This window comes from Rattus norvegicus, chromosome 1 (genome assembly GCF_021556685.1).
Source record: "Rattus norvegicus strain SHRSP/BbbUtx chromosome 1, alternate assembly SHRSP_T2T, whole genome shotgun sequence".
Classification (NCBI taxonomy): domain Eukaryota; kingdom Metazoa; phylum Chordata; class Mammalia; order Rodentia; family Muridae; genus Rattus; species Rattus norvegicus.
Window position 1 is genome coordinate 83,917,497 of NC_141534.1, and position 72,089 is coordinate 83,989,585.

The following is a 72,089-nucleotide window of genomic DNA, read 5'->3' on the forward strand; positions in this document are numbered from 1 at the left end:
AATGGCCTGAAAGCCACTGAGGAGGGAGGTGGTACTGAGGGAGACACCTCTGACCACTCTGTACAAACAGAACAAATTTTCACCCAGCATCCCCCAGGAAAGATGTCAACCCCGAAGTGGTCACTGTCTGAGGGATGCCTTTGGAAAGAAGGGCCGGCCAGGTGGTTTGATATGATGAGCTGATTGATAAGCAAGTTTGTGGGTCTCATCACTTGTGTAGTGAAAAATGGGAAGTTATACATATGAAAGAGAAAGGAATTGCCAAGGATTCCAGCAGTGGTCTGAATTAGGAACATTATTCCCCAGTTTAAATTTGTGTAAACTACTGTATCCATTTTTACTAGAAGGCTTTGAGCTTCTTTTATTTGAATCAGAGAAATATGGAGATAAGTTGTTACTCATGGTGAATTAAATGAGAAAATCCCCAGAGACATATGGTATTTGAACAGTTTCTACACAGTTGGTGGCACTGCTAATGATCCTGTGATTCTTTAGGAGATGATGACTTACTGGAGGACAGCCATCTCTGGGTGGAAGGGAGGAAGCCCTGAGTGAGGATAGCCTGGCCTCACTTTCTGTTGTTTTTCTTGTGTATCTAATCATCCATTCTCTTGCCCTTTACTCCAGCTTTTCTCTGACTGCTAGTGATATATTTCCCCTCATGATAAATAGACAGTCTTTCTGGAGTCATAGGCAAAAAAAAAATCCTCTCTTCTCTAACTTGGTTTTGGTTATAGTGTTTTATCACAGCACCAGAGAAAGCCAGTATTGTTTATTCCTCTCAATTTACAAATGTGTTCTCTATCAAAACTGGATTCTATTTTGAATATAATCTCTCTCAATAACAGAATTTATCTATTTATGGTCTCCTATGTATACTAACTCCATCTTTTGTGTTTTTGTATGAGACAAAATTACAGGACTTAGGTTTTGTCAGTGGCATTATTTAAAGTAGAATCAAATCAATCCATGAAATTTAATATGCAATAGGTAAATGGTACAATGTGACATCAAATATATATATATATATATATATATATATATATATATATATATATTCTATTATTAAAAAAATGATTTTGGTGGTAGGAATCCACCTTTACTTCTAGCATTACTGAGGGCTGCAGATATTCATCAATTCAAGGCTGGCCTGATCTACACAGGATGTTTGGAGTCATTCAGGGTCACATTGTTAGAACCGGTCTCAAAATAAACAATTCCCACCTAAATCAGTAATAGAAGAACATTAAAAATTAATGATTTTCCTAAAAATTAAAATTAGTACCCATAAAAACAAGAATTGTCTCTATTTTTGTAACAAAAACTTATTTGTTTAAAAATTAATGGTATTGAGACACCGCCATAATCTGAAGGGACCTACCGGATAAACAGTTCTCTGCACCCAAATCCCGTGGGAGGGAGAGCTAAACCTTCAGAGAGGCAGACACGCCTGGGAAACCAAAAGAGACTGCACTCAGCACAAATCTCTGACACCAGAGGAAAACACCAAACGCCATCTGGAACTCTGGTGCATGGAAGCTCCCGGAAAAGGCTCCGCAGATCTTCCTGGTTGCTGCTGCCTTGGAGAGCTCGTAGGCAGCACCCCACAAGCAAACTTGAGCCTTGGGACCAACGGTAAGACCAACTTTTCTGCTGCAAGAGACCTGCCTGGTGAACACAGGACACACAAAGGCAAAATTACTCTAGGACCAGGCACTTCCACTGTTTACCGGGAGTCCCAAACCCATGGATCCCGGCCCGCAGCAGCTCTCTGCTCCCAAACTCCATGGGAGAGAGACCTAAACACCTGGTCAGGTGGACACTCCTGAGGCTGCAGAGCGGAAGAGACCACGAACACTGCCCACCCCTGCCCACATCCCGGGCCCAAGAGGAAACTGTATACGGCCTCTGGGTTCCCGTAGAGGAGGGCCCAGGTGCAGCAGAACCCCTGCGCCTGAGACACTGCCATAACCTGAAGGGACCTACCTGATAAACAGTTTTCTGCACCCAAATCCCGTGTGAGGGAGAGCTAAACCTTCAGAGAGGCAGACACGCCTGGGAAACCAGAAGAGACTGCAGTCTGCACACATCATGACGCCAGAGGAAAACACCCCACGAGCAAACTTGAGCCTCGGGACCACAGGTAAGAAAAACTTTTCTGCTGCAAGTGACCTGCCTGGTGAACTCCAGACACAGGCCCACAGGAACAGCTGAAGACCTATAGATAGGAAAAACTACACGCCCAAAAGCAGAACACTCTGTCCCCATAACTGGCTGAAAGAAAACAGGAAAACAGGTCTACAGCACTCCTGACACACAGGCTTATAGGACAGTCTAGCCACTGTCAGAAATAGCAGAACAAAGTAACAATAGAGATAATCTGATGGCGAGAGGCAAGACCAGGAACCCAAGCAACAGAAACCAAGACTACATGGCATCATCGCAGCCCAATTCTCCCACCAAAGCAAACACGGAATATCCAAACACACCAGAAAAGCAAGATCTAGTTTCAAAATCATATTTGATCATGATGCTGGAGGACTTCAAGAAAGACGTGAAGAACTCCCTTAGAGAACAAGTAGAAGCCTACAGAGAGGAATCACAAAAATCCCTGAAAGAATTCCAGGAAAACACAATCAATCTGTTGAAGGAATTAAAAATGGAAATAGAAGAAATCAAGAAGGAATACATGGAAACAAACCTGGATATAGAAAACCAAAAGAAGAGACAAGGAGCTGTAGATACGAGCTTCACCAACAGAATACAAGAGACGGAAGAGAGAATCTCAGGAGCAGAAGATTCCATAGAAATCATCAACTCAACTGTCAAAGATAATGTAGAGCAGAAAAAGCTACTGGTCCAAAACATACAGGAAATCCAGGACTCAATGAGAAGATCAAACCTAAGGATAAGAGGTATAGAAGAGAGTGAAGACTCCCAGCTCAAAGGACCAGTAAATATCTTCAACAAAATCATAGAAGAAACCTTCCCTAACCTAAAAAAAGAGATACCCATGGGCATACAAGAAGCCTACAGAACTCCAAATAGATTGGACCAGAAAAGAAACACCTCCCGTCACATAATAGTCAAAACACCAATTCACAAAATAAAGAAAGAATATTAAAAGCAGTAAGAGAAAAAGGTCAAGTAACAAATAAAGGCAGACCTATCAGAATCACACCAGACTTTTTGCCAGAAACTATGAAAGCCAGAAGATCCTGGACAGATGTCATACAGACCCTAAGAGAACACAAATGCCAGCCCAGGTTACTGTATCCTGCAAAACTCTCAATTAACATAGATGGAGAAACCAAGATATTCCATAACAAAACCAAATTCACACAATATATTTCTACAAATCCAGCACTAAAAAGGATAATAAATGGTAAAGCCCAACATAAGGAGGCAAGCTATACCCTAGAAGAAGCAAGAAACTAATCATCTTGGCAACAAAACAAAGAGAAGAAAAGCACACAAACATAACCTCACATCCAAATATGAATATAACAGGAAGCAATAATCACTATTCCTTAATATCTCTCAACATCAATGGCCTCAACTCCCCAATAAAAAGACATAGATTAACAAACTGGATGCACAATGAGTACCCTGCATTCTGCTGCCTACAGGAAACACACCTCAGAGCCAAAGACAAACACTACCTCAGAGGGAAAGGCTGGAAAACAACTTTCCAAGCAAATGATCTGAAGAAGCAAGCTGGAGTAGCCATTCTAATATCAAATAAAATCAATTTTCAACTAAAAGTCAGCAAAAAAGATAAGGAAGGACACTTCATATTCATCAAAGGAAAAATCCACCAAGATGAACTCTCAATCCTAAATATCTATGCCCCAAATACAAGGGCACCTACATACGTAAAAGAAACCTTACTAAAGCTCAAAACACACATGGCACCTCACACAATAATAGTAGGAGATTTCAACACCCGACTCTCATCAATGGACAGATCATGGAAACAGAAATTAAACAGAGACGTAGACAGACTAAGAGAAGTCATGAGCCAAATGGACCTAACAGATATTTATAGAACATTCTATCCTAAAGCAAAAGGATGTACCTTCTTCTCAGCTCCTCATGGTACTTTCTCCAAAATTGTCCATATAATTGGTCAAAAAACGGGCCTCAACAGGTACAGAAAGATAGAAATAATCCCATGCATGCTATCAGACCACCACGGTCTAAAGCTGGTCTTCAATAAAAATAAGGGAAAAATGCCGACATATACGTGGAAATTGAACAATGCTCTACTCAATGATAACCTGGTCAAGGAAGAAATAAAGAAAGTAATTAAAGACTCTTTAGAATTTAATGAAAATGAAGGTACAACTTACCCAAAGTTATGGGACACAATGAAAGCTGTGCTAAGAGGAAAACTCATAGGGCTGAGAGCCTGGAGAAAGAAACAGGAAAGATCGTATGTCACCAGCTTGACAGCACACCTAAAAGTTCTAGAACAGAAAGAAGCAAATACACCCAGGAGTAGTAGAAGTCAGGAAATAATCAAATTCAGAGCTGAAATCAACCATGTAGAAACAAAAAGGACCATAGAAAGAATCAACAGAACCAAAAGTTGGTTCTTTGAGAAAATCAACAAGATAGATAAAACCTTAGCCAGACTAACGAGAGGACACAGAGAGTGTGTCCAAATTAACAAAATCAGAAATGAAAAGGGAGACATAACTACAGAGTCGGAGGAAATTCAAAAAATCATCAGATCTTACTATAAAAGCCTACATTCAACAAAACTTGAAAATAAGCAGGAAATGGACAATTTCCTAGACAGATACCAGGTACCGAAGTTAAATCAGGAACAGATAAACCATTTAAACAACCCCATAACTCCTAAGGAAATAGAAGCAGTCATTAAAGGTCTCCCAACCAAAAAGAGCCCAGGTCCATATGGGTTTAGTGCAGAATTCTATCAGACCTTCATAGAAGACCTCATACCAATACTATCCAAACTATTCCACAAAATTGAAACAGATGGAGCCCTACCGAAATCCTTCTATGAAGCCACAATTACTCTTATACCTAAACCACACAAAGACCCAACAAAGAAAGAGAACTTCAGACCAATTTCCCTTATGAATATCGACGCAAAAATACTCAATAAAATTCTGACAAACCGAATTCAAGAGCACATCAAAACAATCATCCACCAAGATCAAGTAGGCTTCATCCCAGGCATGCAGGGATGGTTTAATATACGGAAAACCATCAACGTGATCCATTATATAAACAAACTGAAAGATAAAAACCACATGATAATTTCATTAGATGCTGGGAAAGCATTTGACAAAATTCAACACCCCTTCATGATAAAAGTCCTGGAAAGAATAGGAATTCAAGGCCCATACCTAAACATAGTAAAAGCCATATACAGCAAACCAGTTGCTAACATTAAACTAAATGGAGAGAAACTTGAAGCACTCCCACTAAAATCAGGGACTAGACAAAGCTGCCCACTCTCTCCCTACTTATTCAATATAGTTCTTGAAGTTCTAGGCAGAGCAATCAGACAAAAAAAGGAGGTCAAGGGGACAGATCGGAAAATAAGAAGTCAAAATATCACTATTTGCAGATGATATGATAGTATATTTAAGTGATCACATAAGTTCCACCAGAGAACTACTAAAGCTGATAAACAACTTCAGCAAAGTGGCTGGGTATAAAATTAACTCAAATAAATCAGTAGCCTTCCTCTACACAAAAGAGAAACAAGCCGAGAAAGAAATTAGGGAAACGACACCCTTCATAATAGACCCAAATAATATAAAGTACCTCTGTGTGACTTTAACCAAACAAGTAAATGATTCGTACAATAACAACTTCAAGACTCTGAAGAAAGAGATGGAAGAAGACCTCAGAAGATGGAAAGATCTCCCATGCTCATGGATTGGCAGGATTAATATAGTAAAAATGGCCATTTTACCAAAAGCAATCTACAGATTCAATGCAATCCCCATCAAAATACCAATCCAATTCTTCAAAGAGTTAGACAGAACAATTTGCAAATTCATCTGGAATAACAAAAAACCCAGGGTAGCTAAAACTATCCTCAACAATAAAAGGACTTCAGGGGGAATCACTATCCCTGAACTCAAGCAGTATTACAGAGCAATAGTGATAAAAGCTGCATGGTATTGGTACAGAGACAGACTGATAGACCAATGGAACAGAATTGAAGACCCAGAAATGAACCCACATACCTATGGACACTTGATTTTTGACAAAGGAGCCAAAACCATCCAATGGAAAAAAGATAGCATTTTCAGCAAATGGTGCTGGTTCAACTGGAGGTCAACATGTAGAAAAATGCAGATCAATCCATGCTTATCACCCTATACAAAGCTTAAGTCCAAGTGGATATAGGACCTCCACATCAAACCAGACACACTCAAACTAATAGAAGAAAAACTGGGGAAGCATCTCGAACACATGGGCACTGGAGAAAATTTCCTAAACAAAACACCAATGGCTTATGCTCTAAGATCAAGAATTGACAAATGGGATCTCATAAAACTTCAAAGCTTCTGTAAGGCAAAGGACACTGTGGTTAGGACAAAATGGCAACCAACAGATTAGGAAAAGTTCTTTACCAATCCTACAACAGTAGAGGCCTTATATCCAAAATATACAAAGAACTCAAGAAGTTATACCGCAGGGAGACAAATAACCCTATTAAAAATGGGGTTCAGAGCTAAACAAAGAATTCACAGCTGAGGAATGCAGAATGGCTAAGAAACACCGAAAGAAATGTTCAACATCTTTATTCACAAGGGAAATGCAAATCAAAACAACCCTGAGATATCACCTCACACCAGTGAGAATGGCTAAGATCAAAAACTCAGGTGACAGCAAATGTTGGCGAGGATGTGGAGAAAGAGGAACACTCCTCCATTGTTGGTGGGATTGCAGACTGGTACAGCCATTCTGGAAATCAGTCTGGAGGTTCCTCAGAAAACTGAACATTGAACTGCCTGAGGATCCAGCTATACCTCTCTTGGGCATATACCCAAAAGATGCCCCAACATATAAAAAAGACACGTGCTCCACTATGTTCATAGCACCCTTATTTATAATAGCCAGAAGCTGGAAAGAACCCAGATGCCCTTCAACAGAGGAATGGGTACAGAAAATGTGGTACATATACACAATGGAATATTACTCAGCTATCAAAAACAATGAATTTATGAAATTCGTGGGCAAATGGTTGGAACTGGAAAATATCATCCTGAGTGAGGTAACCCAATCACAGAAAAACATACATGGTATGCACTCATTTATAAGTGGCTATTAGCCCAAATGCTTGAATTACCCTAGATGCCTAGAACAAATGAAACTCAAGACGGATGATCAAAATGGGAATGCTTCACTCCTTCTTTAAAAGGGGAACAAGAATACCCTTTTGAGGGAATAGAGAGGCAAAGATTAAAAGAGACACAGAAGGAACACCCATTCAGAGCCTGCCCCACATGTGGCCCATACATATACAGCCATCCTATTAGACAAGATGGATGAAGCAAAGAAGTGCAGGCCGACAGGAGCCAGATGTAGATCTCTCCTGAGAGACACATCCAGAATACAGCAAACACAGAGGCGAATGCCAGCAGCAAACCACTGAACTGAGAATAGGACCCCTGTTGAAGGAATCAGAGAAAGAACTGGAAGAGCTTGAAGGGGCTCGAGACCCCATATGTACAATAATGCCAATCAACCAGAGCTTCCAGGGACTAAGCCACTACCTAAAGACTATACATGGACTTACCCTGGACTCTGACCTCATAGGTAGCAATGAATATCCTAGTAAGAGCACCAGTGGAAGGGGAAGCCCTGGGTCCTGCTAAGACTGAACCCCCAGTGAACTAGATTGTTGTGGGGAGGGCGGCAATGGGGGGAGGGTGGGGAGGGGAACACCCATAAAGAAGTGGAGGGGGGAGGGGGATGTTTGCCCGGAAACCGGGAAAGGGAATAACACTCGAAATGTATATAAGAAATACTCAAGTTAATAAAAAAAAATTAATGGTATTACCAGAGCTTCCAGGGACTAAATCACTACCCAAAGAATACACATGGACTGAACCTGTGCTCCAACTGCATAGGTATCAGGGAATAGCCTTGTTGGGGCACCAGTGGAAGTGGAAGCACTTGGTCCTGCCAAGGTTTGACCCCAAGTTTACCGACTTATTAGAGGGGTGGTAATGTGGGGTGGATGGGGAGGAGAACACCCATCTAGAACGGGAGGGGGAGGGGTTAGAGGACTGAAGGACAGGAAAACAGGAAATGGAATAACATTTGAAATGTAAATAAGAAATACTCAATTCAATAAAAATGGAAGAAAAAGTAAGAAAATCTCTAAGGAGAGCCATAAATATTAGTAAAGTCTATTTAAATACATATTCCTTATGTGCTGGATTGTAATATATCCATGGAAATCAAGAAGAAGAAATAAATAGTGAACAATTGTTAATAAAATCATATGAACAGGGTTAAGCCATTAATGATATTGCATTATAACAACTTACAGAACTCATATTAAAGTTAGAAAGCACTAAAATCTAGATAAAATTATGGGTAGATTAAGAGCAGGAAATGTTAAAAGCTTAAATACTTCAATCACATACACAAATGTTTTGAGCTGTTTCTATCAAGGCTTTATCAATTTGGTCACATGATAGATCCACAGATAACACATCTATGGATTGTAGTTCCATGTTCCCCAGAATCCTGCAAATCTCTTAGTGAATTTTCATTGACATTTTTATTACATTTTTGATAAACACGTTTTTACCTGTATCACATGGGTCTTTGGAATTTTCTATTCCAATGTGATCAGTAGTGTCATAAGCTTCATCTTGCACACCAGAGCAGTAAGAAAGGAACAGGGGATGTATGGATTTGTGGATGTTACAGAAATGCTCAGCACACATCCAGCTAAGAACAGTAAGTTCCCATAAGATTAAAATCTCCTGGCAATCCTGGTGTACTTTCAAGTTGAACAAAGTAGATCATTTAAACCCAATAGTTCCAGGATAATTCTTGGCAGTGGTTAGAGCCTATCTTTAAAAAAGGTTTGTATGTTCATACTTAATGATTTTTAGAGAAAAATCTATCAGGAAAGAAGGAGGCAGCTTACCAAGCCATGTTAAGTGGGGCAGTAGCCATATAGGTCACACTCAGCATGAACACAGGAGGGCATTTCATCCCTGAGATAAATACTAGTCACAGCCTGTGGTCATCCTGCTGGGAGGTGATTATCATTTTACCCTTTAGTGCAGAGACATTGTCTGCATGGTGATTAGAAATTCTCTCAGAGGAACATCTGCACCATGTTCAAACTCCTGAAAGCAACTAGTGTTATTAGTGACAGATCATGACCAGGCAGGGATACAGAGAAATCCATCATCTGCACTTGATCTTAGCCAAAAGGCCGAGAAGCGATGAAATCCATCATCTGACATTGATAAAAACACCAGGTAGAATTGATGAGATATAGGAGAGCACTGTGGTTTAGGAAGTGGGTATAGGCTTGGCTGTGAATCTTGCTACCTCCTGGGCTTCACTTGTCATGTGTGATTATTTGTCAGTCTCCAGGAGAAGTTTAAACCATGCATATCTAAAATGAGAAGATAGGTTGGGATGGGTAGGTGTGAGCTGTTGTGTGTGACATATTTTCTTAGATGATGGGATGTGATGATCTGACTATCAGAAGTGAATTTGGAAGAACTGTCAATCAATTTTTAGTGTGTTTTGCCTGTTATTCATAGTGTATGTGAGGCATCAAGAAAAGATGAGGGCCAGGGGAATTGCTCAGTAGGTAAAAGCACTGCTGCTAAGCCCTATAACTTGAGTTTTATCTGCTGTGAATCACAGGTGGAAAGAAAAAGAAATGACTCCTCACTCTGTTCTTTGGCTCTCACTCATATTGTAGGTGTACACATGTGTGCAAGAGGCACACACACACATACACACAGGCACACTCTCATGTGTACACACAGAAGCACACACACAAACACATGCATACAGAGTAAATAAGTAAAGTAATCAATAAATGTAATTTTAGAATTAAAAGAAGAATCACCCTGGGCATATAACCAAAAGATGCTCTAATATATAATAAGGACACATGCTCCACTATGTTTATAGTAGCCATATTTATAATAGGAAAATGCTAGAACAAAACCAGATGTCCCTCAACATTATACAGAACATAGAATACAGAATATGTCAAACATTTATTCAATGGGCTGCTACTCAGCTATTAAAAACAATGACTACATGAAATTCTTAAGCAAATGGACAAAACTAGAAAAAAAATCCTGAGTGAAGTAACCCAGTCACCAAAGGACACACATGGCAGGCATGCACTCACTGATAAATCGATATTAGCCCCAAAACTTTGAATACTGAAGAAAAAGTTCAGAGATCATATGAAGCCCAAGAAAATGAATACCAAAATACAAATGTTTCATTGCTTCTTAAAAGGGAGAACAAAATACACACAGGAGAAAACACAGGGACAGAGAGTGGAGCAGGGACTGAAGTGAAGGTAATCGAGTGACTGCGCCACCTTAGGATCCATCCCATATACAGCTACCAATCTGAGTCACTACTGTTGATGCCAAGAAGGTGTTGCTGACAGGAGCCAGATATGGGTGTCTCCTAAGGTGCTCTGCCACAGTCCTACTGATACAGATGAGGGTGGTTACATGTAATCATAGGACTGAACAAGGGGACCCCAATGGAGGAGTTAGAGAAAAGACTGAAGGAGATGATGGGGTTTGCAACACCATAGGAAGAACAACAATATCAACCAACCAGACCACACCAGAGCTCCCAGGGACTAAACCACCCACCAAGAGTACATATGAAGGGAGCCATGACTCCAGTCACATATGTGGCACAGGATGACATTGTCCAGAATCAATGGAAGGAAAAAACCTTGATCCTGTGAAGGCTGGTTTCCCTAATGTATGGTAATGCGAGGGCAATGAGGTTGGAATTTGTGGGTGGGAATGGGAGCACCCTCAGAGAAGCAGGGCAAGGCAGGAGTAAGTATGGTAGGGGTGGGGGTTGGTGGGGAGTGGAATAACACTTGAAGTATGTATTTATTTAAAACATCCAAGAAAAATAATATTTTAATAAGAGAAGTAAAATGAGCAATAAAAAGAATCAATGGAAGAATTAGTTTTTAGAAAAATTAATGAGATGAACAATCTAAAAATTATCCAAGTTTCTCACATTCCACATGAAAATACTTATTTTATTGACAGGTCACCTAATGACATGGGGAAGGATTTATGATCTAGCTATTCATCAATCTATTAATACTTACGGAACTGGCTGTTTTGATTCATCTCTAATGTTTAATTCATACACCATTAAATATTTCATATTATGTTTATATCACTGAAGTTGCAGGATTATTTTCAATAAGAAACTCAAACTCATGCATGCACCAAGCGCTGTGGCTTTATTGCAGAGAGAAATGGGGAAGCTGATGCAATAACTTTCCCTATTTTTACTGCTTCAGAAGTAAATTGGGGAAGGTATACATCTGGTATTGCAGATGGACCCATTGAAATTGTATGGATATCCCCTAAGCTCTTTCATCACTTAGCAGTCAAGGACATGGCTGGAGGCCAAGGAAGCAGCGGAAATCACTGGAAAGAATGAAAACCTACAGCTGAAGGACAATAGGAAATGTGGATCATATCATCAGAAATCAAATCTGCCCACTTGGGGCCAAATTAAAGCTCTATGTATCAAGAGGGAAGTGACTTTACTAATGACTGAACCTTGGGACAATAATAGACTCATTCATCTATCTGAAGAAGGGACTGTGTTTAATTTTTTCTTGGGATATAAATCACTGCCTATATTGCATCAGACATTATAAAATTCGTGTTTCTATTATAAGGTAAATATGGGCTCCTATTTTACCAGACAGCAGAGCTACTAATCATACAAATATCTATTCTTGCTATTCTTTAAATTTTTCTTACTAATACAATAATTAAGCTAATAGCAGCACACATAGTTTGGATCTCATTTTTGGGTGGCAAAGTATAACCCAGAATGTCTTTACAGTTCTAATAGTATAGTTTGATTCCTTATGAGATACTCACATATCAAAGGACAAATAAATTTACCAAAAATATTTTAAATCAAGACCACAATGACTATCCTGCCATTGAAAACTAAAAAGGGGTCAGATGTTGGAACATAGTCTAAGAATGGAATAGTTCAAGCCAAACTGTGTGTACTTGTGAGAAAATCCCAAGAAAACAAGATGAGAATCTTTTGACTTCAATTTCTTATGAAATATTAAATTATTCTTGAAATGTGTTTTTATGCTCCTGACAGATGTACCAGGTAGGAGTGAATTTACTTCACATATTGTCGTGCAGACTCCCCTGTGGAAAAACATACTTTTACCACGTGTCACTTGTCCTTATTATTGACTACCTTAAATATGTCATTCTTCTTAAAACTTAGAGTATATATAGCAGAAAGAGTAATAGGAAAGTCATATACAATAGAATAATTCTGTACACAAAGGCCAATGAAGCAGCAGTCACTCACAAATGAAATCCATATAGGCATTGTTCAGGGCTAAGCTTAGGATAAATTGGAACAACATTTTTACAAACACCTGACTATAGTATTCTGAGATGTCTCCATCTAGGCCCAGTGTGTGTATGTCTTAATTCTGATGTCAGTTCCACTGGAAGAATGAGTCTCCTGCTTCTCAGGGTCCCACATACCATCCCTATTATGGTATGCTCTCCCTAGCAAGATCAAAAACAGGTTATCATTTTTGGAGACAAGTACCTTTACATGTTGAGCCATCCCTCTGGTGCCAGTATTTTTCTTGCTATTGCTTATGAATCCAAAGCACCAAGACACACATTAGGTTCTAATCCTGCACAAAAAAAAAACAGTTAAATAAAGCTACTGCAAATCACTTTTGTGAGCAAGAGCATCACTTCCTGTCTTTTTGTCTGGGAACAAATGTCAGCCAGAGCAGTTCATTCCTACCTTAGCAGCTCATCTTCCCATTTCTAGGTATCCATTGTGTAAATTTCTTAGGATTGAAAAATAATGACACATGAGAAATGAATCCCTCAAGGTGGCAAGATATACAGTCAAACTTATGCCTACTTCCTAGATCTCAGTGCCCTTGTATACCCAATCAATTCCACCTGGTGTGGCCCTTTTAGCCATTTATCTCTATACCCCCTGGCCTGGCCTTATCTGTCACTAATAATGCTAATTGCTCTCAGAAATTTGAACATAGTATAGGTGTTTCTCTGAGGTGAGTTTTAATCCCCATGCAAACGCTGTCACTGCACTAAAGGGTAAAATGATAATCACTTCCCTGCAGGATGACCTCATGGTGTAACAAGTCTTTATCTCAGGGATGGAAAGCTCTCCTGTACAGATGATCTGAGTGTGACCACAGTGGCTACTTCCTCTCCAAATATGGCTTGGTAAGTTGATTCCTTTTTCATAGATCTCTTTCTCTGGAAATGTCTTAAGGTGTATATGATAGATATGCAGAATTTTGAGACTGGTTGTGGTTATGTTGTCCAGAGTTGACCAGAACTCATGGGCTCACATGGCCCACTTATTTCAGCCTACATGTATGCAAGGCTGACTAGAAAACTAACAAGCTTGCAGTCCATGTTGTGCTCAGTTAGCTCTGGGAACATTCCTCAGAGTGTTTTCAATACTATCCATACAACCATACACAACAGCTTTCATATTGGCCCTTTGTAGCAGGATGAATCTCATTAATCCATTAATTTCATTGTCACAAAACCTTATAAGATCATGTCTGAAGGCAAATACAGCTTTTTACAAAAGTAAGAAAAGTGTCATCCCAAATTGACATCCCAAATTGACTAAGATACTTCTAGGATTCTGGGTAGAAAGAATTGCAATACATAGATACATTGCCTGTGGCTTCATCATGGGACCATACTGACTTGTTTTGATAGCCCTAAATGTTCTGTACCAGTCTCAAGACTGTCAGGGTTTCCCCAATACTATCTTTATATTTTATTGGATATTTTATGTTTTTACATTTCAAATATTATTCGCTTTCTTGTTTTCCCCTCCAGAAACCCCAGTCTCATCCCCTCTTCCCCTGCTTCTGTGAGCATGCACCATCTCCCATCTACCCATTCCCACTTCAGCAACCTGGCATTTCCCTGGACTATGGAATTGATGTTTTAAAATGCACAAGAAAAGGGAGGGAGAACATGTAGAGACCACATCTAGAGGTAGGCAAGGCCCGTGGTTGACAGAAGGGGGTACTCACACATCTCCAATTTTTAACCTGAATTGCTCCTGTCTAAAGGAAATATGGGAACAAAATGTGGAACAAAGACCGAAGGAAAATCCGTCCAAAGACTCCACCTAGGGATCCATTGCATATATAGACACCAAATCCAGACACTGTTGTGGATAGTAAGAGCGTAAGAGCTTGCTCCGTGTCTCCTGAGAGGCTATACCTAGTCTGACAAAAACAGAGGTGGATGCTCACAGCCTATGATTGGACAGAGCATGGGGACCTCAGGGGAGGAGTTAGAGAAAGAATTGAAGGAGATGAAGGGGTGTGCAATCTCATAGAAAGAATAACAATATCAACCAAACCCCGTGAACTTTTCAGGGACTAAATCTGCCATCTTATCTCGAGGCAGTAAAAACATTTTTCCTGACCACACATTTGAGATGCATTTTCCTGTCCTAATTCTAGAAAATGTTTCCTTCTTATTCCTTACTCATTTCTCCACTAGTAGCCCTTTAATACAGAAAAAGAAATAGATTTTTGCATGAATGACTTCTGTTATTAAATGACACAGGTATTCTGGGATCCTAGCACGTCAAAGGGTCACATATTATCTTTATTCAATGTGTGTGCCTCGAGTGTCCACAATTCATTGCTGAGGATACAGTGAGTATATTTACTCACTGCTCTATGAAAGACTTCCACTGCCTGTAACAATGCAAAGTAATCTGACTACTTTTAATTATGGAAAGTTTTATATTTGCAGTGCAAAGAATTGGACCTGGAGGCTTGTGAATTTTGGGCAGGCATTCTAACCCTGAGCTACATACCTTGGTCATAGAGAGAATTAAGAATTTTATATGAAATATTTCCGTTTTTATCATTTCCTTCTCTTAACCTACCAGAATATTATCTAGACTTTAATATTTTCCAAAACTGCAATCCAGTTACATAACTTATGTGATGTAATAGTATTACTTTTAAACAAGAGAAATTTTGTTACAAAAAGTACAATTATTGATTTGATGGCTCTTAATCAACTAAAGAGTACACATGGAGCGACCCATGGCTCCAGCCAAATGTGTAGCAGAGGATGTCCTTGTCAGGGGTGGGTGGGAGGAGAGACCCTTGGTTCTATGAAAGCTCTATGCCCCGGTGTAGGGAATGCCAGGGAGAGGAGAGGGGAGGGAGTGGGTGGTTTGGTAGGTGTCTTAGTAAGGGTTTCTATTCCTGCACAAAACATTATGACCTAGAAGCATGTTGGGGAATAAAGGGTTTATTCAGTTTACACTTCCACATGCTGTTCATCACTAAAGGAATTCAGAAGAGGAACTCAACCAGGTAAGGAAGCAGGAGCTGATGCAGAGAACGTGGAGGGGTGTGTCTTACTGGCTTTCTTCCCCTGGCTTGCTCAGCTTGCTCTCTTATAGAACCCAAGACTACCAGCCCTGGGACAGCTCCACACACAATGGGCTGGGTCCTCCACCCACCTTGATCACTAGTTGAGAAAATACCTTACAGCTGGGTCTCATGGAGGCATTTCCTCAACTGATTCTCCTTTTTTCTGTTATAACTTCAGTTTGGGCTAAGTTGACACATGTAACCAGCCAGTAAGGTACGGGAGAAAACTCATGGAGGTAGGGAGATAGGATAAGAGGTTTCTGGAGGGAAAACCAGAAAACAGAGTAATATTTGAAATGTAGATAAAGAAAATATCCAGTAAAAAATAAAATAAATCTAAAAGAAAATGACCATTATATTTCCCATGATTTTTTTCTATTTCTTTTTTGAGTTGGCAATGCTGGGTTTGAGGCAGGTTTTCATATTATAGTGCTGACTGTCCTCTGCATCCTTGTGTAGGTCTGACCAGCCTTGAACTGGCAGGTATCTGCTGCTTCTGCCTCAAGAATTCTAGAGGTAAAGGTGGATTCGTTCCAACTGGCCAATTTTCTATTTTAATGTCACAATATATTTAACATTATATTATAATTACACATATCACACATTATATTTCACTGAGTTATCTGGTTTTACTTTAAATAATGGTACTGAATAAACCTATAGAAGTACTGCAATTTACCTAATAGTTTATCAGAAAGATGAAATTATTATATAATGCGAACCCTAAAAACTTGGTGGAGATAGAGCTCTGTTTCTAAGAGAGATCTTGATTTCCCATTATTTCGCTTTTATCCTTCTTTAAAGGCCAATTTTTGGCTTTCCTTTGGTTATACAGGGTTTGTTGTATTTATGTCTGAACACGATAATGAGTATTAAAACCTGGGCCTTGTCCATTCTAAGCAAGTGTTTGATTACTTATGAATTATTCTAGAAACAAGCATTGGTATTATATATGTTTAAGATATTACAGTTTTATCCGTTATATCTTTTAACAGATGTATTTCTTCTATTCTTAGGTGTGTATGTGTTGTGTGCACATGTGTGCATGCACACACATATTTGTACAATTGAGTACAGTGCCTAGGGAGTCCAAAACAGATAGACAAACTCCTGGAGCTGAAATTACAGGAAGCTGTGAACTTAACAAGGAGTCTGTTGGGAACTAAAGCCAGGTTTTCTAACAATGGCTGAAGAGATCTTAAACATCAAGCCATCTCTCCACTCTCTACCTTCCTTTATCACATACATGTTTTTGTGTTCATATGCACTGTTGTTAATTTGGAAGGCATTTGTAGAAATTTAGTTTGTTCTCCTACCACATACATCCAATGGATCCAATTCAGGTGATCTAGCCTGGTGACAGCTTTATCTGCTGAGCCATAATCTTGTAAGCACATACAAGAAGGAAGATAACGTTGGAGTAGCTTGGCTCAGTACTTTCTTCTGTGAATTGCTTACTGATTCTCACAAGGCTGTTTCTGAAATTGGTTATTTACTTAAACATTTTAAAGATAAAAGATGAAAAATTGATCTGTGCAAAATGTGATTTTTCCTTTTCTAAACACTGGTGTTTCCTCAAAGGGATATGGTAAAATGAACTTCCTTATCAGGTACAGAGCTTCACAGCACTTTATCAGAGCAAGGCCAAACCACTGAAGATTCCAGTGACTGTTCAAAGTTCTTGTGCATCTAAAAAGGGTCTCCTAATGTTAATTTTCATGACAGATATTTTTTGATAGAAGGAACATTTCTTGATGAGTTAACTATACTGGCTTTATCTGATGATGTAATCAAAATTATAACCAAACATAACGTAGAAAAGGGAGGAATTTGTTTTTTCTTATTGCTCCATAAAGATAGTCTATTATGCCAGGTGAGATAACGGAACCATGAAAGAAGTGCGAGGGAGCAACAAGAGACTGGAAGATAAAACACACAAGGAAAAAAACACAGAATATGGGGACAGGCTCTCCACACTCAAATCTTCCTTCCTTCTTCCCAGTGATAGCCATTCTCCAGCAAGGTATCATTCCCTAAAGAATCATAATGTCATAAACAGTGCCACCAACTCTGTAGAAATTATTCAAATACTGTAAATTTCTGGGAATTTTCTCATTCAAACCACCATAAGTAACTACCCATCTCCATATTTCTCAGATTCAAATACAGGAAACTCACAGTTCTCTCCTAGAAATGGATGCCTTATTTACCATTAACTTAAACTGGGGAATGATGTTCCTCATTCAGACCACTGCTGGAATCCTTGGCAATTCCTTCCTCTTTCATGTGTATAACTTCCCATTTTTCACTGCACAAGTGAGGCGACCCACAAACTTGATTATCAATCAGTTCATCATAACAAACAACCTGGTTCTTCTCTCCAAAGGGATCCCTCAGACAGTGGCCACATTTGGACTGACAACTTCCTTGGGGGAGGCTGGTTGCAAACTTGATCTCTATTTGTACAGAGTGGCCAGAGGTGTCTCCCTCAGTACCACCTCCCTCCTCAGTGGCTTTCGGGCCATTAAGCTTCGCCCCAATATGTCTGGGTGGCTGAGCCTCAGAATTAGGTCCTCAAAGTGGATTGGCACCTGCTGTTTCCTTTGCTGGATGCTGCACCTCATGCTCAATATACATGTAACTAAGATTATAAATGCCCCACAGAATAATAAAAACCTGACTACCAAAGGAATTCACAAATACTGTTGCTTAACCATTCATGAGAGATTGGGTTTTTTATTCCCAGGAGTGATTTTATTCCTGAGTGATATAATGTGTCTGGTCATCATGGCATGGACCAGTGGTTCCACGATCCTTGTCCTACACAAGCACAAGCAGCAAGTACAGTACATCCATAGTCACAGCTTGTCCCAAAAGTCTGCCCATGAAGACAGAGCCACACAGACTATCCTGTTCCTAGTGACCATGTTTCTCTTCTTTTACTCTATATCTTCCATCTTATCAATTTGGATAATCCAAACTGAACACCCAAACCCCTGGCTGCTAAATACTTCTATACTGATGTCACTTGGCTTCCCAACACTCAGTCCCTTTGTATTCAATTGCACTGATTCTCATTCTTCTCACTGTTGCTTCATATATAATATAAAGAAAGGACAAAATGTAGCTATGGTCTCTGCATTTTAATCTTCTTCGAGAACATCTGCCCTTTTATGTAGTCACCTTTTCCTAATATTTGTAAACTTCTATTTTTATTTTCATGCTCACTTATACATAAAATTTTGTGTTATAATATTAAATAAAATGGTTATTTTTGCTTCTTGTTGCTTGTCAGTAAACATGGTTAAATGTAAACAAATGCATATTTATGTTCTAAAAATTCCATACAATTTTTATGTAAGCATGTGATGTTCCCACTCTTGATCCTTCAGCATTGGATTTGGAATACAAGCATATCCTCAACTATTTATCAACTTAGATATCAGTTTAGACTACAGGTGACTCTGTCTTCAAAACAGAATAACATTTGTTTTGTTCCCCTCTGTTTATTGTCCTTGTATCATCCCCAGCTCTGCAGCAGAGCATTTGTGGCAACCATGCCTATCCTCACTTCCTATGTCCTGTCAATTCCACAAATCTCCCTAGTTCAACTTTTCCCTCCTCAGTTGGTACTTTGCTACCGTCCCAAACTGCAGCACATACTTTAAGCCAACATAGGGTTTCTTATGCTCATGCAGGCCAACAATTAATCTGGAGACAGATTCAGAGCTATGGGAGATTGAATGGAAATGGTTGTGTAGGTAGCACTACTAGGAGATATAGCCTACTTGAAGTAAGTCTAGCATTGGAGGGAGTGTGTCACTGGGACAGGACTCTGAAGTTTCACAGGCTTAAGCCAAGATTGGTGTAACTTTGCCCTCATGCTTCCTTAAGACCCATCTGCAGACCTCTCAGCTATCCTTTTGATACCATATCTGCCTGAAAGCAGTTGTACTTTATAACATTATCAAATGGACTAAACCTTTCAATGTAAGCCAAACTTCAGTGAAATGTTTTCCTTTATAGGAATTGCCATGGTCATGGTATGTCTTCACAGCAATAGAAAGTTTAAAAGAACACCTCTCCTGCTTCTGTAGGTCCAATACAGGCAGTGAACAGTATGTAAAGTGAATAAGTAAAAAGTAAAATAAAATAGAATAAAATCGATTTTCCACAAAAAGTCATCAAAAGTGTAAGAAAGGACACTTCATACTCATCAAAGGAAAAATCCACCAAGATGAACTCTCAATCCTAAATATCTATGCTCCAAATACACAGGCACTTATACACATAAAAAGAACCTTATTAAAGCTCAAAACACACACTGCACCTCACACAGTAATACTAGGAGATTTCAACATCCAACTCTCATTAATGGACAGATCATGGAAATAAAAAATAAACAGAGACATAGACAGACTAAGAGAAGTCATGAACCAAATGGACTCAAGAGATATTTATAGAACTTTCTATCCTAAAACAAAAGGACATACATTTTTCATACCACCTCATGGTACTTTCTGAAAAATTGACCCTATAATTGGTCATAAAACAGGCCTCAACAGATACAGAAAGATAGAAATAATCCCTTGCGTCCTATTAGACCACCATAGGCTAAAGTTGGTCTTCAATAACAATAAGGAAAGAACGCCCATATATACATGGAAGTTGAACAATGCTTTACTCAATGATAACCTGGTCAAGGGAGAAATAAAGAACGAAATTAAAGACTTCTTAGAATTTAACAAAAATGAAGGTACAACATACCCAAACTTATGGGACACAATGAACGCAGTGGTAAGATGAAAACTCATACGTCTGAGTGCCTGCAGAAAGAGACAGGAGAGAACATATATCAGCAGCTTAACAGCACACCTAAAGGCTCTAGAACAAAAATAAGCAAATACGCCAAGGAGGAATAGAAGGCAGGAAATAATCAAACTCAGAGCTGAAATCAACCAAGTAGAAACAAAAGGACTATACAAACAATCAACAGAATCAAAAGCTGGTTCTATGAGAAATTCAACAACATAGATAAACCCCTAACCAGACTAACCAGAGGACACAGAGTGTGTGTCCAAATTAACAAAAGCAGAAATGAAAAGGGAGACATAACTACAGTATAAGAGGAAATTTAAAAAATCATCAGATCCTACTACAAAAGCATATATCCAACAAAACTTGAAAATCTGCAGGAAATGGACAATTTCCTAGACAGATACCAGGTACCAAAGTTAAATCAGGAACAGATGAATAATTTAAACAACCCCAAATCTCCTAAAGAAATAGAAGCAGTCATTACAGTTCTCCCAACCAAAAAGAGCTCAGGACCAGATGCGTTCAGTGCAGAATTCTATCAGAATTCTTCATAGAAGACCTCAAACCAATACTATCCAAACTATTCCACAAAATTGAAACAGATGGAGCACTACCTAATTCCTTCTATGAAACCACAATTACTCCTATACCTAAACCACACAAAGACCCAAAAAGAAAGAGAACTTCAGACCAATTTCCTTTATGAATATCGACGCAAAGATACTCAATAAAATTCTAGCAAACCGAATCCAAGAGCACATCAAAACAATCATCCATCATGATCAAGTAAGCTTCATCCTGGGACTCAGGGATGGTTTAATATATGGAAAACCATCAACATAATCCATGATATAAACAAAATGAAATATAAAAACCACATGATCATTTCATTAGATGCTGAGAAAGCATTTGACAAAATTCAACACACCTTCATGATAAAACTCCTGGAAAGAATAGGAATTCAAGGCCCATACCTAAACATAGTAAAAACCATACACAGCAAACCAGTAGCTAATATTAAACTAAATGGAGAGAAACTTGAAGCAATCCCACTAAAATCAGAGAGTAGACAAGGCTGCTCACTCTCTCCCTACTTATTCAATATAGTTCTTGAAATTCTAGCCAGAGCAATCAGACAACAAAAAGAGAAAAAAAATGGATACAGATTGGAAAGGAAGAAGTCAAAATATCATTATTTGCAGATGATATGATACTATATTTAAGTTATCCGAAAAGTTCCACCAGAGAACTACTAAACTTGATAAACACGTCCAGCAATGTGACTGGGTATAAAATTAACTCAAATAAAGCAGCAGCCTTCAAGTACACAAAAGAGAAACAAGCCGAGAAAGAAATTAGGGAAACAACACCCTCCATAATAGTACCAAATAATATAAAATACCTCGGTGTGACTTTAACCAAGCAAGTGAAAGATCTGTAAGATAAGAATTTCAAGCCTCTGGAGAAAGAAATTGAAGAATATATCAGAAGATGGAAAGATCTCCCATGCTCATGGATTGCCGGGATTAATATTATTATTATATTAAAAATGGCCATTTTACCAAAAGCCATCTATAGATTCAATCCAATCCCCATTCAAAATGCAAATCAAAACAACCCTGAGATTCTACCTCACACCAGTTAGAATGTCTAAAATCCAAAACTCTGGCAACAGCAGATGCTGGCGAGGATGTGGAGAAAGAGGAACACTCCTTCATTTTTGGTGGGATTGTAAACTGGTACAGCCATTGTGGAAATCAGTCTGTAGATTCCTCAGAAAATTGGACTTTGCACTACCCAAGGACCCAGCTATATACCAGTCTTGGGCATATACACAAAAGATGTTCCAACAAAGACACATGCTCCACTATGTTCATAGCAGTCTTATTTATAATAGCCAGAAGCTGGAAAGAACCCAGACGCCCTTCAATAGAGGAATGGATACAGAAAATATGGTACATCTACACAATGGAAAGCTACTCTGCTATCAAAAACAATGAGTTTATGAAATTCATAGGCAAATGGAGGGAACTGGAAAATATCATCCTGAGTGAGGGAACCCAATCACAGAAAAACATATATGGTATGCACTCATTGATAAGTGGATATTAGCCCAAATGCTAGAATTACCCAAGATGCACAGAACACATGTAACTCAAGAAGGATGATTAAAATTGGAAGGCTTCACTCCTCCTTTAAAAGTGGAATAAGAATACCTTTGTGAGGGAATAGGAAAGAAAAGTTTAGAACAGAGGCAGAAGGAACGCCCATTCAGAGTCTGCCCCACATGTGGCCCATACATATACAGCCACCAAACTAGACAAGATTGATGAAGAAAAGAAGCACAGGCCGACAGGAACCGGATATAGATCTCTTCTGAGAGACACAGTCAGAATATGGCAAATACATCGGCAAATGCCAGCAGCAAACCACTGAACTGAGAACAGGACCCCCATTGAAGGAATCAGAGGAAGGACTGAAAGAGCTTGTAGGGGCTTGAGACCCCATATGAACAATGCCAACAAATCAGAGCTTCCAGGGACTAAGCCACTAACCAAAGACCATACATGGACTGACCCTGTGTTCCAACTGCATAGGTAGCAATGAGTAGCCTAGTAAGAGCACTAGTGGAAGGGGAATTCCTAGGTCCTTCCAAGACTGAACCCGGGATTGTTGGGCGGAGGGCGGTATTGGGAGGAGGATTGGGAGGGAAACACTCATATAGAAGGGGAGGGGGAGGGGGATGTTTGCCTGGAAACCTGGAAAGGGAATAACAATTCAAATGTAAATAAGAAATGGAGAAATGGAGAAAAAAAAGTAAAATTAAACAATAGAAAATGAACAAATCAATCCAAGACCTGACGTTAAAAATACAATTAATGGTAACACTCTCAGGACATTCAGGAATTGAAAATTTTAACCAATAAGTTATCACAACAGATGGAAATAAGGACGTCAGGTTGTTGGGAGCGATGCCTTTGAAGCCCTCCATTGTTGATGTTATTATTATTGTTAGAGTTAAGTATGACTGGCTTCATCGAAAATCCCCAGCCAGCTGCAGAAGACTAATACAAATCTGCTAGTCAAAATAATAATCATATGATAAAGATACCCAATGTGATCACCTGTAACCTTTCTGAAAAAGCCAACATCCTACTGACTAATAGATATGACAAACCTGTGAATTTTCTGACAATCTGTCAATACCAGCCTACTCCCTGACCACACGAATATTGTGTCCTGGGCCTGTGTAAATGTTTCTTATTTCCACCCTCCCTCTGTTACCCATGTTATGGTATAAATTCAGCCTTGGGGAAAAATAAAATTGTTGCCTTGATCAAACTCTTGTCTTGGGGTCCTCCTTCATATCCCTTGTCCCCCATTCTCTTCCAGGTACCTTCAGACCCTTCCTTTACAAATGGGGCCCAGCATGCAGCTGTTTGGAGAACTCCTGGAGGAGAATGTCATCCCCAGTTAATAGGCAGGCCTGTCTTTCTTGTTTGTTGGAGTCTTTGCTCCCCCTCAGAGCCTTTGCTCCCCTCTTGGAAACTTTGGTCCCCCGCTTCTGGAAACCATGGACTGCCTGACCTCGGTCCAGAGGCTTGGTGTATGTTTCTCCCAGGACTACGCAGATATCAGTGGTGAGTGATTGGACAAGCATTCTACAGTCAGCTTTTGTGACAGGACTCAGGGAGTCACTCAGGATGTGAAGAATAGGGTTAAAAAAGAAATTAAAAAAATTCTTAGATTTTGTAGGAAATATTTGTCCATAGTTCCCCCAGGAGGGAACAATTGATACAAAAGATAGTGCAGAGTTAGTGAATGTTTAATGGATCAGCTAACCTTGTTTCTGAAGTCTGCCCTCTGTAATGAATAAAAGTTGTGTGCTTTTTGGGTTCAAGGTTGCCTTTCCCTGCATGGATGAGCAACCCCATGTGCGTGGATTAAAAACCTTATACCCTCATGCTATTGCAGGGGTCACTTTGTCAATCTGTGCTCTGTGGGTGGTGCTCCTGAGGTAAGGCCACTATGGGGTCTTACAACATTTTGGTGCACCTGCCAGGAATTGTGCTCCCCACAGACCACAATTGGCGAGGAGATTGGAGGTAAGCTTGAGCAAATCTGTGTCTTGTGTTCTGTGTTACTTTCTGTTTTGTCTCTGTATCATGTCTTTGTTTCATGTTGTCTTGTGTTGTCCTTGTCTGCTGTCCGAAGCGTTCGAGTCCCCCCCCCTCCTGCCCCAGAGAGGAGTTAGAGTTCCCTTGGTGGTTGCTGTGGGTCCTGTGAGCGGCTTAAGGCTGTGACAGGCAGACGTGCTAGTTGTCACAGGCCACAGGCCCTAAAGGATGCTCTAGGAGGAGAAAGGAATCTAGAGGACACTTTGGAATCCCGTTGAGAGTTGGGATCAAACAGTCTGCCTCATCCCAGAAGCAGCTAAGGTTAAGCTGCAGTTTGGTCCAGGTACTGAAGGTATCAGGCATCTGTGGAAATCACATATAGGATGCCTTGTCTTGGTCTTGTTTGTCTAGTTTGTTTTCTGTGGTATTGTCGAGTCTTTTTGACTTTTGTTTCATTTTTGGACTTGGACTGACGACAGTGTTTGAAATCATGGACTGACGACCGTGTTTGAAATTATGGAACTGTTTGTTTTCTTTGTCAAAGAGTTTTACTTGCTCCTCTTGGTGCTTAACTTGGAAATAATTTGCTTGAGAGAAATTGTTTTCTGCCAGGGAAACTGACTTACCTACTGGCCTTATTCCAAGAGAGGAGTTGGTCTCCAACATTAAGTAACCTTCCCTGTTAGTCATCATTGACCTAGAGAGTGCCTCTGATCCTATCCCTGCAGCAGTCAGTTCCTGACCCTATGGTCAAAATGCCGCAGGTTGGGGGCCAGGTGAGCCCCTAAAGTAGTTTCAGAAAGTCTGCAGTAAACTGTGAGGAACTTTGTTTTGCCAGATAGAACAGGCTTTACTCTGGGATAATAAGAGGAGAAAGTCTTGGCACTGGTTCTTCAGCCTACTAAAACTGGAGGCTATGGCCAAGGTCAGGATCAATGTTTTATTTTCCATGGCCTTCTAACCTAGTTAGATAGCTTGGGGAAGGGCTACTACTGCAGTCCTGGGAGGGCTGTAGTTCTATTAAAGGTCATGACTCCAGTGTTTGCAATCTCTTTATTGAATGTAAGAGGAAAGAAGCCCAACTCAATTGTGACCCTTGACTCAGGAATGGCAGTGGAAAGAGTCTTTATAACCAGTTATCTCTAACTATAGCTTACTCTCTGATACCCAAGGCTTCAATCGGATTCCATCCCCCTGGGCAAGCCCCACTTCAATACTGAAATGCTATTTTCTCCTGGTCTTTTGGCTCAAGGTCACCAGGCATGTCTGACAGCCTGGAAGAAACTTCCTCCTTAAAGTGGACGAGTCATACAATTCTTTTGTCAGCCACTTGGCCTCTAGCACCCTTGTCCTAACCATCTCTCCATCTTTTTGTTAATAGTTCTTACTGAAATCCTGGTGACGTTTGGAGGCTGGGTGTCTTGAGAGGTAGAGCCACTGAGCTGACACTTAAAGGAGAATCTAAGTCCAGAGAGACAGTCAGTAACAGACAGGCTGCCCCTCTGCAAACCTTTCTGTTTCACAGACACAAAGCTTGTGCTCATTTTTGCACTGGCCTTTTTGTCCCAAAAAAGCTTCCTCGTTTAGCTATGTGACTGAATGCTACTTGTCACCTGATCTGGTTGTTCCACCAGCTCTCAACGGGCCACCCTCTAGCTTTCTTGCCCGGCCCCTTTCCCCTGTTCCTAAGAATATTATCACCTAATACACTGTGTTGTTTGACTTATAATACCTCCTATCCTACTAATGTACATGTCCCAGATTCCCATTGTGAAGGTTCTGATTCTAAAACAAGGGAATGGTGTATCCCCCTAAATATTAAATTTACCTCTATGGGTTGAAACCAGGATTGGACACATGGATATACTTGGGATGTTAGAATGTTTCAATCAGGTGCAGATACAGGGATTATATTTACCATAAAATTGTTAAAAGAACCTGGACATTCCTTCTCCCCCGCTTTTGGGCACTGATCCAAAGAAGGAGCCCAGGGAGGCGCTGAACACGGGGCAGGGCACACGTGACTTCATCTACTTCCTGCACTTCACCGAGAGGAGCTGCTTGCTCAAAAAAACTGCACTGCTTCGAGTCCATTGCTGTTGCACAAGAAGAACTGGAAGCTCTACCACCCACTCCAGGACAGCTGAGATACGTATTCTTCTGCAATGTGATACCTTTCACATTGACTTTTTGGATAATGCAATTATGATTGTTGCAGGAACCCAAATTCAATTGTCTATTGGAATTATTTTGTGAATGTCAACAATGGCAGTCAACATGTTATCTTTTCCTTCCATGTATCAACATATTATTTAACTTTCAGTTATTGATACTGTACCGTACTGAGTTGAGGTTTGCTTATTTCTTACATAACATGCATGGGATAACTATGTATGTCTTTTTTTTTCTGGTGGTTATAATTCAATGCCTAGGTTTATCCAAATTATTTAAGATGTTTAATATCAGTTAAAATTGTAATTCCCTGCCTAGTGGCATCCTTTCTGTGATATTTCATGGTAAACATTTATAATCATATAAATTCATTCAATTTTTAAGCTTCCACATCTATCCAAAATAGAACAGTGTTTTAAATATATCTTAATATTTTAATTTTGACCCACACTGTCTTTAAGAGTCAGAGGTTAATAAAAAAAATTGTCTGGCCCCCCTTTTATGTAAGCTGTATATGCTAACAAGTGTACTTCTTTCTGATTGGCTTTTTACCTTTAATTTTCCAACTTTGAGCAATCACAGTGAATTCTGGTTTGTGAGAGAAAGGCAATGCTTGGATATTTCCTGTGTCTTAGAATAGTTATAGAGAACATGGAAAAGTCAGAGAAAGCTTGGAAAGGAGAAAATGAGAAAGAGAAAAAGCTGAGAACTGGTATCAAAATTGGTTTTCCACATCACCTTGGTTGTCCACCCTGCTTCCCTCTCTGTTGGGCCCCCTAGTAGACCTTCTTTTGGTTATATCTTTTGGCTCTTGGTCATTTAATCGTTTAACCAGCTTTATTAAACAACAGGTAGATAATATAGCAGCAAAACCTATATTATCATAGGCTAGCTATGGAGGATACTTTGATGATGGCCAAGCTTACCTACACATCTCCTCCCAGCCCAGGCAAGGACATTTTTGTCCTTAAGCCAAATGAGGCCAACATTCTTTTCTGCCTGCTGTCCTGATGTCTTTGCTGAAACATCAACAAATCATCAACCCTGCGTGCTGAGCTGGACTGTCAATGGCGGGTAAGAGAGTGATACGTCCACAAATAAATGGCCTCAGACAGGAGGGCCACAATTAGCTACTGCCATATCCCATGACGGACCCTGACCACAAGATTCTCTTGGCCATGTGACAAATATCACTCCAAACTAAGACAGACGCAGTTCCCAAGGGGCTCATTCCAGGTCAAGCACGGCCATTTGGTCACATTTTCATTTGACTATAAGGAAGGGAGAGATGTTGGGAGCAATGCCCTTGAAGCCCTCCATTGTTGATGTTATTATTATGACTAGAATTAAGTATGACATCTGAAGTCAGCTCATGCCTATCTCATACACCTTAGAAGACCATAAAACCACATTCCAAGAACAATTCTATGTTTTCAAAGAAATCGAGGCCAAAATACCCTTGTGTGGTTTGCTTGAAGTTTTTTTTACAAGCACTCAAAATTTTCCTTGCACACCTCTAATCTTTGACTATGTTCTGATGTGTTCCCACTTTTTATTTTTCAATAGCAGAATATCTGTAGTAGTTTTGATTTAATATGTTTTATATAAATTTCTTTGTGATTTTTTGCATATATATATATCCTAAGGAACCAAATTATAATATTAGATCCATGAAAGAAATGTGTGTAGTACTTTCATCAAAAAGCAATCCAAAGTATGTCAGGTATTTTTAGGGACAGGATTACTCAAATGAGAATAATCTAAGTAATAGCATGACAGTAAGTTTATATGTTTAGTAGTTCTTTTTTCTTTCTTTTATTGGATATGTTATTACTTACATTTCAAATGTTATTCACTTTTCCTGGTTTCTCAGACATAAGCCCCCTATCCCATCCCTCTCCTCGTCTTCTATAAGGCTGTTCTCCTTCCCTTCCACCCCCCTTTCTCACTCCCTGACATACCTTTACACTCGAGTTCCAACCTTTGAAGGACCAAGGGCTTCTCCTTCCATTGGTGCTTAATAAGGCCATCCTCTTCTACATATGCAGCTCGAGCCATGGGTCAGTCTATGCATAATCTTTGAGTAGCCTGTTGGGATCAAGCGCAAGGACTGAACAATTTCTCTCTCCTCCTAGAATTTTACATAAATAAGTTGGTGCATATAAACATGTGGATTTTGTTGAGGTTGCACTGGAAATACTAAATAATTTTCATGATTCTGGGAGTACTCGGTAAACTAATTCCCTCTCTCTGATATACCCTAGCTTCCATAGATTGTAACGTTTGCTTTTGTATAAGTTTCTTAAATCCACATGGGGAAATATAGAAAATAATAACATTAGGTGCATTTTCATGTTACTCCGTACATACTTCAAGGTCAGTTTCAGGCTATGGAGGATACTTATCTAAAGAAAATTCCAGTATACGTGCTGAGGTTGGCATCACTGTTGGCATAGATGTCCAAATTAAAGCTGAAGGGACCAAATATTGAGCAGGGATCTTTTCTATTTGTTGTTGTTGTGTCTTCAATAACTGTATGGACTCTATCTCAAGCTTCATCGAACTTTTCTTATTCTGGAATTGAAGGGTTTAGTGGGAAACAATGTGTAAGCAATCTAGTAGTTCTGGCTTTAATATTAGTGCTTCTCCTTCCTTTAAAATTGTTGAACAAACTTGACACAGGCAAAACCTTTGCTCTTTTCTACACCATTATTCTCACTCCTGTATCTCTGTGAAGGTCCCTACTCTCTTGTCTCATAAGCAACTTCAGGTCCCTGACTCAGGATATTGCTACTCTAGAGCCTGTGGTAATTGGGAGAATGGGAATGATAAATGAAGCATACTCAAATGTCACGAAATAGCCAATTTCATTAAGTGCATCAGGCAATTTATACTCTGAGAGACAAGAATACTTACCTGAGTGTGGTTATGAGGCACAAGCACAAGCCATATTAGGGGAAAAATAATTTCATAGGTGCATATAAATAACATTAACTGAAGTAACTCCTATCCCCTACACTGGGAAGTAGCATGAAACCACATTCCAAGAACAATTCTGGTTTTGAAGAAACTGATCACAACCCATTAGTTGAACTGTTTTCTGACATGGGAGGATACTACATACTCATCCAAGACAGACTCAACTAGGAGGAAGCTGTAATTCTTAACATCTATGCACAAACATAAAGGTCACCAACTTTGTAAAAGAAGCAGTACTACAACTTAAATGACATGTAGACCTCTGCCCAATCATAGTGGAAAAATTCAAAACTAGACCTCCACTGATGGATAAGTCATCCATAGAAAAATTATCAGAGAAATACTAAAGTTAACAGACATTATAATCCAAAAGCCCTCAACAAATATTTACAGAATGTGTGATAAAGACAAAAGAATATGCCTTCTTTTCTTCACCTAATGGAATTTCTTCAAAGGAACACATAATCAGAAATAAAGCAAGTGTGGGGAGGTATAAGAATATTGAAATAACTTACTGAATCTTACCAGCCCATCATTGATTATATTTGTATTTCAATAACAAAAACAACAGAAAGCTAACTAACTCCTGGAAACTAAACAACTTTCTCCTGAATGAAAAGGAGTCAAGGCAGAAGTAAAGAACGAAACAAGTTTCTAGAATTCGATGAAAATGGATAGCTCTCATACCCCCAAAAATGATACTAATAAAATTGGATGCCTGGATATGTAGAAGAATGCATATAGATCCATACCTATCATAGCTCACAAAACTCAATTCCAAATGTAACAAAGACCTCCACATAAAATCTGGTACACTGAATCATACAGAAAAGAAAGTGGCAGAATAGTGTCGAACTCACTCCTTGGCAGAGGAGACGATTTCTCAACATAACACTGTTAAATTATGTACTAGTATCAACAATGAATAAATGGAACCTCAAAAAACTGAAAAGCTTCTGCACAGTTAAGGGCACTGTCATTTAGACAAAGTTGCATTTGGAAGTATGGGAAAGTATTTCAGTTGATTCACAACTGAGAGATAGTTAATATCCAAAGTATAAAAAGGACACAAAAAATATGACCTAAAAATAATCCAATTAAAAGTGACGTACAACAACAATGCCAAGCAACCAGAGCTTCCAGGGACTAAGCCCCTACCCAAAGACTATACATGGACTGACCCTGGACTCTGACCTCATAGGTAGCAATGCATATCCTAGTAAGAGCACCAGTGGAAGGGGAAGCCCTGGGTCCTGCTAAGGCTGAACCCCCAGTGAACTAGACTGGTGGGGGGAGGGCGGCAATGGGGGGAGGGTTTGGAGGGGAACACCCATAAGGAAGGGGAGGGGGGATGGGGATGTTTGCCCGGATACCAGGAAAGGGAATAACACTTGAAATGTATATAAGAAATACTCAAGTTAATAAAAAAAAATATCAAAAAAAAAAGTGACGTACAAATCCAAGCAATGATTTTAAATTGAATATTTTCAAGTGACTGGAAAAAACTAGAGAAGGGTTCAATATATGTAGCCACTCCAAAAATGGAAACAAAAAATATTTTTGATTACATCTTATATCTTTCACTATGGCTAAGATCAATAATATAAGTATAAGCTCTTGCTGGTAAAGATGTGGAACAAGAGGAACACTTCCCCATTGTTGATAGGTATGAAATTATACAATCATTAGGGAAATCAGTACAGCAGTTGCCGAGAAAAAGGAGAGTTCATCTATGTCAAGACTCAGCTCTACAACTCTTGGGCATATATTAAAAGGATGGTTCATCCTACTACAGAGTCACTAGCTTAATCATGTTTATTGCTACTCTATTCATAATATCCAGGAATGGGAAACAACCTAGATGTCCCTCAAGAAAAAAATGAATAAAGGAAATGGGGGATATTTACACAATGGGGTATTGTTCAGTTCTGAGAAAATGACATCGTGAAATTTTAAGGCAAATGTATTGAACTAAAAAAAAAAGTGATTCCAAGGGAAATAACCTAGTCCCAGAAAAATAAACCTAGTATGCATTCACTTATATCTGGATATTAGCAGTTAAATAAATAGTTACCAAGCTTCATACCAACCAATAGAACTAGAGTTATTAGCTATACAAGAATACAGGAGAGGGGATATACGGATTTTCCCATGTGAGAAAATTAGAATAGATTTTAGTAGTGCTCTTGAACATGGTGTAGGAGATAAAAATGGGAGAAACTACTGGGATGTGTGAGAAGCCATTGGATTTAAGCATAGGACTGCGGGGAGAAACAACTAGAAATGAAGGGCATCTGAGTATTAGTATGGAAACTTGTACAGTGTAAACTTCCTATAAAGCCTAAGGCAATCCTAATGAATTCTCCAAATAATGAGGAAGACAGAACTATCTATTTCATGTGCCTAAATGAAGTTTCCCGTACTAGGACTGAATTTCATCCAATTGAGTTGCTGGCCCAAAGTGTACAATGGGAATTCCAAAACTACCCAACTCCAGTTATTGTCAATAAAATAGGTAGCTCTCCACAATCTGAAGTCAAGGAGCCTTTGCTAAAGACAACATCTACTCAATTCATTGAACATGAAGTGAACGTGAGACCTGTATAGAATCCTCACCTCTATGTTCTAATGTTTTTGACATTGAAAGAAAGGTGGTCTGAAGACCATGAACGGTGAAATGTGAACAGGAGCCCAACCACAAAAACTCTGATCTATGATCTTTTATACATGAAATATATAGTAGGGCAATAGTGGCACAAATCTTGCGTAAGTAACCAACTGATACTTGATTTGACTTAAGGACCACTCCATGACATAGAACCCACACCCAACACTGCTTTTCTTACAAAGAACCAAAGACTAGATAGATCAGAACCCCAGGGTAGAGTCAAATAATACTTATCTTAGAAGAAAGTTACAATAGAATGATGCCTAATAATAATGTCCTATACTCACATCATTGCTTTATTCAGACATCTTTAGTGAAACATTTTCTTGCATCAGAAAGCAGAAAATACAGAAACTCACAGGCAAAACTTAAAGAGCTTACAGAGAAGAGAGAGAGAGAGAGAGAGAGAGAGAGAGAGAGAGAGAGAGACAGAGACAGAGACAGAGAGACAGAGACAGAGACAGAGACAGAGACAGAGACAGACAAAGAGAGAGACAGAGAGACAGAGACAGAGAGAGATAAGAGAGAGAGATGAGAGAGAGTGAATGTTAGTGAGGATTAAGAACAGGAAAGTCAGAAAGAAAACAGACACAGGGCAGATATATATATATATATACATATGTGTGTGTGTGTGTGTGTGTGTATGATATCTGTTTTCATCTGGAGGCCCCCTTTTTTGTTTCACCGAGGTTGACAGAACATTCAGTCCCTCACCTTGAACCTCAAGTGTATCTCTTCCTCATATCATTCCATCTGTCCGGAAGTTAGAAAGTCTGCCAGCAGACTGTGACTTGACTTGACTCTGCCTGGAAGGAAGACTTTCAGAGAAGCAGGCAAAATACCTCCGGACAAGAACTCAGGGAACCCAGTAGAAGTGGAAGCACATGAAGTTGGAAGAATATAGAGGATGGAGGACACCAGGAGAACAACAGTCCTTAAAACATTTGTGCCAAGCTCACAGAGACTAAAGCACTAATCACAGGACCTACATTGTCTGGACCAGGCACTTTGCACATATTATCATTTTGTTTAGTAATTTGATGGGAGAGCTGAGTGTGTGAACAATGTGTCTCTGATATCTGTGCCTTTTCTTGGCGACCTTTGACTTTACTGTTTGCAGGAATTATCCTATTTTGATGGATTGGTTTTTAATTTTATCCTATGGTAGTACATTTTAAAAGGCTTTGCTTTACCATTTAGATGACTGTGTTTTCTTTTTTATTTTATATTGAAAAAAAGAAATGGGATGGAATCAGAGAGATAACAGGGAGGAAATGGATGAAGAAGAGGGATTGGAAGCTCTATTTGGATTATAAGTGTATAAGCAAAGGATCTATGTTCAATTAAATGGAAAAATACATCCATAATAGGTAATAACAGACAACAAATAACAACTACCACAACAAAATTACCATTCAACTTACTAATTTCTTGCTGTGGAGGCAGAGATTTGTAATACCAGCAATCAAGACAACAAAAGGAGAATCAGGAATGCAAGGTCCTTCTAAGCTACTTATTGAATTCAAGACCAATTTAGGCTACAGGAAACACCGTCACACAGGCAAACAGCATCCAGTCATTTGTGTCTAGTCTAAGGAATTGAAAAAAATTCCCAAACTGAGTTTTTATGGTTTTTCAAGTGGCTAGGAGTTGGAATCAACAGAAATGCCAAAGGATGGAAGAATACATTAACAAATTGTTATATATATATATATAAAATTCATGGACTGGCATTAAACTAAGTCAAATGACTCTGACAAAAGATAACTACATATCTCTATGGATACATGGTACTTAACAGAAAGTCATAGAATCTAAAATATAAATTTGTTGTTCACCAGAACTGAGGAGAATAGGAATTAGGATATCAGTGTTTAATGGACACAGTTCCTTTCTACATGATGTAAATTTGCAGGGCTGCAGGACTGTGAGGGAAAACAGTAAAAGAATATATTTAAAACTAGACCTCTATTGAATGTAGGGTTTTTAAAGATTCAAAGCTGTAGGTTGCTGTTTTGTCCAATCCACAGCAAACAACTATTTACAATAGCCAGAAGCTGGAAAGATCCCAGATGTCCCTCAACAGAAGTATGGATACATTATTGTTCATTATTGTGGTGCATTTACACAATGGAATACTACTTATTTATTAATTTTAGTTATTTTTATTTCTCTACTCAGTTATTAAAAATGAATTTTGCAGGCAAATCAATGGAAAAGGGAATATCACCCTGAGTGAGGTAATCCATACCCAAAAGGACATATAGGGACATGTACTTACTGATAAGTGGGTATTAGCCCAACAGGTCAAATATCCATACTAACTCATAGACCATCTGAAGCTTCACAAGGAGCAAGAACAAAGTCTTGATGCTACAATCCCACTTAGAACAGGGAACAAAAGAATCACATGAGGCAGAGGGAGGGAGGGATCTGGGTGGAAGACGGGAGGATGAGGAAAAAGGGGGGACATGACCAAGAATGGGAAGAAACAGGAGAGAAGTCCACAGGGCCAGGAGTGTGATTAGAAATCAGTGGGGTGTGGGGAACTTGGGGAACAACTAAAAAGTCCTAGACACCAGGGATATGAGAGGCTCCCAGAACCCAATGGGGATGAACTTACCCAAAACATTCAACAGTGGGGAAATAGAACCTGAAGAGACCACCGCATCTAGATATTGCCTTCATTGGAGGGATGGAGCCAACCACCTATCTCTAAATTTTTATCCAGATTTTTCCTGTCTAAAGGAAATGCAGGGACAATAATGGAGCAGAGTTCTGAAGGAAAGGCTATTCTGAGATAGTCCCAATGTTTGTTCGATTCCATTCACAGACACCAAACCCTGACATTATTGTTCATGCCAAGATGTGCTTGCAGACAAGAGCCTGGTATGGCTCTCCTCTGAAAGGCTCTGCCAGCACCTCACTAAGACAGATGCAGATGTTCACAGCCAACCAGAGGAATGAGTCCAGGGACCACAATGGAAGGGTTAGGGGAAGGGCTGTGGGAACTTAAAGGGATTGCAAGCCCATAGGAAGAACAACAGTATCAACACAGGAGCCCTCATAGTTCCTAGGGTCTAAACCGCCCACTACTGTATACATGTACTGGCCCATGCCTTCCACTACATATGTAGCAGAGGACTTCTTCATCTGGCATCAGATGAAGCACTAGGTTTTATGGAGGCTTGATGCCCCAGAGAGGAGGATGTTAGAATGGTGAGGCAGGAATGGGTACATTGTTGGGGGAGCACCCTCTTAGAGGCAAAGGGAAGGGGGATGAGGTAGGGGATCATGGAGGGGATACTAGGAAGGGGATTACATTGGGAATATAAACGAATGAAATGATTAATAAATTAAAAACCCCCTATGACTAATTATAATTCCTTTAAAATTGAATTTGACTATCTGTTGGAGAGGGGCTTGTCTCCTATTCACAGCATTATGGTGAGCTACTAGTGAACATCTTTCAATGCAAATGAAACTATAGTCACAACTCCATTACTCCATAACAGAAATTGATTGTGTTTTTGTTGTTTTCATCTAATAATACCTTGAATAAACAGTATTTTGAACAGTAAGTTGAGTAACCAAAAATCATCAATTTAAGAACAAAACTCAAAGTTCTAGATTAGCAAAACAAAGTAAGCCCACTTAAGAGGCAAAGATGCTAAGAAATTCTCAAACTGAGGGGCTCACATCAATAAAAGTGAATCAACACAAACCCTAAAAAAATCAATGAAAGAAAGAATTGCTTTTCTGGTAAAATCAATTTGATCAATAATGTTTATCAAAATTTAACTTAAGGGAGGAGGGAGATTATCAAATTAACAAAATCAGAAATGAAAAAACATAACAATAGACATCTAGGAAATCTGTCGAATCCTAAGGGCCCATGTTAAAAACAAATACTACTCCAAATTGAAAAATATAAAGGAAATGGGTAATTTTCTGTATTTGTATTACTTGCTGAAGTTATATTATTATCAAATAAGCAATTTAAGCATTCCTATGGCCACCTAGGGAATTAGAAACAGACATTAAAAGCTCTAAACCAAACAATTGGAAAGAAATAACAGAACAAAATACAAAATACCTCAAAACCAACCAACTAACCAACCAACCAACCAACCAACCCGCCAATAAAATCAAAACCTGCAAAATACAAAGACCAGATGGTAGTAGCACAGACATTTAATTATTTAAATTGTTTCAGACATTTGAATACTTAATGTCAATTTGTCTCAAATTATTCCATAAAATAAAAACAGTAAAAAAATTGTTCAATTCATTTCATCAGGACACAATTATCCTGATACCCAAATTATATAAAGACTCAATAATGAACGAGAATGGCAGACTAATTTCACTTATAAATATTGATGCAAATAAGCTTAGTGAAATGTTTGCCAACCAAATCCAAGAATAGAGCAAAATGATCATACATCATTATCAAGACGGCTTCTTTTCCAGAAATGCAAGGATGGTTCAATATGCAAAATTCAATATATGTAATCCCCTGTGAGGCAAGTGGAACTGTGTGTAACAGAAAAACTGGTAAGGTCAAGCAGATTAAGGAACGCCAGCAATTCTCATAAGTGAGAATGGTAGGTGTTTAAATCTGGTCCTGACCAGATTCCTGTCCTGGAGCACCTGATGACAATGCCTCAATAAGTGGACCATGAAAAATGATGCTGTAGTACAGAGCCTAGAATTCTCCATGCTAACGAGCTATGAGGGTTTAGCCAATAAACTTCCCTTCCTTAGCATCCTTTCCTGTAAAAGGTATTTAATTTCTGGCCCACCCTGCATCCCTTTCCATAATGAATATTCATTTTGGACAAGCAAAGACTGTCTTCTTCCTCAAGGTCCATATACTTCAGGAGTAGGTGGGAATCATTTTTTAAACCGTTGGCTAAGATTATTGGAAGAAGCAGAGGCAACATGGCTTTCTTTTCTTTTTTTCACCTTTATTAACTTGAGGATTTCTTATTTACATTTCAATTGTTAGTCCCCATCCCGGCTTCTGGGCCAACATCCACCTAACTCCTACCCATCCCCTTCTATGTGGGTGTTCCCCTCCCCATGTCTTCCCCCCAACAATAAGGTTCACTGGGGGTGCTGTCTTGGCAGGACCCAGGGCTTCCCCTTCCACTGGTGCTCTTACTAGGCTATAATTGCTACGTATGCAATTGGACTCCAGGGTAAATCCATGAATAGCCTTAGGGTAGCAACTTAGTCCCTGGAAACCTGGTTGGTTGGCATTGTTCTTCATATGGGGTCTCAAGCCCCTTCTAGCTCTTTCAGTCCTTTCTAAGATTCCTTCACCGGGGGTCAGCTTCTCAGTTCAGTGGTTTAACGATAGCACTCGCCTATGTATTTGCTGTAATCTGGGTGTGTCTCTCAGGAGAGATCTACATCCTGTTCCTTTTGGACTTCTTTGCTTCATCCATCTTGTCTAGTTTGGTGGCTGTATATGTATGGGCCACATGTGGGGGAGGCTCTGAATGAGTGCTCCTTCTGCCTCTGTTCTAAACTTTGCCTCCCTATTCCCTCCCAAGGGTAATCTTGTTAACCTTTTAAAGAAGGAGTGAAGCATTCGAATTTTGGTCATCCTTCTTGAGTTTCACGTGTTCTGTGCATCTAGGGTAATTCGAGCATTTTGGGCTAATATCCACTTATCAAAGAGTGCATACAGTGTGTGTTTTTCTGTGATTGAGTTACCTCACTCAGAATGATATTTTCCAGTTCCGTCTATTTGATAAGAATTTGATAAAGTCATTGCTTTCGATAGCTGAATAATATTCCATTGTGTAGATGTACCACATTTTCTGTATCCATTCCTCTGTTGAAGGGCATCTGGGATCTTTCCAACTTCTGGCTATTATAAATAAGGTCTGCAGGTAGTTCAATGTCCAGTTTTCTGAGGAACCTACAGACTGATTTCCAGAATGGTTGTACCAGTCTGCAATCTCACCAACAATGGAGGAGTGTTCCTCTTTCTCCACATCCTGGCCAGCATTTGCTGTCACCTGATTTTTTGATCTTAGCCATTCTCACTGGTATGGGGTGAAATCTCAGGGTTGTTTTGATTTGAATTTCCATTATAACTAAAGATGCTCAACATTTCATTAGGTGTTTCTCAGCCATTCAACATTCCTCACCTGTGAATTCTTTGTTTAGCTCTGAAGCCCATTTTTAATTGGAGTATTTGTCTCCCTGCGATCTAACTTCTTGAGTTCTTTGTATATTTTGGATATAAGGCCTCTATCTGTTGTAGGATTGGTAAAGATTTTTTCCCAATCTGTTGGTTGCCATTTTGTCCTAACAAAAGTGCCCTTTGCCTTACAGAAGCTTTGCAGTTTTATGAGATCCCATTTGTCAATTCTTGATCTTAGACCATAGGCCATTGGTGTTTTGTTCAGGAAATTTTCTCCAGTCCCCATGTGTTCGAGATGCTTCCCCACTTTTTCTTCTGTTAGTTTGAGTGTATCTGGTTTGATGTGGAGGTCCTTAATCCACTTGGACTTAAGCTTTGTACAGGGTGATGAGCATGGATTGATCTGCATTCTTCCAAATGCTGACCTCCAGTTGAACCAGCATCATTTGCTGAAAATGCTATCTTTTTTCCATTGGATGGTTTTGGCTCCTTTGTCAAAAATCAAGTGACCATAGGTGTGTGGGTTCATGTCTGGGTCTTCAATTCTATTCCACTGGTCCATCGGTCTCTGTAACGATACCATGCAGTTTTTATCACTATTTCTCTGTAATACTGCTTGAGTTCAGGGATAGTATTTCCCCCAGAAGTCCTTTTATTGTTGAGGATACTTTTAGCTATCCTGGGTTTTTTGTTATTCCAGATGATTTTGCAAATTGTTCTGTCTATCTCTCTGAAAAACTGGGTTGAAACTTGATGGGGATTGCACTGAATCTGTAGATCGCTTTTTCTAAATTGGCCATTTTTACTATGTTAATCCTGTCAATCCATCAGCATTGGAGATCTTTCCATCTTCTGAGGTCTTCTTCAATTTCTTTCTTCAGAGGCTTGAAGTTCTTATCATACAAATCTTTCACTTGCTTTGTTAAAATCACACCGAGGTATTTTATATCATTTGGGATATTATGAAAGGTGTCGTTTCCCTAATTTCATTCTCGGCTAGTTTTGCTTTTGGGTAGAGGAAGGCTATTGATTTATTTGAATTAATTTTATACCCAGCCACTTTGCTGAAGGTGTTTTCCAGGTATAGTAGTTTTCTGGTGGACCTTTTGGGATCACTTAAATATACTATCATATCATCTGCAAATAGTGATATTTTGACTTCTTATTTTCCTCTCTGTATCCCCTTGATCTCCATTTGTTGTCTGATTGCTCTGGCTCGAACTTCAAGAACTATATTGAATAAGTAGGGAGAGAGTGGGCAGCCTTGTCTAGTCCCTGATATTAGTGGGATTGCTTCAAGTTTCTCTCCATTTAGTTTAATGTTAGTTACTGGTTTGCTGTATATGGCTTTTACTATGTTTAGGTATGGGACTTGAATTTCTATTCTTTCCAGGTCTTTTATCTGAAGGGATGTTTAATTTTGTCAAATGCTTTCTCAGCATCTAATGAAATGATCATGTGGTTTTGTTCTTTCAGTTTGTTTATATGATGGATTACGTTGATGGTTTTCCGTATATAAATCCATCCCTGCATGCCTGGGATGAAGCCTACTTGATCATGGCGAATGATTGTTTTGAAGTGCTCTTGGATTCGGTTTGCCAGAATTTTATTGAGTATTTTTGCATCGATATTCATAGTGGAAACTGGTCTGAACTTCTCTGTCTTTGTTGGGTCTTTGTGTGTTTTAGGTAAAAGAGTAAGTGTGGCTTCATAGAAGGAATTTGGTAGTGCTCCATCTGTATCAATTTTGTGGAATAGTTTGGATAGTATTGGGATGTGGTCTTTGATGAAGGTCTAATAGAATTCTGCACTGAACCTGTCTCCACCTGGGCTCTTTTTGCTTTTGAGACCTTTAATGACTGCTTCTATTTCCTTAGGAGTTATGGGGATTTTTTAAATGGATTATCTGTTCCTGATTTAACTTCGGTACCTGGTACCTGTCTAGGAAATTGTCCAATTCCTGCAGATATTTAAGTTTTGTTGAATATAGACTTTTGTAGTAGGATCTGATGATTTTTTGAATTTCCTCCGACTCTGTAGTTATGGCTCCCTTTTCATTTCTGATTTTGTTAATTTGGACACGCTTTCTATGTTCTCTCTTTAGTCTGACTAAGGGTTTATCTATCTTTTTTACTTTCTCAAAGAACCAGCTTTTGGTTCTGTTGATTCTTGTATGGTCCTTTTTGTTTCTACTTGGTCGATTTCAACTCAGTTTGATTAATTCCTGCCTTCTACTCCTCCTGGGTGTATTTGCTTCTTTTTGGTCTGGAGCATTTAAGTGTGCTGTCAAGCTGAAAGGGCTTGAGACCTCATATGAACAACAATGCCAGTTTTAGGAAATGAGACACTACTCAAAGAATATAAATGGACTGACCCTGGGCTCTTCCTGCATAGGTAGCAATGAATAGCCTAGTAAGGGTACTGGTGGAAGGGCAGGCACTTGCTCCTGACAAGGCTGAACCCTCAGTGAACGGGATTCTTGGGGTGAGGGTGGTAATGGGGGAAAGATGGGGAGGGGAACACTCATGTAGAAAGGGAGGCGGAGGGCTTAGTGGGATGCTGGCCTGGGCACCAGGAGAGGGAATAACATTTGCAATGTAAATAAAAAATACCTAATTTAAGAAAGGTAAGAAAAAATTTTAAAAATGAAATTAAAGACTTTTTAGAATTTAATGAAAATGACGGTATAATATGCTCAAACATATGGGACACAATGAAAGCAGTGCTAAGAGGAAAACACATAGCTCTGAGTTCCATCAAAAAGAAACTGGAGAGAACAAACTCCAGTAGAGTCACAGCACACTTGAATGTTATAGAATAAAAAGAAGCAAATACATGGAAGATGAGGACATTTGGACCTGATAGATGTGGATACTAGGGATTCCTGGTAAAATATATTTCTGTCTATTAAGAGTTGATACTTTGGAAATGGGATAGGCTAGTTATCTGAAGAGATTTACAGAGTGGAAGAAAGATCTGCTTATTTAGTCTCCTGGGAATAGAAGTAAAGGATGAAGGAAGTTTGTCCCTGAAGTTATACTAGACATTCTTTGATGAGACTTATGGTTTGGATATGGAAAAATGAAAGGAGAGGGGAACACTTGCAGTTAGCCCACCGACTTTTGTGGCAGGAATGGCCTATGGTTTATCAAGAAGTGCCTGCTGGATTTAGTGCCTGGGATAAAGCAAAAGGTAGGGGTAGGAAAGGGAAGGTACTTGAGATCAACAGGATATATGGGTATAGTGGGGGCAGGAAGCCTGCAGCAAGTGTTCTCTTGCGAATCAAGGGGTGAGACTCAGGGATTGGTACAGAAGAGATGAGGGGATGGTGAACATCTTTAGTTAGCTTACTTATTTTCCTTGCCTGGGAAGCTCTTGTGTTCCCAGGAAATGCCTGCTCCTATTGGAGGCTGTGGTAATAGGATGGGATGGAGGAAGGAAGGTTGGAGAGAATAATCTTGCTCACATCTTTGGGATCAGGTCAGAGTGGAGAGACTGCAGCAGGTGTTCTACTACATGAGACTGGGAAATTGGATCTGGAGGAGGAAGGGTGGTGAAGATATTCATCAATGTATCTGCTTCCCAAGCAGGAGTGGCCTTTGTGTTATCAAGGAGTGCCTGTAGGATTTGGGGGCTGGAATAGAGCAACAGGTGGAAGGAGGGTAATTCTGAGCAGAATAATTGTGGAATCTCCAAGAGATGGGAACATGTTTGCACATGTGATTTGCTGCTGAGCTGGGCATGAGATTAGGGGACTGGGTCTGGAAAAAACAAAGGGACAGGTAAAGATATGTATTCAACCTATGTGGTGTTTAGGAAGGAAAACCATGTTCATGTTTTGGGAATCTAGTAAGCACTGTGAAGAAATAACTGTCTTGTCTATTGAATATTAAATTCCAAAGTTTTACAAATAAACAAGCATGACAACAGGCATATAAGCCTATAAATATTGGTGGGAAATTTATAAAAGAAGATATGTCCTAGAAAAAACTCAAAACTCAGAAATGATAGTTGGACCATTCATTTTTTTTTGACAAAAAGACAGAACCGAACCTAGGGCAAAAGTTTTGTTGAAATTCAACACAAGGGGACTAAGTGTTAGAAAGGCCAAGGACATCAGCACAGACATGGTCATCAACCAATGGCTTGGATTTCCAGTCTGTGTTATCCAAAGTGAGAAGATGGAAGCCATAAGCTAAAAGGAGAAAAGCGTGGGCACCAGGATAAAGATAGTCTGTGTGGCTCTGATCTCATGTGCACGCTTTGGGGACAGTCTGTGGCTAAGGATATACTGGAATTGCTGCTTAGGCTCGCATAGAACAAGGACCATGGAGCCACTGGCTCATGTCATGATGACCAGACATATTATATCACTTAGGGCTGCTATCATTTCTATTAGCACAAAAACAAATTTCTCTGGTGTGGTGGAGTAACAGTATCTCTGGATTCCTTTGGTAGTCTGGTTTTTACTATTCTGTGGGGCATTTGCAATAATGGTTAAATGTATATGGAGTATGAGTTGCAGCATCCAGCAAAGGAAACAGCAAGTGCTAATCCACTCTGAGAAAGTAATTCTGAGGTTCAGCCACTGTATTAGGGTGAAGTTTAATGGCCTGAAAGCCACTGAGGAGGGAGGTGGTACTGAGGGAGACACCTCTGGCCACACTGTACAAACAGAGAACAAATTTGAACCCAGCATCACCCAGGAAAGATGTCAACCCCAAATGTGGCCACTGTCTGAGTGATTCCTTTGGAGAGAAGGACCAGGTTGTTTGATATGATGAGCTGATTGATAAGCAAGTTCGTGGGTCTCATCACTTGTGTAGTGAAAAATGGGAAGTTATACATATGAAAGAGAAAGGAATTGCCTAGGATTCCAGCAGTGGTCTGAATGAGGAACATTATTCCCCACTTTAAGTTTGTGTAAACTACTGTATCCATTTTTAGGAGAAGGCTATGAGTTTCCTTTATTTGACTCAGAGAAATATGGAGGTGGGTTGTTACTCATGGTCAATTTAATGAGAAACTCCCCAGAGACTTATGGTATTTGAATAATGTCTTCACAGTTGGTAGCACTGTTTATGATGTTATGATTCTTTAGTAGATGATGCCTTGCTGGAGAATGGCCATCACTGGGAGCAAGGGAAGAAGCCCTGAGTGAGGAAAGCCTGGCCCCACATTCTGTTGTTTTTCTTGTTTGTTTAATCATTCATCCTCCTGTTCTTTTCTCCAATGTTTCTCTGGCTGTTTGTGGTCATTTCCCTTCAGGACAGATTCTGGAGCCATAAGCAAAAACAAATTCTCTCTTTTCTTATTTGCTTTTGGTTATAGTGTTTTATCATAACTCCAGAGAAATCCAGTATTATTACTCCTCCTAATTTACAAATGTCTTTCCTCTCAAAACTGGATTCTACTGTGAATATCAACATTACGACCAGAGACTTTTTCGATGCACTGTCACTATGAACAGCATTGTTTGTAGCGACACACTCAAAGTGTTTCACTCTAATCACTGGAAGACTCATTGGCTTGGTATTACCCTGAAGGTGTGTTCTACCGCTGTGCACCTGATAAAGAAGTCTTGTGGACTGGGTTCCTTTGAGCAAACAGCAGTGTTTCCAAACAGAAACAAAGTAGATGGCACAGGTGGATCTCTGTTCTTTTATCCTTAAGAAAAAAAAATAAACCACAAATTCAAAAAAAATCGCATTTGTGAAGGTCAGTAGCCATGAAGAGAAGACAGCACGGAACCATGCTGTCACCAATGTATCTTCCTTCTTGTCTGTGTTTAGAAGAGTGTGTTTCAGCACCTAAAACTTTTGCCAAGCCTGATTACCTGAGTTGGATCCTTGTAATATATGTGGTAGGAGAACAGACTATAATGGTACAAATGCCTTCCAAATGAACAACATTGCATATCTGTACACAAGCATGTACATTGTCAAAATAGGGGGATGGCTGGAGAGATGGCTTAGTATTTAAGAGCATTTCATTCTTTTCAGAGGATTTAAGTTTAATACCCAAAACACAGTTTGTGCAGTTCACAACTCCCAGCAATTCCAGCTCCAGGGGTTTGTCTATCTCTTTCAGGCTCCATGGGCACTGCATTCAGGTGTACAAGTACCTGCCTATGCATGCAAACACACACAAACATAAATACACACACATATATGAATACAAATATAAGAAATACATCTGTAAAAAAATTAAAGACGTTCATTTTTATAAACATATAATACCAACATTTGTGTCAAAAATTATTCGTAAGCCTAAGGATTAACATTAAAAAAGTAAAGAATCAGCCAGCTAAAGCTCAATTCTAGCATATGAGATGCACAGGCTGACATATCTCCATGAGCTCAAGGCTATCCTGATCAATATAAGGAACCCAGGCCACCCAGGACGTGGTAGTGACACACTGTCTCAAAAAGCAAATCAGAAGAAAACAAAAACAAGAAAACCACCAAAACATACAATAGCAAGCCTAACTTTACCAGAGAATATGGCACTAATCTAGCAGTGAGGTATTGTTTACATTGAGTTTAAACAGATTTGTTTAACATAATTTTACACAATTCAATAACAAAATAAAATACATGTAAAATGTTACAAGATATTATTCTGTTATTTCACAAGTATGTGTTATATGTACTATATGTATAATATACATACATAGTTTTAAAATGCCTTCCTGTTTGGTTTTTGGATCCAGAAATCAGGTCCTACATTTTTGCCGAGGACCCAAGTTACTGAGGAATTTTAAACTCTACCTGCAGAGTACTGAGTATACTTGTGTGCCACCTCACACAGCTTAAATATCAAACTTAACAAAAGCAGTCAGAAAGTTCTGGCAAATTAAAAAAATCCATCGGTATACCTAAGGAATAAATTTAGACCCTCTGTGCACAGAAACAAAAGGAAATACAAAGAGCAGTGTACATGTATGGATGGAAACTGGATGGAAACTTAGCACAGAGGAATCCTAATGGCACAGACTTCAAGTCTATTAAAAAAAAAAATATATATATATACATTTGCTACGATTCGGGAAAACCTAAGGCTGGGCTGTTTTTCAGTAACAGAGCACTTACTTAGAATGCGCAAGGCCATGGGTTCAATACTCCTTTTCAGAAAAAAAGAAAAAGCTCCAACAAAAATTGCATGACAAAAGCAAATTCAAGAATCTGGCCTTTAAGGAGTAATATGAATCAAATAGTGGGGAAATCGAGATCATTCTTGACAGCAGAACTTATGTACGCTAAGCATTCATGGTCCCCTTTGTATAGTAAGTTCATCTTTTGTGTGTATGTATGAGACAAAATTACAGGACTTAGGTTTTTCCAGTGGCATTATTTAAAGTAGAATCAAATCAATCCATGAAATTTAATATGCAATAATTATAGGGTACAGTATGATATTAAGTATATATATTATATCATTAAAGAAATGACAAGGTGTGGGGAATCCACCTTTATTTCTAGCATTCCTGAGGCAGAGGCATCAGGTATCCACCAGTTCAAGGCTGGCCTGATCTACACAGGGTGTTTAAAGCCATGCAGGGTCACATTGTTAGAACCTCTCTCAAAATAAACAATTCCCACCCAAATCAGTGATAGAAGAACACTAATCTAAACTATAATGATTTTCCTAAAATTAAAAAGAGGATCCACCAAAATAATAATTGTCTCTCTTTTTGTAACAAAAATTTATTTGTTTCAAAATTAATTGTATTGCATTGTAAAAAGTTACGTATTTCATATTAAAGTTTGAAAAACACTAAAATCTAGATAAAATTACAGGAAGGTTAAGAGGAGGAAATGCTAAAAGCTTAAATACATTAAACACATGCACAAACCTTTTGAGACAGTTTCTATCAGGGCTTTATCAATTTGGTCACATGATAGATGCACAGGTAATATATATCTATGAATTGTCATTCTGTGTTCCCCAGACTCCTGCAAATCTCTTAGTAAATTTTCATTGACATTTTTGAAAAGACGTTTTTACCTGTATCACGTGGGTCCTTGAAATTTTCTATTCCAATGGGATCAGTTGTGTCATAAGCTTCATCTGGTTTACCAGAGCAGTAAGAAAGGAACAGGGGACGTATGGATTTATGGATGTTACAAAAATGCTCAACATACATCCAGCTAAGAACCACATGTTCCCGTAAGATAAAAATCTCCTGGAAATCTGGAACACTTTTAAGTTGAGAAAAGTAGATGACATAAACCCAATAGTTCCTGGCTAATGCTTGGCAATGGATAGAACCTATCTTTAAAAAAAGTTTTGTATGTTCATACTTAGCCTTAAAGATTTTTAGAGAAAAATAATCTATCAGTAAAGAAGGGGGCAGCTTACCAATCTATGTTCAGAGGGGTAGTAGCCATCTAGGTCACAGGAAGAGCATGAGCACAGGAGGGCATTTCATCCCTGAGATAAATACTAGTCACACCCTGTGGTCATCCTGCTGGGAAGTGATTATTATTTTATTCTGCAGTGCAGTGGCAGTGTCTGCATGGAGATTAGAAGTCCTCTCATAGAAACAGCTGCACCATGTTCAAATTCCTGAAAGCAATAAGAGATATTAATGACAGATCAGGCCCCGGCAGGCGATACAGAGAAAACCACCATCTGAGAGTGCTGAAAACACCAGGTGGAATTGTTGAGGTATATGAGAGCACTGAGGTCTAGGGATTGGGAATAGACTTGCCTATGAATCTTGCCACCTGTGGGCTTCACTTGTCATGTGTGATTTTTATGTCAGTCATCATGAGAAGTTTATACCATACATCCCTTAAAGGGAGAAAACTGGTTCGGAGGGTAGGGATGAGCTTTTGTGTCTCACATGTGTTCTTAGATGAAGGGAAGTTATGATCTGACTCTCAGAAGTTAATTTGGGAAAACTGTCAGTCACAGTTTTTAGTGCATTTTGTATGTTACTCATAGTGTATGGAAGGCATCATGAAAAGATGAGGGCCAGGGAAATGGCTTAGTAGTTCAAAGCACTGCTGCCAAGCCCCATTACTTGAGTTTATCCTCTGTTACTCAGTGTTGCAGAGAAAAAAAAAGACTTCTCACACTGTTCTTTGGCCATCACTCATACTGTAGGTGTACACATCTGTGCAACAGGCACACCCACACACCAATACACACAGGAACAATCTCATGTATACAAACATGCACACATGCACACACAGAATCTCAGTTATACATACAGCAATCAGTGAATGTAATTTTATAATTAAAATAAGATCAGCTCCTGGGCATATAACCGAAAGATGCTCTAACATATTAGAAGGACACATGCTCCACTATGTTTATAGTGTCTAAATTATAATAGGCAGAAGCTCGAAAAAAACCAGATGTCTTTCAACAGTGGAATGAATGCAGAACATGTAGAACTTTCATGCAATGGACAGCTACTCAGCTATTAAAAACAATGACTACATGAAAATCTTGAACAAATGGATGGAACTAGAAAATATCATCCTGAGTGAGGTAACACAGTCACAAAACACACACATGGCATACACTCACTGATTAATCATTTTTAGCCTCAAAGCTTGGAATACCTAAGAAAAAATTCACAGTTCATATGATGCCCAAGAAGAAGGAAGAGGAAAATGTGAATGCCTCATTCCTTCTTAGAAGGGAGAACAAAATACTCACAGGAGGAATTACAGGGACAACGAGTGGAGCAAGGACTGAAGAAAAGATCATCCAGAGACTCTCCCATCTGGGGATCCATCCCATATGCAGCCACCAAACCCAGTCACTATTGCTGATGCCACGAAGTGCTTGCTGACAGGAGCCAGATATGGGTGTTTCCTGAGAAGCTGTGCCAGAGCCCTACTGATATAGATGAGGATGATTGAAGATAACCACTGGACAGAACAAGGGGACCCAATGGAGCAGTTAGAGAAAAGACTGAAGGTTTGGATGGGGTTTTTAACCCCATAGGAAGAACAAGAGTATAAACCAATCAGACCCCATCAGAGTTCCCAGAGACTAAACAACCAACTAATGAGTGCACATGGAGGGACCAATGGCATCAGTCATATATGTGGCAGAGAATGACATTGTCCAGCATCAATGGAAGGAAAAGTCCTCGATCCTGTGAAGTTTAGTTTCACCAATGTAGGGTAATGCCAGGATAATGAGGTTGGAATGGATGGGTGGAATTGGTAGCATCCTCAGAGAAGCAGGGGGAGGAAGGAAAGAGGAATATGGGAGAGGGGGAAAGAGGAACAACATTTGAAATGTAAATACATAAAATATCCAAGAAAAATAAAATTATTTTTAAAAATGAGAAGTAAAAAGAATAATACACAGAATCTTTGGAAGAATTAGTTCTTTGGGAAAATTAATGAGATGAAAAAACTGACTCTAAAAATTGTTCAACTTTCTCCCAATTTCCATGCAGATACTTATTTTATTGATGTCTCAACTAATGCTATGGGGAAAGATTCATGATCCAGCTATTCATCAACCTATTAATACTTATGGAACTGGCTGTTTTGATTAATCTTCAATGTTTAATTCATACACTTAAATATCATTTCAGATTCTGCTAATGTTGCAGTATTATTTTCAAGAAGAAACTCAAACTCATGCACACTCCACCTTCTGTGACTTTATTTCAGAAGGAAGTGAGCAAGCTGATGCAATAACTTTCCCTAGTTTTACTGGTTCAGAAGTAGATTGGGGGAGGTATGCATCTGTCATTGCAGATGGACCCACTGAAACATGATGGATATTCCCTATGCTCCTTCATCACTTAGCAATCAAGGACATGGCTGGATGCCAAGGAAACAGTGTAAGTCACTAGAGAGAAAGCAAACCTACAGCTAAAGGTCATTATGAGATGTGGATTGTATCATCAGAAATCAAATCTGCCCACCAGGGGCCAAATTAAGGCTCTATGTACCAAGGGAGAGATACTTTACTAATTACTGAACCTTGGGACCATAATAGACTCATTCATCTTTCTGAAGAAGGAACAGTATTTAATTTTTTCTTGGGATATAAATCACTTCTTATTTTGCATAAGACGTTATAAAAGTTGTATTTCTATTAGAAGGCAAATATGGTCTTTTGTTTTATCAGATACCAGAACTACTAATCATATAAATATCTTTTCTTGCTATCCTTTAGATTTTTCTCATTAATATAAGAATATTAGCATATAACTATTTAGATAATAGTGTCACACATATTTTGGATCTCTGTTTTGGGTGACAAAGTATAACACAGACTGCCTTTACAGTTCTAATATTATAGTTTGATTTCTTTTTTTTTTTATTAACTTGAGTATTTCTTATATACATTTCGAGTGTTATTCCCTTTCCCGGTTTCCGGGCAAACATCCCCCTCCCCCCTCCCCTTCCTTATGGGTGTTCCCCTCCCAACCCTCCCCCCATTGCCGCCCTCCCCCCATAGACTAGTTCACTGTGGGTTCAGTCTTAGCAGGACCCAGGGCTTCCCCTTCCACTGGTGCTCTTACTAGGATATTCATTGCTACCTATGGGGTCAGAGTCCAGGGTCAGTCCATGTATAGTCTTTAGGTAGTGGCTTAGTCCCTGGAAGCTCTGGTTGCTTGGCATTGTTGTACTTTTGGGATCTCGAGCCCCTTCAAGCTCTTCCAGTTCTTTCTCTGATTCCTTCAATAGGGGACCTATTCTCAGTTCAGTGGTTTGCTGCTGGCATTCGCCTCTATATTTGCTGTATTCTGGCTGTGTCTCTCAGGAGCGATCTACATCCGGCTCCTGTCGGTCTGCACTTCTTTGCTTCATCCATCTTGTCTAATTGGGTGGCTGTATATGTATGGGCCACATGTGGGGCAGGCTCTGAATGGGTGTTCCTTCAGTCTCTGTTTTAATCTTTGCCTCTCCCTTCCCTGCCAAGGGTATTCTTTTTCCTCATTTAAAGAAGGAGTGAAGCATTCACATTTTGATCATCCGTCTTGAGTTTCGTTTGTTCTAGGGATCTAGGGTAATTCAAGCATTTGGGCTAATAGCCACTTATCAATGAGTGCATACCATGTATGTCTTTCTGTGATTGGGTTAGCTCACTCAGGATGATATTTTCCAGTTCCAACCATTTGCCTACGAATTTCATAAACTCGTTGTTTTTGATAGCTGAGTAATATTCTATTGTGTAGATGTACCACATTTTCTGTATCCATTCCTCTGTTGAAGGGCATCTGGGTTCTTTCCAGCTTCTGGCTATTATAAATAAGGCTGCGATGAACATAGTGGAGCACGTGTCTCTTTTATATGTTGAGGCATCTTTTGGGTATATGCCCAAGAGAGGTATAGCTGGATCATCAGGCAGTTCAATGTCCAATTTTCTGAGGAACCTCCAGACTGATTTCCAGAATGGTTTTACCAGTCTGCAATCCCACCAACAATGGAGGAGTGTTCCTCTTTCTCCACATCCTCGCCAGCATCTGCTGTCACCTGAGTTTTTGATCTTAGCCAATCGCACTGGTGTGAGGTGAAATCTCAGGGTTGTTTTGATTTGCATTTCCCTTATGACTAAAGATGTTGAACATTTCTTTAGGTGTTTCTCAGCCATTCGGCATTCCTCAGCTGTGAATTCTTTGTTTAGCTCTGAACCCCATTTTTTAATAGGGTTATTTGTTTCCCTGCGGTCTAACTTCTTGAGTTCTTTGTATATTTTGGAAATAAGGCCTCTATCTGTTGTAGGATTGGTAAAGATCTTTTCCCAATCTGTTGGTTGCCGTTTTGTCCTAACCACAGTGTCCTTTGCCTTACAGAAGCTTTGCAGTTTTATGAGATCCCATTTGTCGATTCTTGATCTTAGAGCATAAGCCATTGGTGTTTTGTTCAGGAAATTTTTTCCAGTGCCCATGTGTTCCAGATGCTTCCCTAGTTTTTCTTCTATTAGTTTGAGTGTGTCTGGTTTGATGTGGAGGTCCTTGATCCACTTGGACTTAAGCTTTGTACAGGGTGATAAGGATGGATCGATCTGCATTCTTCTACATGTTGCCCTCCAGTTGAACCAGCACCATTTGCTGAAAATACTATCTTTTTTCCATTGGATGGTTTTGGCTCCTTTGTCAAAAATCAAGTGACCATAGGTGTGTGGGTTCATTTCTGGGTCTTCAATTCTATTCCATTGGTCTATCTGTCTGTCTCTGTACCAATACCATGCAGTTTTTATCACTATTGCTCTGTAATACTGCTTGAGTTCAGGGATAGTGATTCCCCCTGAAGTCCTTTTATTGTTGAGGATAGCTTTAGCTATCCTGGGTTTTTTGTTATTCCAGATGAATTTGCAAATTGTTCTGTCTAACTCTTTGAAGAATTGGATTGGTATTTTGATGGGGATTGCATTGAATCTGTAGATTGCTTTTGGTAAGATGGCCATTTTTACCATATTAATCCTGCCAATCCATGAGCATGGGAGATCTTTCCATCTTCTGAGGTCTTCTTCAATTTCTTTCCTCAGTGTCTTGAAGTTCTTATTGTACAGATCTTTTACTTGCTTGGTTAAAGTCACACCGAGGTACTTTATATTATTTGGGTCTATTATGAAGGGTGTCGTTTCCCTAATTTCTTTCTCGGCTTGTTTCTCTTTTGTATAGAGGAAGGCAACTGATTTATTTGAGTTAATTTTATACCCAGCCACTTTGCTGAAGTTGTTTATCAGCTTTAGTAGTTCTCTGGTGGAACTTTTGGGATCACTTAAATATACTATCATGTCATCTGCAAATAGTGATATTTTGACCTCTTCTTTTCCGATCTGTATCCCTTTGATCTCCTTTTGTTGTCTGATTGCTCTGGCTAGAACTTCAAGAACTATATTGAATAAGTAGGGAGAGAGTGGGCAGCCTTGTCTAGTCCCTGATTTTAGTGGGATTGCTTCAAGTTTCTCTCCATTTAGTTTAATGTTAGCAACTGGTTTGCTGTATATGGCTTTTACTATGTTTAGGTATGGGCCTTGAATTCCTATTCTTTCCAGGACTTTTATCATGAAGGGGTGTTGAATTTTGTCAAATGCTTTCTCAGCATCTAATGAAATGATCATGTGGTTCTGTTCTTTCAGTTTGTTTATATGATGGATCACGTTGATGGTTTTCCGTATATTAAACCATCCCTGCATGCCTGGGATGAAGCCTACTTGATCATGGTGGATGATTGTTTTGATGTGCTCTTGAATTCGGTTTGCCAGAATTTTATTGAGTATTTTTGCGTCGATATTCATAAGGGAAATTGGTCTGAAGTTCTCTTTCTTTGTTGTGTCTTTGTGTGGTTTAGGTATAAGAGTAATTGTGGCTTCATAGAAGGATTTCGGTAGGGCTCCATCTGTTTCAATTTTGTGGAATAGTTTGGATAATATTGGTATGAGGTCTTCTATGAAGGTTTGATAGAATTCTGCACTAAACCCGTCTGGACCTGGGCTCTTTTTGGTTGGGAGACCTTTAATGACTGCTTCTATTTCCTTAGGAGTTATGGGGTTGTTTAACTGATTTATCTGTTCCTGATTTAACTTCGATACCTGGTATCTGTCTAGGAAATTGTCCATTTCCTGAAGATTTTCAAATTTTGTTGAATATAGGTTTTTATATTAAGATCTGATGATTTTTTGAATTTCCTCCGAATCTGTAGTTATGTCTCCCTTTTCATTTCTGATTTTGTTAATTTGGACACACTCTCTGTGTCCTCTCGTTAGTCTGGCTAAGGGTTTATCTATCTTGTTGATTTTCTCAAAGAACCAACTTTTGGTTCTGTTGATTCTTTCTATGGTCCTTTTTGTTTCTACTTGGTTGATTTCAGCTCTGAGTTTGATTATTTCCTGCCTTCTACTCCTCCTGGGTGTATTTGCTTCTTTTTGTTCTAGAGCTTTTAGGTGTGCTGTCAAGCTGCTGACATATGCTCTTTCCTGTTTCTTTCTGCAGGCACTCAGCGCTATGAGTTTTCCTCTTAGCACAGCTTTCATTGTGTCCCATAAGTTTGAGTATGTTGTATCTTCATTTTCATTAAATTCTAAAAAGTTTTTAATTTCTTTCTTTATTTCTTCCTTGACCAGGTTATCATTGAGTAGAGCATTGTTCAATTTCCACGTATATGTGGGCATTCTTCCCTTATTGTTATTAAAGACCAGTTTTAGGCCGTGGTGGTCCGATAGCACGCATGGGATTATTTCTATCTTTCTGTACCTGTTGAGGCCCGTTTTTTGACCAATTATATGGTCAATTTTGGAGAAAGTACCATGAGGAGCTGAGAAGAAGGTATATCCTTTTGCTTTAGGATAGAATGTTCTATAAATATCCGTTAAGTCCATTTGGCTCATGACTTCTCTTAGTCTGTCTACATCACTGTTTAATTTCTGTTTCCATGATCTGTCCATTGATGAGAGTGGGGTGTTGAAATCTCCCACTATTATTGTGTGAGGTGCAATGTGTGTTTTGAGCTTTAGTAAGGTTTCTTTTACATATGTAGGTGCCCTTGTATTTGGGGCATAGATATTTAGGATTGAGAGTTCATCTTGGTTGATTTTTCCTTTGATGAATATGAAGTGTCCTTCCTTATCTTTTTTGATGACTTTTAGTTGGAAATTGATTTTATTTGATATTAGAATGGCTACTCCAGCTTGCTTCTTCTGACCATTTGCTTGGAAAGTTGTTTTCCAGCCTTTCACTCTGAGGTAGTCTCTGTCTTTGTCTCTGAGGTGTGTTTCCTGTAGGCAGCAGAATGCAGGGTCCTCGTTGCGTATCCAGTTTGTTAATCTATGTCTTTTTATTGGGGAGTTGAGGCCATTGATATTGAGAGATATTAAGGAATAGTGATTATTGCTTCCCGTTATATTCATATTTGATGTGAGGTTATGTTTGTGTGCTTTCATTCTCTTTGTTTTGTTGCCAAGACGATTAGTTTCTTGCTTCTTCTAGGGTATAGCTTGCCTCCTTATGTTGGGCTTTACCATTTATTATCCTTTGTAGTGCTGGATTTGTAGAAAGATATTGTGTAAATTTGGTTTTGTCATGGAATATCTTGGTTTCTCCATCTATGTTAATTGAGAGTTTTGCTGGATACAGTAATCTGGGCTGGCATTTGTGTTCTCTTAGGGTCTGTATAACATCAGTCCAGGATCTTCTGGCCTTCATAGTTTCTGGCGAGAAGTCTGGTGTGATTCTGATAGGTCTCCCTTTATATGTTACTTGACCTTTTTCCCTTACTGCTTTTAATATTCTTTCTTTATTTTGTGCGTTTGGTGTTTTGACAATTATGTGACGGGAGGTGTTTCTTTTCTGGTCCAATCTATTTGGAGTTCTGTAGGCTTCCTGTATGTCTATGGGTATCTCTTTTTTTAGGTTAGGGAAGTTTTCTTCTATGATTTTGTTGAAGATATTTACTGGTCCTTTGAGCTGGGAGTCTTCACTCTCTTCTATACCTATTATCCTTAGGTTTGATCTTCTCATTGAGTCCTGGATTTCCTGTATGTTTTGGACCAGTAGCTTTTTCCGCTTTACATTATCTTTGACAGTTGAGTCAATGATTTCTATGGAATCTTCTGCTCCTGAGATTCTCTCTTCCATCTCTTGTATTCTGTTGGTGAAGCTTGTATCTACAGCTCCTTGTCTCTTCTTTTGGTTTTCTATATCCAGGGTTGTTTCCATGTGTTCTTTCTTGATTGCTTCTATTTCCATTTTTAATTCCTTCAACTGTTTGATTGTGTTTTCCTGGAATTCTTTCAGGGATTTTTGCGATTCCTCTCTGTAGGCTTTTACTTGTTTATTAATGTTTTCCTGTGCTTCCCTAAGTGTGTTCAGGTCTTTCCTGAAGTCCTCCAGCATCATGATCAAATATGATTTTGAAACTAGATCTTGCTTTTCTGGTGTGTTTGGATATTCCATGTTTGTTTTGGTGGGAGAATTGGGCTCCGATGATGGCATGTAGTCTTGGTTTCTGTTGCTTGGGTTCCTGCGCTTGCCTCTCGCCATCAGATTATCTCTAGTGTTACTTTGTTCTGCTATTTCTGACAGTGGCTAGACTGTCCTATAAGCCTGTGTGTCAGGAGTGCTGTAGACCTGTTTTCCTCTCTTTCAGTCAGTTATGGGGACAGAGTGTTCTGCTTTCGGCCGTGTAGTTTTTCCTCTCTACAGGTCTTCAGCTGTTCCTGTGGGCCTGTGTCTTGAGTTCACCAGGCAGCTTTCTTGCAGCAGAAAATTTGGTCTTACCTGTGGTCCTGAGTCTCAGGTTTGCTCGTGGGGTGCTGTCCAGGGGCTCTCTGCAGCGGCAGCAACCAGGAAGACCTGTGCCGCCCCTTCCGGGAGCTTCAGTGCACCAGGGTTCCAGATGGTCTTTGGCTTTTTCCTCTGGCGTCCGAGATGTGTGTGCAGGGAGCAGTCTCTTCTGGTTTCCCAGGCCTGTCTGCCTCTCTGAAGGTTTAGCTCTCCCTCCCACGGGATTTGGGTGCAGAGAACTGTTTATCCGGTCTGTTTCCTTCAGGGTCCGGCGGTGTCTTCGGCAGGGGTCCTGCCGCTCCTGGGCCCTCCCCCACGGGAGCCCAGAGGCCTTATACAGTTTCCTCTTGGGCCAGGGATGTGGGCAGGGGTGAGCAGTGTTGGTGGTCTCTTCCGCTCTGCAACCTCAGGAGTGCCCACCTGACCAGGCGGTTGGGTCTCTCTCTCACAGGGTCTGGGAGCAGAGAGCTGCTGCGGGCCGGGATCCGCGGGTGTGGGACTTCCGGTAAACACAGAACGTGCCCGGTTCTAGAGAAATTCTGCTTCCGTGTGTCCCAAGCTCACCAGGCAGCTTTCTTGCAGCAGAAAATTTGATCTTACCTGTGGTCCCGAGGCTCAAGTTCGCTCGTGGGGTGCTGCCCAGGGGCTCTCTGCAGCGGCAGCAACCAGGAAGACCTGTGCCGCCCCTTCCGGGAGCTTCAGTGCACCAGGGTTCCAGATGGTCTTTGGCTTTTTCCTCTGGCGTCCGAGATGTGTGTGCAGGGAGCAGTCTCTTCTGGTTTCCCAGGCCTGTCTGCCTCTCTGAAGGTTTAGCTCTCCCTCCCACGGGATTTGGGTGCAGAGAACTGTTTATCCGGTCTGTTTCCTTCAGGGTCCGGCGGTGTCTGTGGCAGGGGTCCTGCCGCTCCTGGGCCTATAGTTTGATTTCTTATAAGATACTTGAATATCAAAGGACAAATAAACTTACCAAAATATTTTAAATCAAGATCACTATGAATACCCTGCCATTCAAAACTAAAAAGGGGGCAGATGTTTGAACACAGTCTAAGAATGGACTAAATCAAGGTGAACTCTGTGTATTTTTCAGAATATCCTACGGAAACAAGATGAGAATCTTTTGAATTCAATATCTTCAAAAACATTAATTTATTCTTGCAATGTGATTTCATGCTCCTCATAGGTGTATCAGATATGAGTGAGTTTACCTCCGATGTTGCCATGCAGGCACCTCTATGGAAAAACAAATTTTGCCATATGTCACTTATCCTTTATTGAATATCTTATAATGTCATTCTTCTTAAGCCTCAGAGATAAATAGCAGAAAGAGAAATAAGAAAGTCAGGTATTATAGAATAATTATGTACACCAAGGCTAACCAAACAGCAGTCACTCACAAATGCAATCTATACAGTTGTCCAGGACTAAGGTTAGGAGAAATGGGAATAAAATTTTAACAAAGAGTTGACTCTGGAATTCTGAAATGTCTCCATCTAAGCCTGCTGTGGGTAGTCCTTAATTTCTGATGCCAGATCCCCTGGAGGGATGTGTCTCCTGCTTCTTAGTGTCCCAGAGAAGATCCCTATATGGTATCCTGTCCCCAGCAGGGTTAAACTCATGTTGTTATTCTTGGAGGCAATTACCTTTACATGTTGAGCCATCTCCGTGTTGCCAGTTTCTTTCTTGCTTTTGCTTATGAACCCAAAGCACCAATGAGACCCACATTAGGTGCTAATCCTGCACATAATAGCTGTAATTAAAGCTACAGCAAATTCACTTTTGAGAGTCAGAGCATCACTTCCTGTCTTTTTTCTGGGAACAAATGTCAGCCAGAACAGTTCATTCCAACCTGAGAAGTTCGACTTCCCACTTCTAGGTATGCATCATGAAAATTTCTTAGGAGTGATAAATAATCACATATGGGAATTAAAATCCCCAAGCTTATTTCTACTTCCTAGATCTCAGTGCACTTGTATACCCAATCAATTCCACAAGGTGTTCTTTAGCCATTTGAGACAATGTTTTTCTCTATATCCCCTGGCTTGGCTTGACATTAATAACTCTCATTGCTCTCAGAAATTTGAACATGGTGCAAGTGTTTCTCTGAGATGATTTTTAATTCCCATGCAGACACTGTCACCGCACTAAGGGATAAAATGTTAAGCACTTCCCTGCAGGATGACCTCATGGTGTGTTAAGTCTTTATTTCAGGAATGAAATGCTCTCCTGTGTAGATGATCTGGGTATGACCAAAGTGGCTACTGCCTCACCGAATATGGCTTGGTAAGTTGACTACTTTTTCATAGATCTCTTTCTCTGAAACTGTCTTAAGGAGTACAGGGTAGATATGCAGAATTTTGAGACAGTTGTAGTAATATTGTCCTGATTTGACCAGAACTCATGTCATGGGCTGACATGGTCCACTTATTTCAGCATACATCTTTAGAAGGCTGGCTAGGAAACTAACACATATGGTCCATGCTCTGCTCAGTTAGCTCTGTGAACATTCCTCTGAGTGTTTTCAATATGACCCACAGAACCATACACCCTCGCTTTCCTACTGGCCCTTTGTAGCAGGATAAATCTCATTTCCATTAATTTCATTGTCACAAATCCTTCTAAGATCATGTGATGAAGGTAAATACACATTTTTATAAAAGTAAGAAAAGTGTCATCTCAAATTGACTAAGATAATTTTAGGATACTGGTTAGGAAGAGTTATAGTGTATAGATACATTACCAGTGGCTTCATCATGGGACCATACTGACAGTGCCTTGATAGCCCTTAATGCACTGTACCAGTCTCAAGACTATTAGGGTTTCCCCCATCCTATCTTTATTTTTTTATTGGATATTTTATGTGTTTACCTTTCATATATTATCTGCTTTACCAGTTTCTCCTCCAGAAAGCCCGATCTCATCCCCTCTACCCCTACCTTTTTGAAGGTCCTCCATCTCCCACCCACTCACTCCCACTTCACTACCTTAGCATTCCTCTTGACTAGGGAATTGACCCTTCTAAAATGCACAACAAATGGGAGGGAGGACCTGTAGAGACCACATCCAGAAATTGGGCAAGCCCTCAGGTTGGGGGAAGGGGTCACTTGCTCATGTCCAAACTTTTAACCCAGAGTGGCTCCTCTCTAAAGGAAATACTGGTACAAATTAAGGAGCAGAGACAGAAGGAATGGCCACCTAGAGATCCATCCCATATACAGACAACAAACCCTGACACTGTTGTGGATAGCGAGAGCCTGAGAGCTTGCTCAGTGTCTCCTGAGAGGCTCTGCCAGAGCCTGACAAATACAGAGGCTGATGTTCATAGCCAACCATTGGACAGACCAGGGGGACCACAATGGAGGTATTATAGAAAGGACTGAAGGAGCTGAAGGGGTGTGCAACTCATAGGAATAACAACAAACTCAAACAACCAGACCTACTGGAGCTCTCAAGGAGTAAATTTGCCATCCTATCTTGAGGCTGTGAAAACATATTTTTTCTCATCACACATTTGAGATCCATTTTCCTGTCCAAATTCTAGAAAACATTTCTAGCTTATTCCTTACTCATTTCTCCACTGGTAACCCTTTTATACAGAAAAAGAGGAAGTTGTTTGTGTTTGCATGAATGACTTCTGTTATTAAATGATATAGGTTATCTGGGATCCTAGCAGGTCAAAGGGTCACATATTGTCATTGGTTCAGTGTTTGCCTCTAGTGTCCAGAGTTCACTGCTGAGGATATTTACTCACAGATGTATGGATATCTTCCATTGCCTCTAACACTGCAAATTAATCTGCCTACTTTTAATTATGCAAAGATTTATTTTTGCAGTGCTAAGAATTGGACCTGGAGACTTGTGAATTTTGGGCAAGCATTCTACTCCTGACCTTCTCACCTTGGTCATAGTGAGAAGTAATAATTTTATTTGAAATATTTCAGTTTTTATCATTTCCTTCTCTTAATCTACCAGTGTTTGATCTAGACTTTAATATTTCCAAAACTTCCACCCAGTTACATAGCTTATTGTGATGTTATAGCATTAATTTCTAAACTGAGGCTCCTTTCTCTGTGATAACTTCTGTTTGTGTCCAGTTGACACAAAAAACCAGCCAGTACAGTAAGGGACCACACTCATGGAGATCTGAGGTGGGGTGATATCATAGGGAGTTTTTGGAGGGGAAACCAGAAAGGGGAATAATATATGAAATGTTGAAAAAGAAAATATCCAATAAAAATAAAGTAAATCTAAAAAGAAAAATAACCATTATATTTCTGTGATTTTTTCTATTTCTTATTTGGGCTGGCATTGCTGGGTTTGAGGCAGGTTCTCACAATCTATCCCTGACTGCCCTGAAATTGCTTGTGTAGATCAGATGAACGTTGAATTGGCAGATATCTCCTGCTTCTGACTCAAGAATTCTAGAAGTAAAGGTGGATTCTATCTTCCTGGCCAAATTTTCTATTTTAATTCCACAGTACTTCAAATAATGCAACTCAAATAACGTAAATAAGTCCTACAATTTTGTCTAATAGGTTAACAGAAAGATGAACTTAATATATAAAGTGAACCCTAAAAATTTGGTGGAGATAGAGCTCTGCTTCCAAGAGAGATCTTGATTTCCCTTATTTGGCTTTTATTCTTCCTTCAAGGCCAGTTTCTTGACTTTGCTTTTGTTATACATTGTTTGTCTGGTGTTTGTGTGTGTGTATATGTGTGTGTGTGTGTGTGTGTGTGTGTGTGTGTGTGTGTGTGTGTGTGTGTGTATGATAATGAGTATTGAACTCTGGGCCTTGTGCATTCTAAACAAGTGCTTGATTACTAATGGATTTTTCTAGACACAAGTTTTGGTATTATATTTGTTTAAGAAAATACTGTTTGATCCTATATATCTTTACCAGATTATTTCTTCTATTCTCATTTGTGTATGTGTGGTGTGCACATGTGTGAATACACATACATATTTGTACAATTGAGTGTAGTGCCCAGGGAGTCCAAAAGAGGCAAACACCTGGAGCTGAAGTTACTGGAAGCTGTGAACTTGACAAGGTGTGTGCTTGGAACTAAATTTGAATTTTCTAAAAACATCTGAGGTGATCTTAAGCATCAAGCCATCTCTCCACTCTCTAACTATATTTATAACATACATGTTTGTTTGCACATATGCAATGTTTTCATTTGGAAGGCATTTGTATCATTTTAGTTTGTTCTCCTACCACATACTTCCAAAGGATCCAACCCAGGTGATAAAGCCTGGTGACAGCTTTATCTGCTAAACCATAGTCTTCTAAGCACATACAAGAAGGAGGATAACTGTGGGGTAGCTTGGCTCCATACTGTCTTCTCTGCATTGCTTACTGAATTTCACAAGGCTGTTTCTGAAATTGATGGTTTACTTAAGCATTTTAAAGAAAAAAGGTGAAAAATTGATCTGTGCCAAATGTGATTTTTCTCTTTTAAAAACTGGTGTTTCCTCAAAGGAACATAGTAAACTGCACTTCATTATCAGGTACAGAACTGTACAGCACTTGGTCAGAGCAAGACCAATGCTCTGAAGATTGTAGCTTTTAGTGTGTGCCAACCGAAAATGGTGCTCAAAGTCCAAAACCAGTCTGCTCCTAATGTTAATTTTCACAACAAACATTGGTTTTGATAGAAAAGACATTTCTAGATGACAGAGGAGTAAACTATACTGTCCTTAACTGATGCTGTGACAAAAATTGGAACCAAACATAAGGTAGAGAAAAGAGAATTTTTTTCTCTTATTGCTCCAGAATGATGTATTATGCAATGAAAGATAACAAAACCATCAAAAAAAGTGTGGATGGAGCAATGAGAGGCTAGGTGATTAAACACACAAGACAAACAACAGAATAGGGGGCCAGGCTATCCACACTCAAGGCTTCTTTCCATCATTCAAGTGATGACAGTCCTCCAGCAAGGCATCATCCCCTGAAGGATCATAATGTGATAAACAGTTCCACCAAACTGTGAAGAAACATTTCAAATACTATAAATGTCTGGGAAGTTTCTCATTTAAATGACCATAATTAACTACCCATCTCCATATTTCTCTGATTCAAATAAAGGAAGCTCAAAGTTCTCTCCTAGAAATGGATGTCTTCGTTACAATTCACTTAAACTGGGGAATGATGTTCCTTATTCAGACCACTGCTGGAATCCTTGGCAATACCTTCCTCTTTCATCAGTATAACTTCCCATTTTTCACTACACAGGTGATGCGACCCAGGAACTTGATTCTCAATCAGCTCATTGTAACAAACAACTTGGTTCTTCTCTCCAAAGGGATTCCTCAAACAGTGACCACTTTGGGGTTGGCACCTTACTTGGGGGATGCTGGGTGCAAATCCATTCTCTACTTGTACAGAGTGGCCAGAGGTGTCTCCCTCATTACTACCTCCCTCCTCAGTGGCTTTCAGGCCATTAAGCTTCACCCTAATACCTCAGGGTGGCTGAGCCTCAGAATTAGTTCCTCAGAGTGGATTGGCACCTGCTGTTTCCTTTGCTGGATGCTGCAGCTCATAGTCAACATCCATGTACCAAATATTGTAAGTGCCACACAGAATAGTAAAAACCTGACTTCCAAAGGACTCCACAGATACTGTTCCACCGCCGGGCCTGAGAGTTTCATTTTCTTTGTAGCAGGAGTGATTTTACCCCTGAATGATATAATGTGTCTGTTCTTCATGGCCTGGGCAAGTGGCTCCATGATCCTTGTCCTACACAAACACAAACAACGAGTCCAGTACATCCATAGCCATAACCTATCCTCAAAGTCTGCCCGTGAAGACAGAGCCACACGGACTATCCTGCTCCTGGTGACCATGTTTCTCTCCTTTTACTCTCTATCTTCCATCTTATCACTTTGCATAACCCAGACCGAGAACCCAAGCCACTGGCTGCTAAACACCTGTATACTGATGTCACTTGGCTTCCCAACACTCAGCCCCTTTGTATTCATTTGCACTTATTCTCATACTTCTCGCTGTTGCTTCATTTCTAATATAAAGGAAAGACAAAATCCACCTACGGTCTTAGCATTTTAATCTTCTTTGAGAACATGTGCCCTTTTATGTAGTCTCCTTTTCCTAATATTTATAGACTTATATTTTCATTTTCATGCTTGCTTAACTATAAAAACTTTGTAATATGATATTAAATAAAAAGGTAATTTTTGTTTCTTGTTGCTGGTCTCTAAACATTGTTTAAAAAGTAAACAAATGCATATTCATTTCCTCAAAATTCCATATATATTTTTTATATAATCCTGTGATGTTCCCACTCTTGATCCTAAAGCATTGGACTTGGAATACAAGCATATCCTCAGCTATTTATCAACTTAGGTCTGAATTTAGGTAAAGTAGACCCTAGCTTCAAATCCGAGTACAATTTATTTTTCCCCTATATTGATTCTCCCCTTCTCACCCCCAGCACTGCAGCAGAACATCTGTGGCACCCATGCCTATCCCTCTGTTTCTATACCCTGTCAATTCCACAAATCTCCCTAGTTCAACTTTTCCCTCTCCAGGTATAGCATTGTTGCAGTCACAAACTGCAGTACACAATTTAAGCCAACCTAGGGGTACTTATGCTTATGCAGGGCAACACTAAGTTGGAGAGAGATTCACACCTATGGGAATTTGAATGAAAATGGTTCACATGTAGTAGCACTATTAGGAGATATGGCATTCTTGGAGTAAGACTGAATTTGGAGGAAGTGTGTTATTGTGACAGGGTTCTGAAGCTTCACATGCTTCAGCCAATGTCTGTAAGTCTGCCTTCCTGCTTCCTTCAGATTCATTTGTAGACCTCTCAGCTATACTTTCCACACCATACGTTCCTTAATGCAGCCATACTTCCACACTTGATCACAATGTACTAAGCCTCTGAATGTATCTCAGTGAAATGTTTTCATTGAAATGGATTGCCATGGTCATGATATGTCTTCACAGCAACAGAAATTTTAAGGGAACAATTCTCCTTCTGCTCCTTTTGGTCCAATTCCCCCAGTCTCATCCCCACCTCCATGGCAGAAAATCTGCTGTAGTATTCCCTTCCACTCTCACCTGATCTGAAAGGTAAAAACAAAGATCTCTCTTAAACATCTTTCTCCAAATTCATCCAACTTCTGAGCTGCCAAAATCTTCTGGCATTCACTAGACACACACCAGATTAACTAGGCATGGAGACAGGTCTATAAGCAGTTTCCTACCAATCAGAAAAAGGCCACCACTCTCTCCTAACATCCAAGGTGAAACCACAGACCAAGGAACAATTGAATCTCACAAGAGAAACACTACCTGATATCACTTGGACCTGCAACAATCCAAATAACAGATGTCTAGGCTTCTGTGTTAAATCTGAATCAGGAACAGAGAAGAAAATATGTGTACAATAGCATCTTAGAACCCTCGCACAGGAAAGTTGCACAGATGGCCATGGAAATCTGTAGCTGTTGGGGGTGATGTGGTGGGGGACATCTCCTGAATGCAAAAGAGACTAAGATAAAGGTGGAACACAGGAATCTATGGGTGATTCAGTATACTGGGCATATGAAACCTGAAGAGGTTACTTCTTGTCGCCAGGCAGGAACCCCAGTGAAGCAATAGACAGACACCAAATTTGCCTACAAAATTGTCAACCCAATTTTATTTATTTATTTATTTATTTATTTATTCATTCATTCATTCATTCATTTATTTATTTATTTTTCAGAGCTGAGGACCGAGCCCAGCGCTCTACCACTGAGCTAAATCCTCAACCCCCCAAATTTATTTTTTTTGGGATATATAGGCACAAGAGATGGAGTAGAGATTGACAGAATAGCCTACCTATAACTAATCAAATGAACATCCATCACATGGGCAAATACCACTCTCTGTCAGAATTAATGATGATCTATTGTGCTTCCAGACAAGAGAATGTTGTCTCTAAGAGACTCTATCCAGCAACTGACTCAAACAGATATAGAAACCCACATCCAAAGATTGGTTGGAGCTTGGGGACACTTATGCAAGGGTAGACAGAAGGTTTGTGGTGCCAAAGGAGAAAGAAACTCCACAGGAAGACCAACAGAGTCAATTTACTTGGACCCTTCAGTTTCTAAGAGTCTAAACCACTGATTAAAGGATGAACACCAGCCAAATCTAGGCATCCCCATGCACGTATAGCAGATGTGTGTCTTGATCTTCATGTGGTTCCCAAACAAATGGAGCAGGGTCTATCCCAAAAGCTGTTGCCTGTACATGGGATATGTTCTTCTAGCTGACCCACCTTGTCTGGCTTCAGTAGTAGAGGAAGCCCCTATGCTCACAGACACTTGAGGTTCCAGGGTAAGGGGATACCCATCTGCTCAGAGGAGAAGGAAAGAGTAAATGAGGGAAGGATTGTAGGAGAGAGTGGCTTGGATATGGGCAGTCAGCAGTATGTAAAGTGAATAAGTAAAAAATAAAATTTAACAATAGAAAATGAACAAATCAATCCAAGACACGAAGATAAAAGTAGAATCAATTTGAAAGTCTCTGAGGATGTTCAGGAATTGAAAAATGTTACCAATACATTGCAAGAGATGGAAGACAGAATCTCAAGTGTTGAAGACTCTGTAGACAAAACATATAAAATGGCCAAAGAAAATGTTAAATGTAATTTTTTTCTGATATACAATGTGCTAAAAATTTGTGACAATATCAAGAGATGAAATCTAAAAGTAATAGGAATAGAGGAAGGAAAAGCCTAGGTCAAAGGCAAAGAAAATGTTTTTAACCAAATCATTGAAAAAATAATATCCAAAGGAAGAAGATGCTTATTAAGGTGCAAGAAGATTACAGAACACATAAAAGATTGAACCAGAAAAGAGTGTACCCTTGTTACATAATCAAGACACTAATTGTACAGAATGGAGAAATACTATTGAAAGCTTCAGTAGAATAAACTAAGTAGCATATGAAGGCAGACCTATTAAAATTATTCTCTATATACACTCTAAAATCCAGAAGTTTGGGGGCAGACTTCCGGTAGAATAAGGGACAGTAGATGCCACAGCAAACTACTATATCCAGCAAAACTTGTAATCACCACAGACAGAGAAAATAATGTATTTGACAACAATGTGAAGAAACTCCACATAAAACCAGATAAACTCAAACTAATAGAAGAAAAGGTGGGGAAGACCCTTGAACACATCGCACTGGGGAAATTTTTCTGAACAGAACACCAATGGCAAAACTGTATACGGCCTCTGGGTTCCCTTGGATAAGGGCCCAGGAGCAGCAAGTCTGCTGCCTCTGAGACACAACTGGAACCTGAAGGGACCGACCGATAAACAGTTCTCTGCACCCAAATCCCGTGGGAGGAAGAGCTAAACCTTCAGAGAGGTAGACAGCCTGGGAAACCAGTAGAGACTACACTCTGCCCACATCTCTGACTCCAGAGGAAAACACCAAACGCCATCTGGAACCCTGGTGCACGGAAGCTCCCTGAAAGGGCGACGCAGATATTCCTGGTTGCTGCCTCCATGGAGAGCTCATAAGCAACACCCCACGAGCAAACTTGAGCCTCAGGACCACAGGTAAGATAAACCTTACTGCTCCAAGCGACCTGCCTGGTGAACTCAAGACACAGGCCCACAGGAAAAGCTGAAGACCAGTAGATAAGAAAAACAGAAGACTCTGTTCCCATAACTGGCTGAAAGAAAACAGGAAAACAGGTATACAGCACTCTTGACACACAGGCTTATAGGACAATCTAGCCACTGTCAGAAATAGTAGAACAAAGTAACACTAGAGATAATCTGATGTCGAGAGGTAAGTGCAGGGACCCAAGCAACAGAAACAAAGACTACATGGCATCATCGGAGCCCAATTCTCCCACCAAAGCAAACACGGAATATCCAAACACACCAGAAAAGCAAGATCTAGTTTCAAAATCATATTTGATCATGCTGCTGGAGGACTTCATGAAAGACATGTAAAACTCCCTTAGAGAAACACGGGAAAACATAAATAAACAAGTAGAAGACTACAGAGAGGAATCACAAAAATCCCTAAAGGAATTCCAGGAAAACAAAAATAAACAAGTAGAAGCCTATAGAGAGGAATCACAAAAATCCCAGAAAGAATTCCAGGAAAACACAATCAAACAACTGAAGGAATTAAAAATGGAAATATAAGCAATCAAGAAAGAACACATGGAAACAACCCTGCATATAGAAAACCAAAGGAAGAGACAAGGAGCCATAGATACGAGCATCACCAACAGAATACAAGAGATAGAAGAGGGAATCTCAGGAGCAGAAGGTTCCATAGAAATCATCAACACAACTGTCAAAGATAATGTAAAACAGAAAAACTACTGGTCCAAAACATACAGGAAATCCAGGATTCTATGAGAAGATCAAACCTAAGTATAATAGGTATAGAAAAGAGTGAAGACTCCCAGCTCAAAGGACCAGTAAATATCTTCAACAAAATCATGGAAGAAAACTTCCCTAACCTAAAAAAAGGGATATCCATAGGCATACAAGAAGCCTACAGAACTCCAAATAGACTGGACCAGAAAAGAAACTCCTCCCAACACATAATAGTCAAAACACCAAATGCACAAAATAAAGAAAGAATATTAAAAGCAGTAAGGGAAAACTGTCAAGTAACATATGAAGGCAGACCTATCAGAATCACACCAGACTTTTCGCCAGAGACTACGAAAGCAGGAAGATCCTGGACAGATGTCATACAGACCCTAAGAGAACACAAATGACAGCCCAGGTTACTGTATCCTGCAAAACTCTCAATTAACATAGATGGAGAAACCAAGATATTCCATGACAAAACCAAATTTACACAACATCTTTCTACAAATCCAGCGCTACAAAGGATAATAAATGGTAAAGCCCAACATAAGGAGGCAAGCTACACCCTACAGAAAGCAAGAAACTAATTGTCTTGGCAACAAAACAAAGAGAAGAAAAGCACAGAAACATAACCTCACATCCAAATATGAATATAACAGGAAGCAATAATCACTATTCCTTAATATCTCTCAACATCAATGGTCTCAACTCCCCAATAAAAAGACATAGGTTAACAAACAGGATGAGCAATGAGGACCTTGCATTCTGCTGCCTACAGGAACCACACCTCAGAGACAAAGACAGAAACTATCTCAGATTGAAAGGCTGGAAAACAACTTTCCAAGCAAATGGTCTGAAGAAGCAAGCTGGAGTAGCCATTCTAATATCAAATAAAATCAATTTTCAACAAAAAGTCATCAAAAAACATAAGGAAGGACACTTCATATTCATCAAAGGAATAATCCACCAAGATAAACTCTCAATCCTAAATATATATGCCCCAATACAAGGGCACCTACATACATAAAAGAAACCTTACTAAAGCTCAAAATACACATTGTACCTCACACAATAATAGTAGGAGTTTTCAACACCCCACTCTCATCAAAGGACAGATCATGGAAACAGAAAATGAAGAGAGACGTAGACAGACTAAGAGAAGTCATGAACCAAATGGACTTAACAGATATTTATAGAACGTTCTCTCCTAAAGCAAAAGGATATACATCCTTCTCAGCTTCTCATGGTACTTTCTCCAAAATTGACCATATTCTTGGTCAAAAAACGGGCCTCAACAGGTACAAAAAGATAGAAATAATCCCATGCGTGCTATCAGACCACCATGGCCTAAAGCTGGTCTTCAATAACAATAAGGGAAGAAAGCCCACGTATACGTGGAAGTTGAACAATGCTCTACTCAATGATAACCTGGTCAAGGAAAAAATAAAGAAAGAAATTAAAGACTTCTTACAACTTAATGAAAATGAAGGTACAACATACCCAAACTTATGGGACACAATGAAAGCTGTGCTAAGAGGAAAACTCATACCTCTAGTGCCTGCAGAAACAAACAGGAGAGAGCATATGTCAGCAGCTTGACAGCACACCTAAAAGCTCTAGAACAAAAAGAAGCAAATATACCCAGAGGGGTAGAAGAGAGGAAATAATCAAACTCAGAACTGAAAACAGCTAAGTAGAAACAAAAAGGACCATAGAAAGAATCAACAGAACCAAACGTTGGTTCTTTGAGAAAATCAACAAGATAGATAAACCCTTAGCCAGACTAACAAGAGGACACAGAGTGTGTGTCCAAATTAAAAAAATCAGAAATGAAAAGGGAGATATAACAACAGATTCAGAGGAAATTCAAAAAATCATCAGATCTTACTATAAAAGCCTATATTCAACAAAACTTGAAAATCTGCAGGAAATGGACAGTTTCCTAGACAGATACCAGGTACCGAAGTTAAATCAGGAACAGATAAACCATTTTAAAAATCCCATAACTCCTAAGGAAATAGAAGCAGTCATTAAAGGTCTCCCAATCAAAAAGAGCCCAGGTCCAGACGGGTTTAGTGCAGAATTCTATCAGACCTTCATAGAAGACATCATACCAATACTATCCAAACTATTCCACAAAACTGAAACAGTTGGAGCACTACCAAATTCCTTCTATGAAGCCACAATTACTCTTATACCTAAACCACACAAAGACCAAACAAAGAAAGAGAACTTCAGACCAATTTCCCTAAGAATATCAACGCAGAAATACTCAATAAAATCCTGGCAATCCAAATCTAAGAGCACATCAAAACCATCATCCACCATGATCAAGTTGGCTTCATCCCAGGCATGCAGGGATGGTTTAATATACAGAAAACCATCAACGTGATCCATTATATAAACAAACTGAGAGAACAAAACCACATGATCATTTCATTAGATGCTGAGAAAGCATTTGACAAAATTCAAGACCCCTTCATTATAAAAGTCCTGGAAAGAAAAGGAATTCAAGGCCCATACCTAAACATAGTAAAAGCTATATACGGAAAACCAGTTGCTAACATTAAACTAAATGGAGAGAAACTTGAAGCAATCCCACTAAAATCAGGGACTAGACAAGGCTGCTCACTCTCTCCCCACTTATTCAATATAGTTCCTGAAGTCCTAGCCAGAGCAATCAGATAACAAAAGGAAATGAAGGGGATACAGATTGGAAAAGAAGAAGTCAAAATACCACTATTTGCAGGTGATATGATAGTATCTTTAAGTGATCCCAAAAGTTCAACCAGAGAACTACTAAAGCTGATAAACAACTTCAGCAAAGTGGCTGGGTATAAAATTAACTCAAATAAATCAGTAGCCTTCCTCTACACAAAAGAGAAACAAGCCGAGAATGAAATTAGGGAAATGACATCCTTCATAATAGACCCAAACAATATAAAGTACCTCGGTGTGACATTAACAAAGGAAGTAAAAGATCTGTACAATAAGAACTTCAAGACTCTGAAGAAAGAAATGGAAGAAGACCTCAGAAGATGGAAAGATCTCCCATGCTCATGGATTGGCAGGATTAATATAGTAAAAATGGCCATTTTACCAAAAGCAATCTACAGATTCAATGCAATCCCCATCAAAATACCAATCCAATTCTTCAAAGAGTTAGACGGAACAATTTGCAAATTCATCTGGAATAACAAAAAATCCAGGATAGCTAAAACTATTCTCAACAATAAAAGGCCTTCAGGGCTGCTGCTGCAGAGAGCCTGTGGGCAGCACCCCACAAGCAAACTTGAGCCTCGGGACCACAGGTAAGACCAACTTGTCTGCTGCAAGAAAGCTGCCTGGTGAAATCGGGACACAGAGGCAGAATTCCTCTAGGACCGGGCACGTCCTGTGTTTACCGGAAGTCTACACCCGCGGATCCCGGCCCGCAGCAGCTCTCTGCTCCCAGGCCCCGTGGGAAAGACCTCATCGCCTGGTGAGGTGGGCACTACTAAGGCTGCAGAGCAGAAGAGACCACCAACACTGCCCAACCCTGCCCACATCCCTGGCCCAAGAGGAAACTGTATAAGGCCTCTGGGCTCCCGTGGGGGAGGGCCCAGGAGCAGCAGGACCCCTGCCTGAGACACTGCCGGAACCTGAAGGAAACAGACTGGATAAACAGTTCTCTGCACCCAAATCCTGTGGGAGGGAGAGCTAAACCCTCAGAGAGGCAGACACGCGTGGGAAACCAGAAGAGACTGCACTCTGCATACACATCTCGGACGCCAGAGGAAAACACCAAAGGCCATCTGGAACCCTGGTGCACTGAAGCTCCCGGAAGGGGCGGCGCATATCTTCCTGGTTGCTGCCACTGCAGAGAGCCCATGGGCAGCAGCCCACGAGCGAACTTGAGCCTTGGGACCACAGGTAAGACCAACTTGTCTGCTGCAAGAAAGCTGCCTGGTGAACTCAAGACACAGGCCCACAGGAACAGCTGAAGACCTGTAGAGAGGAAAAACTACACGCCCGAAAGCAGAACACTCTGTCCCCAGAACTGACTGAAAGAGAGGAAAACAGGTCTACAGCACTCCTGACACACAGGCTTATAGGACAGTCTAGCCACTGTCAGAAATAGCAGAACAAAGTAACACTAGAGATAATCTGATGGCGAGAGGCAAGCGCAGGAAGCCAAGCAACAGAAACCAAGACTACATGGCATCATCGGAGCCCAATTCTCCCACCAAAACAAACATGGAATATCCAAACACACCAGAAAAGCAAGATCTAGTTTCAAAATCATATTTGATCATGATGCTGGAGGACTTCAAGAAAGACATGAAGAACTCCCTTAGGGAAAAACAGGAAAACATTAATAAACAAGTAGAAGCCTACAGAGAGGAATCGCAAAAATCCCTGAAAGAATCACAAAAATCCCTGAAAGAATTCCAGGAAAACACAATCAAACAGTTGAAGGAATTAAAAATGGAAATAGAAGCAATCAAGAAAGAACACATGGAAACAACCCTGGATATAGAAAACCAAAAGAAGAGACAAGGAGCTGTAGATACAAGCCTCACCAACAGAATAGAACAGATGGAAGAGAGAATCTCAGGAGCAGAAGATTCCATAGAAATCATCGACACAACTGTCAAAGATAATGTAAAGCGGAAAAAGCTACTGGTCCAAAACATACAGGAAATCCAGGACTCAATGAGAAGATCAAACCTAAGGATAATAGGTATAGAAGAGAGTGAAGACTCCCAGCTCAAAGGACCAGTGTATATCTTCAACAAAATCATAGAAGAAAACTTCCCTAACCTAAAAAAAGAGATACCCATAGACATACAAGAAGCCTACAGAACTCCAAATAGATTGGACCAGAAAAGAAACA

The 72,089-nt window shown here is 39.7% G+C and overlaps 1 protein-coding gene and 1 pseudogene across 1 annotated transcript; one reads left to right on the forward strand and one right to left on the reverse strand.

The window, feature by feature from the left end:
• Positions 42,654-43,574, reverse strand: Vom1r-ps55 (vomeronasal 1 receptor pseudogene 56; annotated as a pseudogene).
• Vom1r51 (vomeronasal 1 receptor 51) lies at positions 61,959-62,912 on the forward strand. Its single transcript, XM_087603157.1, has one exon. It carries the CDS (start codon positions 61,959-61,961, stop codon positions 62,910-62,912), a length of 954 nt encoding a protein of 317 aa, XP_087459283.1.
• Positions 62,913-72,089: the final 9,177 nt, after the last annotated feature.

Bases quoted from the DNA above. Each gene is read 5' to 3' on its own strand.
- Vom1r51 (XM_087603157.1), top strand. From the start codon at position 61,959: ATGGATGTCTTCGTTACAATTCACTTAAACTGGGGAATGATGTTCCTT.